At 34.9% G+C, this 72,089-nt stretch overlaps 3 protein-coding genes across 4 annotated transcripts; 1 reads left to right on the plus strand and 2 right to left on the minus strand.

Annotated features, from left to right (window-relative positions):
- Window positions 1–20,444: 20,444 nt before the first annotated feature.
- LOC121982181 lies at window positions 20,445–28,297 on the minus strand. 2 transcript variants are annotated; one of them, XR_006112027.1, is made up of 3 exons: window positions 26,944–28,297; window positions 23,284–23,359; window positions 22,992–23,186 (listed from the first exon to the last, which is right to left on the minus strand). XR_006112027.1 is itself a non-coding variant. In XM_042535128.1 (2 exons), exon 1 carries the CDS (start codon window positions 28,241–28,243, stop codon window positions 26,957–26,959), a length of 1,287 nt encoding a protein of 428 aa, XP_042391062.1. In that variant the 5' UTR covers window positions 28,244–28,296; the 3' UTR covers window positions 20,445–20,936; window positions 26,944–26,956. The 2 variants fall into 2 exon arrangements, 1 of the variants encoding a protein (XP_042391062.1); XM_042535128.1 differs by lacking the exons at window positions 22,992–23,186; window positions 23,284–23,359 and adding an exon at window positions 20,445–20,936 and having other exon boundaries at window positions 26,944–28,296.
- A 16,818-nt stretch (window positions 28,298–45,115) lies between these two features.
- Window positions 45,116–48,057, plus strand: LOC121982182 (protein SIEVE ELEMENT OCCLUSION B-like). The gene is made up of 6 exons (XM_042535129.1): window positions 45,116–45,492; window positions 45,568–45,672; window positions 45,763–46,211; window positions 46,307–46,416; window positions 46,488–47,113; window positions 47,196–48,057. Exons 1-6 carry the CDS (start codon window positions 45,184–45,186, stop codon window positions 47,811–47,813), a joined length of 2,217 nt encoding a protein of 738 aa, XP_042391063.1. The 5' UTR covers window positions 45,116–45,183; the 3' UTR covers window positions 47,814–48,057.
- Window positions 48,058–48,647: 590 nt separating this feature from the next.
- Window positions 48,648–56,470, minus strand: LOC121982184 (glycerol-3-phosphate dehydrogenase [NAD(+)]-like). The gene is made up of 11 exons (XM_042535131.1): window positions 56,101–56,470; window positions 55,167–55,243; window positions 55,014–55,086; window positions 54,364–54,581; window positions 54,174–54,281; window positions 52,988–53,051; window positions 52,848–52,885; window positions 52,650–52,770; window positions 52,503–52,557; window positions 52,352–52,400; window positions 48,648–48,957 (listed from the first exon to the last, which is right to left on the minus strand). Exons 1-11 carry the CDS (start codon window positions 56,288–56,290, stop codon window positions 48,775–48,777), a joined length of 1,176 nt encoding a protein of 391 aa, XP_042391065.1. The 5' UTR covers window positions 56,291–56,470; the 3' UTR covers window positions 48,648–48,774.
- Between the last annotated feature and the right edge of the window lie 15,619 nt (window positions 56,471–72,089).

A 72,089-nucleotide genomic window follows, 5' to 3' on the forward strand; every position in this document is an offset into this window, starting at 1 on the left:
GGCCGCCGAGTCGTACAAACGGCACCGGTAGAAGTTGGACAAATCCTGGTTCAGGTAGACAAGCTTGTAGCTGCCCATGCCGCCGTCACCTGCGTTGGTGAACTCGACGGCCAAGTTGGTGAAAAAATTTGCTGAAAAATCTCGGTTCAGTTTTAAATTCTATTCCAAAAAAGAAAGAAATCTATGGGAAAAAATTCTCTTCGTGTTTTTTTCTTCTTAAATTTAAATTTACCAAGACAATTTTATACTCAATTTATCATGATTAATTCGTTATAAAAATTATTTAGATTAACCATAATGATTGGATATATTTCATTTTGACTACTTCCCTATTTTTTTTAAAAAAAAATTATCCTTAAAATGAAATGGTATTTAACTTTCCCAAATTATTTTGCAACTAGAAAAAATCTAATAACATATGGGAAAATTTGAGTTTTGTTTCAACAAAATAGAAAAGGTATAATTTTTTATGAGAAAATTTATCTCCAGATTAATTCCTCCTATACCTTTGGAATCATTAGCTAATTTTTTTTATTAATTTGCATTCGTGTGCTTTTATATATTTTGTTGGAATGAACTAATCTGAAGTTTGAGTTAATAACCACAATTTTAAGGTATAATTAGGATGTCAATTTCATGCATGGTTTTTTTATTAAGATAGACGATAAGATATAATCAAATTAAATATTAAAATAAATAAAGCAAATTGAGCGTATTAGACAACATAAAATATTGTTTAACTTAACAAAATTTAAATTCATTAAAAATATTTATGACATAATAAAACATAATTGTAACTAAAAAAATTAAAAAGAAAAAGTAAATCTAAATTAAGAAAAAATAATTTACAACCTCTATTAATTAACCAGCCAAATAAATTTTAATTATAGAAAATAAAAAAAAAATTGTGCTAATAAAATAAAAGTAAATTTTAATTAATGATAGATGCTTCTTATAATTATAAAAATTGGAAGCGTGGGTTTCACTTTTCACAATCTTCGTAGTAAATTTAAGAGTATTTGTGTAGATTGTGATCGATGTATTAAAAATTTTAATGGCGGTCTAGACTTTATAACAAAATAATAATAATAATAATAATAAAACTTTCTATTTTTCAAAATTGTTGTATTAAAAGAGTGTCATACATAATTGTCTTCGCAATTGCATTCAATGTGCAAAATAAATAATAGGATGTAAATTAGATTAAATTAATTAAGATGATCTTCTATGCACAATGCTCTAAATTTAGATGGTTGCTAAATAATGAAAAGTTCAACTCGAATAACTCTTTTATGGAAGGCGAAGTAGCCTCTTACACACTTAGAAAACTAAAAAAAGATTAGAAATTGAATATAAAAGTTGTTGTTTTATCCTAGCACCAAGAGTTTTTTATAATCTCCTGGGATGAAGTAGTCATTTATATTCGTTGCTTGGAAACGCCTCCAAAGAGGTCCAAGGCACCTCCAAAAGGATAGAGTTTATCCTCTTCACGATAGAGTTTTATCCTCTTTAAACGGTAGCTTAACAGCTAATGGAGGCACCTCTAAAGAGGTCCAAGGCGCCTCCAACCAGATTGAGGGTGTCTTCCATCACTTTGAGGGTGCCTTCCATGAAAAGGCGCGAGGGCACCTTCCATCACCTTGAGAGCTCCTTCCACCAGATAGTGAGCGTCCTCCATCACATTAAGGGTACCTTCCATCAGTCAGCTCAACCAGTTAACATTCAAAACTGGTTAACTCTTCTTTGCTCTTCTTTGGTTGATGCTACTGTCGTCCGGAGTTGAGCCCACCCGAACCCAATTCTAAGATTCTCCTCGAGCAGGCTTCCTCCCTAACTTCTTGTCTCTCAGATACGTCGCATGCGTTCCTTCTCATACACTAGTGTACTCTTCCATAGTTTCTCATCTCTCCGATGCACCGAGTGCATCAACTTACTTCCCGTGTCATCCTTCTCGTCTGCTATGTCTTCTGCTCGACTTCCTGTATTCCTAAGTTCCTGCACACTTAAACACAAGATATCTAAATAACACATAACCTAACCTAACTCAGTTAATCACATCAAAATCAATTTAGGATATTTTGAATCATAAAATAAAAATAAAAATTAGAAAATTACATTAAAAAAAGGGCCTAGTGAACTATATAATTTTAAATAATTAAGATTTAGCCACAACATTCTTAATTATTTAAAATTATACATTAAGTAGATTAGTATCATATAATGGACATAAATTATAATTAATTACATAAACATAATAAATTTTATCCTACAGGAATCTTTGTTATATTTATATGATTAACTAAAATAAAATATCAAGCTATATTTTCTTGATTTACCCACAAGAGTCAAAGAAAATATAATTAGATAGTTTATTATAAAGTTATAGTAAAATCTAATTGAATTAAAATTTAGCCCATAAGTAAGTTTTATGTCACTAGATTATTTCTCTAAACATGATTTACATTGGTAAACATGACATTTTTCTTACTTGCTATTATTTTAGTATTTCTCTACTTAATGTTCATAATTGTTGGATCGAAAAAATTTAGATATCTCCACAATGGTATGATATTGTCCACTTTGGGCCTAAGCCCTCATGGTTTTACTCTTGGGATCTATCCAAAAGGCCTCATTCCAATGGAGATATCTTTCCTCTTATAAATTCATGATCTTTCCCATGTGTTTTCAATGTGGGACTATGTTTGTAACCTTACAACTCCAACAATCCCCCCTCAAATAAAAGATCACAAGCTTCCAACGTCTAATCCTTGACTCACCAGGTCTTCTTGGCCCTCGGTCCACCCGACCTACTAGGACTTCCTTGCCTAGCCGCAACTAGGACTTCCGGCCTGGTGTCAGGTCCTCTTGATCCGAACATAGGAGCTCTCGCTTTCTTTGTTCGAGATCAATATTGTATCTACATGGCTCAATTAGACCATAACACTTATGCACAGTCGGTGGTTAAACCTTCTAGCAGTCCGAGCTTTGATACCAATTGTTGGATCGAAAAGAATTTAGATATCTCCACAATGGTATGATATTGTCCACTTTGGGCCTAAGCCCTCATGGTTGTACTCTTGGGTTCTATCCAAAAAGTCTCATTCCAATGGAGATATCTTTTCTCTTATAAACCCATGATTTTTCTCATGTGTTTTCAATGTGGAACTATGTTTGCAACCTTGCAACCCCAACAATAAAGACCAAAATCTCTACTGGTATTCGTGGTTCGATTGAGGAGCACAATGGTATGATATTGTCCACTTTGGGCCTAAGCCCTCATGGTTTTACTCTTGGGTTCTATCCAAAAAGTCTCATTCCAATGGAGATATCTTTTCTCTTATAAACCCATGATTTTTCTCATGTGTTTTCAATGTGGAACTATATTTGAAACCTTGCAACCCCAACAATAAAGACCAAAATCTCTACTGGTATTCGTGGTTCGATTGAGGAGCATGGAAATGTCAAGGGCCTATTTAAGACAATTGATGAACAATTTACAACGTTAGACAAGGCCCTCGCTAGCACCCTAATAATGAAATTCTCATCATTAAGGTTCACCAGTGTGAAAGGTGTGCAAGAGCATATCATGAAGATAAGGGATATAGCGGCTCGATTAAAGACACTCGAGGTGGAAATATCTGAAACTTTCCTTATGCACTACATCTTATGTGAGTTCTCATCAATATAGTCCTTTCAAAATCTCCTACAATACACATAAAGAGAAGTGGTCAGTCAATGAGTTATTGACCATGTGGTGTACAAGAGGAAGGAAGATTGTTGATGGAAATAAATGATAATGTTCTTATGACTGTACAAGGAAAGCCACAAAAACAAGCCACGATCAAGGGAAAAGGGAAAGAGAAGATTCTATCCCAACCGTATATCAAGAAGGAATCTAAGTGTTTCTTTTGTAAAAATAAGGGGCATATGAAGAAGATTGACCAAATTTAAGGATTTGTTTTAAAAAAAAATATTTCTATCTCATTTGTATGTTATGAATCTAATATGGCTAGTACGATTTATAATATTTAGTGAATTGATTCTAGTTCTACAATCCATATAACAAATACCTTACAGGGTATGCAAAGTCTAAGGAAGTCAAATAGGAACTGAGCGAAGCATCTATCCTTGAAACAAAATATGCTCACATGTGGAGAAAATTGGAACATGCGTTTTAATTTTAGATAATGATTTTGTTTTAAAATTGGGAAAAAAAAACATTTTATATTCCTAATTTTATAAGAAATTTAATTTCTATTTCAAAACTTGTACCATTTAGATACTCTTTTAAATTTTTAAATAACTTTGTGAGTTTATTTTATAAATCTAATCTTGTTGAAAATGGTACAATAATTGATAACTTTTATTCTATATCTTTACAAGATAATAGCAATATCACTATGCATGTTTGAGCGGGTATTAAAATATGTGCTATAAATGAGGATTCCTCTACTTTGTGGTAGTGGAGATTGGGGCATATCCCCATAGAGGATAAAAAGATTAGTGAATGAAGGAGTACTTGGTACTTTAGATTTTGCTAATTTTGAGACTTTTGTGGACTACATTAAGGGAAAACAGACCAACAAATCGAAAAAGGGTGTCAAGAGTAGTACTGAAATATTGGAGATCATACATTCAGATATATGTTGTCTAGATATAGATATGCATGATCCAAAATACTTCATTTCTTTCATTGATGATTATTCACGATATGAGTATATCTACTTGCTTCATAATATTATTCAAACTTTAATAAATATGGTTAGAAGTATGCACAACAACTCCAAACTTCCTAAATCCTTATGGATTGAAGCTCTTAAAACGACAGCATATATATTAAATTAAGTTCCAACTAAGGTTATTTCAAAGATGCTATTTGAGTTATGGAAAGGTTGGAAATCGAGTTTACTACATATATGTATTTGGGGATGTCTGTCCGAAGTAAGAGTTTATAACCCACAAGAAAAGAAACTTGATCAAGGACTATAAGTGAGTATTTCATTGGATATGCCGAAAACTCCAAGGAATATAAATTTTATTGTCCATCTCATATCACTAGAATTATGGAAACAAGAAATGCAAAATTTAGTGAGAATGACTTAACTAGTGGGAGTGATCATTCTCAAGACATAGCTTTTGAGAAAGATCACATTAATGATCAACCACCTTATTCAAGTTATGGATGAACTGTCATTCACATCCCTCAAGCACAAATGGATGTTAGACAACCAATTAAGGAGATTCCATAAAATATTGATGAAAATTTAGTCAACCAAATTGTTAATAGGAACAACAAGGAATTGCTCAATTGATTGAACAAGTTCCTCAAGAGGATAACTTAAGAATATCTGCTAGAATAAGGAAATCAACAATACCTTGTGATTATGTTGTGTATTTACAATAATCGGATTTTAATGTAGGAGCCACAAATGACCCTGAAACATTTTCACAAGCCATGAGTTGTAGTGAATCAAAGTTTTGGTATGATGTATGAAAGAAAAAATAAATTCTATGGCATTAAATAGAGTCTGAGATCTTGTCAAGTTGCCTGATAATGCAAAAACCATAGGATGTAAATGGATTTTCAAAACAAATGACTCATTGGGCAACATTCAGAGAGATAAAGCAAGACTCGTTGCTGAAGGATTCACTCAAAGGGAAGGAATTGACTACAAAGAGACATTTTCTCCTGTCTTTAAGAAAAATTCCTTTAGCATTATTATGACATTGGTTGCACATTTTGGCATAGAATTGTAACAAATAGATGTGAAAACTATGTTTCTTAATAGAGTCTAGAGGAAGATGTTTATATGAAACAATCAGAAGGTTTTTTTCTAGTAATGGTCACTTGATGTGCAAGCTCAAGAAATTCGTATATAGATTGAAACAAGCTTCCCATCAATGGTATTTGAAATTTCATAATGTCATCTCTTCATTTCATTTTTTGGAGAATGTCATGGATCAATATACATACCAGAAGGTCAATAGGAGCAAGATTTGTTTCCTTATTCTCTATATGGATGATATTTTATTTGCAACCAATGATAAGGGTTTACTATATGAGGTAAAACAATTTCTCTCTAAGAACTCTAATATGAAAGATATGGGTGATGCCTCTTATGTCATTAGCATTAAGATATACATAAACAATTTTAAGGAATCTTAGGCTTGTCTCAAGAAACCTATATCAAATACTTTTAGAGAGATTTTGGATGAAAAATTGTTCACTAAATAGAGCTCTTGTTATAAGAGGTGACAAATGTTAGAGTGTATACTAAAAGTCTAGCTTTTGGTATAAACATTTATAAGAATCACATTGGTCAAATGTCTACATTTATGATAAATGTAGTTGTTCAATTAATTTATATTGTAGATAACATGGTGTGTGGTGTCACACACAGAAGATCATGTTATCAGTACCTTATAAATTATAAACAGTAGCTCACGACCAAGATGGAAAGGAACAAACCATTGGAAGGTCGTAGTGTAATTAGGTATTAGTTTATCTTAACTATATAATTACACTAGTACACTTAGAGTGTATTGAGTAGGACCATTTGAGGTCGTTCCTTTTGTACTGACTTTATGAAGGAACAAAGACCTCAGTTATTATGGAAGTGTGTGCTCTTAATCCTAATATAATAACAAGCACATATATTTGATATTTATTTCTTTAATTTATCAATGGGTGAGATTTAGTTCGATAAATCAATAAGCCCGATAAGTTGGGAAATGATATCAATTATAGTGTGTGTTGTTGATGAGGAAACCGTGTCCTAGTGATCTAGGTTGAGAATGTCCCCAAGAGGAGCTCATAGGATTGTCATGTTAAACCTGGACTTAGTCCGACATGGCGATGAAGTTGAGTGGTACTACTCTTGAGCTAGATATTAATTAAGTGAGTTGTCAGTAACTTACTTAATTAGTGGACATTGTTATCTTAAACACGGGAGACTAACACACTCATAATAAGAAGGAGCCCAAAATGTAATTTGGGATTGGTGCGTAGTTCAATAATAGTTCTTTAGTGGAATGATTATTATTGATGAAATTAAGTTGTGTGTTAAGGCGAACACGGGATGCTAATTTCATCGGGAGACCAAACCAATTCCTCCTCTCGGTCCCTATCGTAGCCTCTAGTATATGAGATTTATACCCACCGCATACCACCTTCTTACCCATCCAACGGGGTCGCCAAGCTAGCTGGAACCCAAGCTAGCCGGCCAAGACCAAGTGGATGAGCAAAGTTGGCAGGCCAAAGCTTGGGTCCCAAGCTTGGGTGGTAGGCCACTATAATATTTAAAAGGATTTTATTAAAATTATTTCTTATGTGGATATCATGATTTTAAAGAGAGTTTAAAATTAAAAATTTCCTTTTATAACTTTCTATAAAAGATTAAGAAAAGAGATTAATCTCTTTCCTTATTGTAGTTTAAAAGGATGGTTTTAATTTTTGGTAAAACTTTCCTTATTTGTAAATCATCTACATGTTTAAAGAGAGTTTAAAATTTGAAATCTTTCCTTATTTGTTGATTAAAGGAGGATTTTAAATTTTAAGAAAACTTTCCTTTAACCATGTTCATGATTTAAAGAAAGTTTAAAAATTAATATTCTCTTTTATTAGTTTCTACAAAAGATTGAGAAAAGATTTGATATCTTTCCTTATTTTAGATTAAAAGATATTTTAATTTTTAGAGATGACTTTCTTTTATCCACATGTTTAAAGAAAGATTTTAATTTATTAAATTTCCTTTTATAAACCAATCGTGAAGGGATTAAATTATTGGAGAAATTTTATAAATTTCGAGACAAATTAGGAAGTTTTAATTAATTAAAATTCTCCTTGTTTGTAGCTTGGTGTGGTTGACCAAATAAAATTGAGAAAGAAAATTATTTTTAATTAAATAATTTTTCTTTTCAATGGAAAAAATTAAGGAAATTTTATTAAATTTTCCTTATTCGCCAGATCAAGGATTATAAAAGAGGGGGTAGAGGAGGCTTGAACGACTCTATTCTATTTTCTCCTCTTTTTCCTTGGTGGTGTGGCCGGCCCTATTTCTCTCCTCTCCTCTTGTTGGCCGAAACTTACCTCTTGGTGGAGCTTTTGTTAGTGGCCGGATCAAGGAAGGAGAAGAAGGAGAGAAAGCAAGCCTCGTTTCTAGCATCCCTTGGAGCATGGTGGTGGTGGCCGAACCTCTTCATCCTAGAAGATGTTTTGATGGCCGAAACTTGCAAGGAAGAAGAAGGTGATTGGTGGTTTCTCATCTCGGAAGATCGTTGCCCACACAACGTCCGAGGTTAGAAGAGGATTACGGTAGAAGATCAAGAGGTTTTTTTTCTAAAAGGTATAACTAGTATTTTTCTTTCCGCATCATACTAGTTATTTTTTGAAATAATACTAAATACAAGAGGCATACGATTCTAGAGTTTCGAATTTGTTTTCGATATAGTGTTCTTTTGTTTTTCTTGTCTTTGTGATTTGATTGCTCTTTTCGATTAACCTAAAGTTATTTTAGGAAATTAAATATTAGCTTTCTATAAAAGGTTTTGTCTAGTCGGTGGTGGTTGCTCCCATATCCAAGAAGGTCATGTGCCTCGCCAAGTCAGTACTGGGAACCAATTATGGAAATTAATATTTAATGGAGTTAATAACTTAAGGTGACTTGGGTCGAACGTGTTAAGTTCCGCAGGAGATCCAAGTCAAAACCTAAAAGAACAAATAGATTAAGTTTTGGATCAAACGTGTTAAGTTCCGCAGGCGATCTAAAATTTAATTTAAAAGAACACATGGTAGCTAGGAAAAGGTTCAGACCTTTGTACAAAATTTTTGTACAGTGGAACCTCTAGGTTTTCCGAGTAGCAACCAACAATTGGTATCAGAGCTAGGGTTTTGCCTCTGTGTATTTGGTATTAGTTTAATTATGCACATGTCATACATAATTTTGGCAGGTTAATAGTGGGATGTGCTAACTTTGTGGATGCATGATCCAACTATTATGGCTTATAGTTTTTATATATGTGATTGGACCCTTGGACATGTCAAGGGCATTTATGTGTGTGCTTGATTGTATTACAAAATACAGTAGGAGCTGTATTTAGTTTTATTAGGATTTTATTTTTGATCTAGATACATGTACATTCCTTCGAGGAATATAGGATCAAAAAATATAAAATTCTATTTATGTCGCGGATCAAATCTTGCAAGGCGTGGAACCTTTTGAGGACCAGAGGCGCACCGGAACAAGGAGCAAGATGGATGCGACAACTAGACCCAGTGGCGATGGCCAAAGATGGCAGCAGCTAGGGTTGGTGACACACGGAGGACAGGAATAGATAAAAGCCATAATAGTTGAAAATTAGTTTTTCTATTTATTTCTTTTTATGTTGTGCTGTGTGTGCTTGTTAGTATGCATGTTACGTAGGCTAGCATAGTCAAAATTCCTCACTTTAAATAACTAAGTGGGAGAGGGATTTTTAAGTAAATCCCATGGTCTCCATTACTGGTTTGTAAGTGATGCAAACAAGCTTGCGCGTTGGCTCTGAGTGCCTTCCTCCATAACGGATGAGCTTGTTTGTGGATCACTAGAACAGACTTCCATTTTTGGATGACTATAGGAAGTTAATTAAGAGCGTGTGATCTTCCCCAACGGAAGGGGCATAATCTTATTAATGGACTTAGTGTCAAGTAATGGTATACACTTAGACACATTTAATAGTATCCTCCCCAACGGAGTCACTACTATCACTTGTGTGACCAAAAGGAAATCAACTATTGATTTGTCATAAAACTAGATTGGCAATATAATAAAATTAATAAACCCCTCTTACAAATGTTTGAATTTGTATACGTCCACACTAACGTGGCATACAAGATTCATGGTGTTTGAGGTAATTTTATTTGTCAAAAAGTTATATTGACAAGATAGTCAATGGGTAAAACCCTCCTCTTACAAATGATGAATTTGTATACGTCCACACTAACGTGGCATGCAAAATTCACGGTGTTTGAGGTGTTGGTGAATTTAAATAATATTGTTTGAGGAATCAATGTTATTTTAAATTCAAAGAGTTTTGACCAAATATTTGATCAAAGACAGATCAACTATTAATTTTATTTGTCATTAAGTAAAGTTGACGAGATAATAAAATTAATGAATAAAATCTCCTCTTCGATTTTGTATACGTTCACACTATCGTGCCATACAAAATTCATGGGGATTTTAAGAAGTTGATCTTGACCAAATATTTTTGTGATTCTTAGGATTTAAAATGTTTGTCAATCCCCTAGTAGTCAATACTATAGAAAAGACTTAGTAGTCCCAATTGTAATGATTGGAAATAGGACTTGGACATTAAGGTAGACTGTCTTCTTAGAACTAAGAACAATTCAGGTGTATTTAATTCATTAGTTGAAACATGTCTAGTGGTGTTATCTACCAGAACCTGGAGTGTAGATACAAGATGTCATTAATCATGTCTGCAATTCATTGCAGGGTTCCAGGAAACCCGACAACTAAATGAAAGGTAAATCACCGTCCACATGGGCACTACTGTAAAAGTGGTAGCTGTTGCAGTGGGAGATGTTTATCCTTTGATAAGAATAAAATATGGATTTTAAGTAATTGTCTTTACGTACCAAGTTTAGAAAGAACCTGATTTCAGTTTCTAAACTATTATAGATATTGTGTCTATTTTGATAACAAAGTTGTTATCAAGAAAAATAGGGAAGTTATCTATTCTTGTATGATGGTTGACAATTTATAATCCAATAACTCTTACGATGCAACAAATGGAAATTAGTAACACATCTTCTAATTTTAAGAGAAAGCAACCTTCGGAAATGAACCAATTATATCTTTGGCACCTAAAGCTAGGTTATACTTAAGTAGGATTCAATGGTAGCTGATGAACTTTTGGGTTCATTGGTAGTGGAAATTTTTCCAACCTGCGAGTCTTACTTGGAAGGAAAATAACCAAGAAGCTTCTAAATCCAAGGGGTATGGAGTCAAAGATATGTTGAAATTGGTTCATTCTGATTTGTGTGATCCTATGACTATCCAGACAAGAGGTAGTATTGAATATTTCATCTATTTTATAGACAACTATTCAAGAATACAAATAAATTTACTTAATGTACCGCAAGACTAAGTACTTTGATTAGTTCAAAGAGTACAAGGCTGATGCGGAGAAATGTTAAAGTAAATGTCACTATGGTAAGATCGTAGTGGCAAGTACCTCTTGGGAGAATTTAGGAGTCACTTATCAAAAGTAGGGATTCAATCCCAACTAACTGCACCTGGTACACCCCAACAGAATGGTGTAGTAGAAAGAAGGTAAAGGACTCTTATGAAATAATTAAAATGATGAGTTATTCAGAAAATTACCAAATTTGTTTTAAGGATAAACTCTGATAACGAAAGTGAACATAGTACCTTCCAAGTTAGAACTCTCTACTCATATAGAATTGCTGAATAGGTGAAAACCTATTTTGAAGCATATTCGGATTCGGGTAATCCAGCACATATGTTAAAGAGAGACAATGATAAGTTGGATAGGAGTTCACTTGTTTGTAAGTTATCCTAGATAAACAAAAGTAGGTTTATAGTCTTAAAATCGAAGGTCATTGTTAGCATCAACGACCGCTTTTTAGAAAAGGACTATATAATGAACCACGTGCTCATAAGTAAATTTGTTCTTAAGGAAATAATAAAAGACATGTCTAATCTAGTACCAATTGTACAAGATGAGATACCACAAGGAAACTGCAACACGTATCACAAATGATACACAATTACAGAAAGTGTCTTGTCATAGTGGGAGGGTTGTTAGGCAACCTAAAAAGATTTATGTTTTGGGAGAGTTTTTAGACTCGATCCCTGGAGGACATGAACCTGATCTTCGGACATATGACGAAGCACTCCAAGATAAAAATGTAATATCTTGGCAAAGAGTAATGAATAACAGAATTAGAATATATGTATTCTAATAAAATCTGGAAGCTTATAGAATCACCAAATGGTATAAAAGCCTTTGGGTGTAAAAAGGTCTATATAGGAAAAGAGGGATAGACAGGAAGGTAGAAACTTTCAAAGCAAGGCTAGATGATAAAGGAAACTTTTTCACTGGTAGTCATGCTTAAGTCTATCCGGATTCTTTTATCTATTTGGCAAGTGGATGTCAAGACAGGATTTCTTAATGGAAGTCTTGAAGAAAACATCCATATAAAGCAACCAGAAGGGTTCATTGCAAAGGGCTAAGAGCATCTTGTGTGTAAGCTCAATCAGTCTATGGACTGAGGCAAAGCTTCAAGGTCTTGGAACATCCGGTTTATCAAAGTAATCCAGATATATGGATTTAGTAACCGGATAAGTCTTGTGTATACAAAAGATGTGATGGAAACGTGGTGGTATTTCTTGTACTATACTTAGATAACATTTTTGGTAGTTGGAAACAATATCAAAATGTTGTCAGAAGTAAGGGTATGGTTGTCCAAACAATTCGATATAAAGGACTTGGGAGAATGTATATATTCTTGAGATCAAAGTAATAAGGGATCGCAAGAAAAAAATATTTTACTTATCCCAAGCTTCATACATCGGAAAAATCTTTGCTCGTTTTAAGCATACAAAACTCCAAAACAGGTTTCTTACCTTTTAAGCATGGAGTGTCTTTATCTAAAGAGATGTCTCCGATGACATCAAAGGAGATTGAGGACAAGCAGGCAGTTCTTTATGCTTCGGCAATTAGACGACCTAATGTATGCTATGCACGAGATCAGAAATCTGTTTTGCCAAGGGCATAGTTAGCAGATATCAAAGTAACCCTAGACAAGGACATTGGACTGCAGCAAAGCATATATTAAAGTACCTTAGAGGCGCTAGAGATTATATGCTAGCTTATAAGGCAGTTAATTTGGTCCCTGTGGGTTACACGGATTTTGACTTCCAATCGGATAGGGACAATAATAAGTCAACCTCGGGGTTTTGTGTTTACTTTAGGAGGTAAAGTCATAACTATGGAAGAGTGATAAGCATAGGTGTTTTTCTGGACTCCACCATAGAAGCTTAGTATATGGCAAGCCTCTGAGGTAGCCATAAAAGCTGAATGACTTAATTACCTCAAGATAGACTAAGATATGATTTCTAGTTTGTCCAAAGATTATTACAATTTATTGTAATAATAATGGTGCAGTAACAAACTCAGAGAAACCATGAGTCTATAAGGCAAGTAAACACAATAGAGCGCAAGTACTACCCAATACGAGAAATTGTATAACGAGGAGAAGTTGTTGCAGCCTAGATTTCATCAGATGATAACCTAAGGTCCTTAAGACAAGAGCTTTTTGAAAGGCATGGGAATCAGATGTATGGCAGCAGATATTGCAGCTTAGTCTTTTAGTATAAGTGGGAGATTGTTAGAGCGTATACTAAAAGTCTAGCTTTTGGTATAAACATTTATAAGAATCACATTGGTCAAATGTCTACATTTATGATAAATGTAGTTGTTCAATTAATTTATATTGTAGATAACATGGTGTGTGGTGTCACACACAGAAGATCATGTTATCAGTACCTTATAAATTATAAACAGTAGCTCACGACCAAGATGGAAAGGAACAAACCATTGGAAGGTCGTAGTGTAATTAGGTATTAGTTTATCTTAACTATATAATTACACTAGTACACTTAGAGTGTATTGAGTAGGACCATTTGAGGTCGTTCCTTTTGTACTGACTTTATGAAGGAACAAAGACCTCAGTTATTATGGAAGTGTGTGCTCTTAATCCTAATATAATAACAAGCACATATATTTGATATTTATTTCTTTAATTTATCAATGGGTGAGATTTAGTTCGATAAATCAATAAGCCCGATAAGTTGGGAAATGATATCACTTATAGTGTGTTGTTGATTATAGAAGGAAGCGTGTCCTAGTGATCTAGGTTGAGAATGTCCCCAAGAGGAGCTAATAAGAATTGTCATGTTAAACCCTGCAGGTGGACTTAGTCCGACATGACAATGAAGTTGAGTGATACTACTCTTGGAGCTAGATATTAATTAAGTGAGTTGTCAGTAACTTACTTAATTAGTGGACATTTGTTATCTTAAACACAGGGAGACTAACACTCATAATAAGAAGGAGCCCAAATGTAATTTGGGATTGATGCGTAGTTCAATAATAGTTCTTTAGTGGAATGAATTATTATGATGAAATTAAGTTGTGTTCGGCGAACACGGATGCTTAATTTCATGGGAAACCAAAACCAATTCCTCCTCGGTCCCTATCGTAGCCTCTAGTATATGAGATTTATACCCACCGATACCCACCTTCTTACCCATCCATGGGGCCTGCCAAGCTAGCTTGGAACCCAAGCTAAGACCGGCCAAGAGGTGGCCGGCCAAAGCTTGGGTCCCAAGCTTAGGTGGCCGGCCACTAGAATATTTAAAAAGATTTTTATTAAAATTATTTCTTATGTGGATATCATGATTTTAAAAGAGAGTTTAAAAATTAAAAATTTCCTTTTATAACTTTCTACAAAAGATTAAGAGAAGAGATTAATCTCTTTCCTTATTTGTAATTTAAAAGGATGATTTTAATTTTTGGTAAAAACTTTCCTTATTTGTAAATCATCTACATGTTTAAAAGAGAGTTTAAAATTTGAAATCTTTCATTATTTGTTGATTAAAGGAGGATTTTAAATTTTAAGAAAACTTTCCCTTTTAACCCTGTTCATGATTTAAAAGAAAGTTTAAAAATTAATAATTCTCTTTTATTAGTTTTACAAAAGATTGAGAAAAGATTTGATATCTTTCCTTATTTGTAGATTAAAAGAGATTTTAATTTTTAGAGATGACTTTCTTTTTATCCACATGTTTAAAAGAAAGATTTTAATTTATTAAATTTCCTTTTTATAAACCAATCATGAAGGGATTAAATTATTGGAGAAATTTTATAAATTTCTGGAGACAAATTAGGAAGTTTTAATTAATTAAAACTCTCCTTGTTTGTAGCTTTGGTGTGGCCGGCCAAATAAAATTGAGAAAGAAAATTATTTTTAATTAAATAATTTTTCTTTTTCAATGGAAAAAGAATTAAAGAAATTTTTATTAAATTTTCCTTATTCGCCAGGATCAAGGATTATAAAAGAGGGGGTAGAGGAGGCTTCAAGGCTAACGACTCTATTCTATTTTTCTCCCTCTTTTTTCCTTGGTGGTGTGGCCGGCCCTATTTCTCTCCTCTCCTCTTGTTGGCCGAAACTTACCTCTTGGTGGAGCTTTTGTTAGTGGCCGGATCAAGGAAGGAGAAGAAGGAGAGAAAGCAAGCCTCGTTTCTAGCATCCCTTGGAGCATGGTGGTGGTGGCCGAACCTCTTCATCCTAGAAGATGTTTTGATGGCCGAAACTTGCAAGGAATAAGAAGGTGATTGGTGGTTTCTCATCTCGGAAGATCGTTGCCCACACAACGTCCGAGGTTAGAAGAGGAATACGGTAGAAGATCAAGAGGTTTTTTTCTAAAAGGTATAACTAGTATTTTTCTTTCCGCATCATACTAGTTATTTTTGGAAATAATACTAAATACAAGAGGCATACGATTCTAGAGTTTCGAATTTGTTTTCGATATAGTGTTCTTTTGTTTTTCTTGTCCTTGTGATTTGATTGTTCTTTTCGGTTAACCTAAAGTTATTTTAGGAAATTAAATATTAGCTTTCTATAAAAGGTTTTGTCTAGTCGGTGGTGGTTGCTCCCATATCCAAGAAGGCCATGTGCCTCGCCACGTCAGTACTGGGAACCAATTATGGAAATTAATATTTAATGGAGTTAATAACTTAATGTGACTTGGGTCAAACGTGTTAAGTTCCGCAGAAGATCCAAGTCAAAACCTAAAAGAACAAATAGATTAAGTTTTGGATCAAACGTGTTAAGTTCCGCAGGCGATCCAAAATTTAATTTAAAAGAACACATGGTAGCTAGGAAAAGGTTCAGACCTTTGTACAAAATTTTTGTACAGTGGAACCTCTAGGTTTTCCGAGTAGCCACCAACAATGACAAATTCAATATGAATCAATATCCGAAAAATGAAAGAGAACAAATGAAAAACATTCCTTATGCTTCTGCTATCAGAAGCTTGATGTATGCTCAGGTATGCACTAGACTTGACATTGCATTTGCTATTGATATGTTAGGAAGATATCAAAGTAATCCGAGTATAGACCACTAAAAAGCTGTAAAGAAGATCATGAGATACCTTCAAGGGACTAAAGACTACATGCTTATATTTAGACGAGCTGAGAATTTAGAAGTGATTGGCTACTCTGATTCAGACTATTTCGACTGCATTAATTCACGAAAATCAACTTCTTGATATATTTTTATACTAGCCGATGGAGTTGTGTCTTGGAGAAGTGCAAAGCAGACGTTGATTGTCACTTCTACTAGAGGCTGAGTTCGTATCTTGCTTTGAGATGATCTCATGTGGTGTTTGGATGAAGAGTTTCATTTCGAGGCTTAGAATTATAAATTCTAGTTCTAAGCCATTGAGGATATATTATGACAATTCAGCCACTGCCTTTATTGCTAAGAACAATAAAAATGGGAGTCGAACTAAGCATATCAACATTAAATATCTAGCCATATAAAAACATGTTAAAAATTAGATTGTGGTTATTGAGCATACTATCACTGAATTGATGATTACTAATCCTTTGACTAAAGGCACGCCACTGTTGAAATTTAGGGATCAAGTAGAAAGAATGAGACTAGGTTCCTTTATGTAATTTTTATTATTAGAACAATTTGGTTATTAATAAAACTCAATTATGATATTTTTCTCATATTTGTGTACACATTAATTAATTTAAGAAATATCACTAAAGTTGGACCTTGAATAAACATAAGGTTTATTCATTAAAAGATATTGATTCAGAAGTATGATACAATGTAATTCATGAAAGATATTAACTCACATTTAGAGAACCTATCGTCATGATTCATGTATGGTGTACACTCATTTAGTGAATGATGAAATACATATGTGTCAAGTGAAAGAATATTAGAAATATTTTATTTTGATTATAAATCTTTCCTTATTAAGTGACACATATTTGTTAAGATTTTATTTATGCACAATCTTATCTTAATAAAGGTCATATATTATAAGATTTAAATGTGCATAATTAATTAAAATTTTACCTTAATATGAATATTATATCTTTTAATATGGTATGATTATTTAATCATATCTTTTAATATGATATGATTATTTCATCATGATTTACCACAATATTAAGAAATGATGGTAATGAGTCCCTATAAATAGTGGCATTTAGGGTCTCTAAATATACACGACTTTCAAGAATAACAACACCATCTATAGATAGAGGTTTAAAGTGTTTAAAAAGTTCTAAAGCATTAAGCAAAAAAAGTGGTGTCCAAGCGTTCAACAAATATCAATAGTCGGAAGCAACAATAGATTTATTCTTCTGTATTCAGTTATCATGTTTATTTAGAAATCAAGCATAATCTAATATTTCTAATAAGGAACGCATTTAATGCATACCTTTGGGAGTTCTGATTAGTTACCGTTTCTCTGAGTTAGTTAGTCCAGTGATCTAATATTAGCTTGATGTATGCTCAGGTATGCATTAGACCTGACATTGCATTTGCTATTGATATGTTGGGAAGATATCAAAGTAATCCGAGTATAGACCACTAAAAAGCTGTAAAGAAGGTCATGAGATACCTTCAAGGGACTAAAGACTACATGCTTATATTTAGACGAGCTGAGAATTTAGAAGTGATTGGCTACTCTGATTCAGACTATTTCGACTGCATTAATTCACGAAAATCAACTTCTTGATATATTTTTATACTAGCCGATGGAGTTGTGTCTTGGAGAAGTGCAAAGCAGACGTTGATTGTCACTTCTACTAGAGGCTAAGTTCGTATCTTGCTTTGAGATGATCTCATGTGGTGTTTGGATGAAGAGTTTCATTTCGAGGCTTAGAATTATAAATTCTAGTTCTAAGCCATTGAGGATATATTATGACAATTCACCCACTGTCTTTATTGCTAAGAACAATAAAAATGGGAGTCGAACTAAGCATATCAACATTAAATATCTAGCCATATAAGAATATGTTAAAAATTAGATTGTGGTTATTGAGCATACTATCACTGAATTGATGATTACTAATCCTTTGACTAAAGGCACGCCACTGTTGAAATTTAGGGATCAAGTAGAAAGAATGAGACTAGCTTCCTTTATGTAATTTTTATTATTAGAACAATTTGGCTATTAATAAAACTCAATTATGATATTTTTCTAATATTTGTGTACACATTAATTAATTTAAGAAATATCACTAAAGTTGGACCTTGAATAAACATAAGGTTTATTCATTAAAAGATATTGATTCAGAAGTATGATACAATGTAATTCATGAAAGATAATACTCACATTTAGAGAACCTATCGTCATGATTCATGTATGGTGTACACTCATTTAGTGAATGATGAAATGCATATGTGTCAAGTGAAAGAATATTAGAAATATTTTATTTTGATTATAAATCTTTCCTTATTAAGTTGCACATATTTGTTAAGATTTTATTTATGCACAATCTTATCTTAATAAAGGTCATATATTATAAGATTTAAATGTGCATAATTAATTAAAATCTTACCTTAATATGAATATTATATCTTTTAATATGGTATGATTATTTAATCATATCTTTTAATATGATATGATTATTTCATCATAATTTACCACAATATTAAGAATTGACTCAATGATGGTAATGAGTCCCTATAAATAGTGGCATTTAGGGTCCCTAAATATACACGACTTTCAAGAATAACAACACCATCTATAGATAGAGGTTTAAAGTGTTTAAAAAGTTTTAAGCATTAAGCAAAAAAAGTGGTGTCCAAGCGTTCAACAAATATCAATAGTCGGAAGCAACAATAGATTTATTCTTCTGTATTCAGTTATCATGTTTATTTAGAAATCAAGCATAATCTAATATTTCTAATAAGGAACGCATTTAATGCATACCTTTGGGGGTTCTGATTAGTTACCGTTTCTCTGAGTTAGTTAGTCCAGTGATCTAATATTAGCTTGATGTATGCTCAGGTATGCATTAGACCTGACATTGCATTTGCTATTGATATGTTGGAAAGATATCAAAGTAATCCGAGTATAGACCACTAAAAAGCTGTAAAGAAAGTCATGAGATACCTTCAAGGGACTAAAGACTACATGCTTATATTTAGACGAGCTGAGAATTTAGAAGTGATTGGCTACTCTGATTCAGACTATGTCAACTGCATTAATTCACGAAAATCAACTTCTTAATATATTTTTATACTAGCCGATGGAGTTGTGTCTTGGAGAAGTGCAAAGCAGACGTTGATTGTCACTTCTACTAGAGGCTGAGTTCGTATCTTGCTTTGAGATGATCTCATGTGGTGTTTGGATGAAGAGTTTCATTTCGAGGCTTAGAATTATAAATTCTAGTTCTAAGCCATTGAGGATATATTATGACAATTCAGTCACTGTCTTTATTGCTAAGAACAATAAAAATAGGAGTCGAACTAACCATATCAACATTAAATATCTAGCCATATAAAAACATGTTAAAAATTAGACTGTGGTTATTGAGCATACTATCACTGAATTGATGATTACTAATCCTTTGACTAAAGGCATGCCACTATTGAAATTTAGGGATCAAGTAGAAAGAATGAGACTAGGTTCCTTTATGTAATTTTTATTATTAGAACAATTTGGTTATTAATAAAACTCAATTATGATATTTTTCTCATATTTGTGTACACATTAATTAATTTAAGAAATATCACTAAAGTTGGACCTTGAATAAACATAAGGTTTATTCATTAAAAGATATTGATTCAGAAGTATGATACAATGTAATTCATGAAAGATAATACTCACATTTAGAGAACCTATCGTCATGATTCATGTATGGTGTACACTCATTTAGTGAATGATGAAATACATATGTGTCAAGTGAAAGAATATTAGAAATATTTTATTTTGATTATAAATCTTTCCTTATTAAGTGACACATATTTGTTAAGATTTTATTTATGCACAATCTTATCTTAATAAAGGTCATATATTATAAGATTTAAATGTGCATAATTAATTAAAATCTTACCTTAATATGAACATTATATCTTTTAATATGGTATGATTATTTAATCATATCTTTTAATATGATATGATTATTTCATCATGATTTACCACAATATTAAGAATTGACTCAATGATGGTAATGAGTCCCTATAAATAGTGACATTTAGGATCCCTAAATATACACGACTTTCAAGAATAACAACACCATCTATAGATAGAGGTTTAAAGTGTTTAAAAAGTTCTAAAGCATTAAGCAAAAAAAGTGGTGTCCAAGCGTTCAACAAATATCAATAGTCGAAAGCAACAATAGATTTATTCTTCTGTATTCAGTTATCATGTTTATTTAGAAATCAAGCATAATCTAATATTTCTAATAGGGAACGCATTTAATGCATACCTTTGGGAGTTCTGATCAGTTACCGTTTCTCTGAGTTCGTTAGTCCAGTGATCAACTCCTTTAGTCTTGCATGTAGATGAGCTACTGTCTCTTTCTTTTTCATCCAGAGGTTGTTGAGTTGATTCTGGAGCAGGTCTTGTCTTGTGAGTTTAGCTTCTGAGGTCCCTTCGTGCAGTTCTAGAAACTTTTTCCAAAGTTCTTTAGCTGAGTCACAACTGCCGATCCAATTGACTTCTTTGGGCAAAAGAAGGCTTAGTAAATGAAACTCTGCTTTGTCGTTTGCCACGAAGTCAATTTGCTCCTTTTTTGTCCACATGTATTCTTCTTTTTTAGCTCTGTGCTAGGTCCAGGTGTGACAGGACTAGAGGAGATGAATAGCCCTGAAAAATAAGTTAGTTAAATCTCTTATTTTTGCTTAGCAAGGATGAACAATTAATTAAGCATAAACAATTAACATAAAAAGAGTAACAACTTAAAAACTATAAGTAAGAAGACTATGATTTTACTTAATTACAACCTAAGTGGTTATTAATTCAAGGTAATGAAAAGCTCATCTAGAACGACTCTTTCGTTGAAGGTGGAGTAGTCTCTTATACACATTGAAAGCTCAAAAAAAAATTAGAAATTGAGTACAAGAGTTGTTGCTTTATTTCTAGCACCAGGGGACTTTTTATAGCCTCCTGGGATAAAGTAACCGTTGGTATTCGTCGCTTGGAGATGCCTCTAAAAAAGTCTAGGGCGCCTCCAAAAGGATAGAGTTTATTCGTGAAACGGCAACTGGAGGCGCCTCCAAAGAGGTCCAGGGCACCTCCAACCAGATTGAGGGCGCTTTCCATCACCTTGAGGGCGTCTTCCACCAGATTAAAGGGCATTTTCCATCACTTTGAGGGTGTCTTCCATGAAAAGGCGTGAGGGCGCCTTCCATCACCTTGAGGGCTCCTTCCACCAGATAGCTCGATCAGTTAACCTTCAAAACTGGTTAACTCTTCTTTGCTCCTCTTTGGGTGATGCTCTGGCCGTCCAGAGTTGAGCTTACCCGAACTCAACTCCGACCTTCTCCTCGAGCAAACTTTCTCCCCGACTTCTCGTCCCTCAGATGCGCCGCGTGCATTTCTTCTCGTTCACCGATATACTCTTTCGTAGCTTCTCATCTCTCAAATACATTGTCTGTCGACTCACTTCTCATGTCATCTTTCTCGTCCGCTACAGCTTCCGCTCTATTTTTAATATTCCTAAATTCTTGCACACTTAGACACAAGATATCAAAATAACACAGGACCTAACCTAACTCGATTGATCACATCAAAATTAATTTAAAGTACTTACAATTATTATTATCTATAGTTATAAACTCCATCTAATTAGTGTGATAATTAGATGTTTAAAATATTTTCCTTCACAATCAACTAGTGGAGACTATGTTCACTTGAGTTCATTTATTCACAACGCCTAAAACATGTTTGTAAAAAAAAAAAAATAATAATAAGTATATGATTTATGACAAGTACCTCAGGTATGATTTCATTATTTATCTAATTGACAACATCTAAAAAATTTTATGATTCAAAAAAAAACTCTTCTTTATTCTATAAATGTAATAAAAAAATATCTCGATACACAAAACTCCTACTATATGAAGTCCTAAGAAAAGATCCATTATATACAATTTTACCTTGCTTTTTACAATAGACTGTTTACAGAATTTAAACTCGTGATCTTTTAATCACAAAATAATAACTTTACTATTGCGCCAAGACTCTTTTTATATTCTATAAATGTAATAATATTTTTAATTTCATATTTAACTGGATGACAGTGTAAAAAAGTGGTAATGATTAAAAAATAATAATAATAAAAACACTATAACTTTACTTCATTTTCTTCATCGAGAATTTCCTATACAAGATTTGACAAACCTCTGGGTTTTTTTTCTATTAGTATTGAGTTTTTTCCACATTAAAAAGTTTGACTTATCTATCAAAAGAAAAAACGTTACCGAACTTTTCGGATAAGCTAAATAAAAGGTACCTCAATTATTGTAAGAACTTCTCTACACCTTTATCTTCCTCTACTATGACTGATCTCAAGATCCATCTAAGCACTATTGAAGCCTTAACATATGGTGACTAACCAGAGCTAGTAAATTAAGTAAAAGAAGGAAAAGGATTAGAACGATGCATTTTTCTCTCATTACACAGTCCTCTCATACAACACCACAACATTAGGAGGTATGTGTTCGAACATAAGTTAGATACATGAACAAACTCCTACTTGACAATTTGAGTTTGTGATGATCAACACCACGGTAACTACCATAATTCAAACAGAATCCAAATACTTTGTGAAGCGAACAATGTAAGGATTTCTCTTACTTCAAAAGTCCAAATTCATCAAGACTCGTCAGTATGAAATCATCTTTGGTAGAGCTATCTATGTTGGCATAATGAACATCTTCACATAAATCTTCAACCATCAATCGCAAGTGGTTTTCACAAGATAAACCCACTCAATAGATCCAATTACAAAAAAAAAAAAAAAAATCATTCGGTTTCTTATTGCATGCATTAATCTCTTTATCAATCCTCTCAATACTTACTCGTTGACGACACTTTTATCTTCCAAACAACCATCTGAAAAATAAAATTGATAATTGAAATTTATGTGAAAAAGACATCGTAGGTAGAGAGGGAAGATGATTATGGATCAGTTGTGCAGAACTGGATTTACCTAGACGAAAATACTCCACCGAGACAATGGTCTTTGCCAACAAGAGAGCAATTACCACCATTTCAATAGGATTTACCTAATTAAATACAATGAACCCGAATAAATAGGAATGAATCATGTGTATGCACAAAGTTGATGGAAAACTTCTTGAAAAGAAACACGGGGAAGAAAATAAAATAAATAAATCTCTGATTTTGCCCGTGCCATAATCAAGATGATCAAGGAGTATCTAGGTGATTGTTAAATAAGTGTTGAATATATGTGAATGGAGAAAAGGTGGAAGAGGATAGAAACTCTATTGTGAATGGGATTTTAGTCTCACATTGGGAGCTTCAAGGCATGTTGGTTAGTTTATATTGATTCACATGCATTGAGGATGTGAATAAATGCATGGAAAGAGGCTCTCTCTCACGCATGAGTGCGCAGGAGGGTGCAACACCAGTGCTTGGTGGGACTGAGTCTAATCTGTCGCTCTTTCAGCTAAGTCCCCAAAAATCTCCAGCAATTTAGCAATTTTTCCCAACAATAAGTAACGACAAAAATAATCATTAGCTAATATAATGACCAATTAAAATTCCACAACCACATGCCTCGTGCAATAAAATTTAGACGGTGAAACAAGAGCCTCTTCCATCTATGCCTCACCTATCCACTTGAGTGCTGTAGACCCTTCTGTTGTGGTCGGTGAGTCCTGCACTGGAACAACAGCCCATCCACCAGCAACACCTAGTGCCTACTACCTGAATTATGGTCCATTTGTTCTAGAAATGGCCCAATGAGCAGTGAACCCTATTTTAGGGTTTCTGTAGTTTGGTTAAGGTTCTTCGAGGACGGATGGAATGTTCAAGAACCTAAGAGACACCTCAATGCATGTTTGAAATTGTGGAATACCATACTCAGCAAAAGGTGAATGCTAGCCCCAACACCCCGTCGGGTCCCCAAGACCATCATGAGGGAAATAAACCACAGTAAATGAGGTAAGATGGATAAAAGGGTGAGTTATGCCGAGGTGCGGGGATTTATGCCCCGCCAGCCCCGGGATTCGACCCTTCATTTATTGGCCAAATCTGTCATCCACTTACCATCTCATATTGTGGCAAAAAGGCGAATACGCTCACCTCCAGCCCCCGCCAACCCATCTTACTCATATTGCTTGGAGAGAAGAAGGTTTTATAGGATCATTAATTGAGAGGTCTGTTGTACAACAATGTCTGAATAATACTTTTCCTGGTCTTTATTTCACCTTTGCACTGACATATTATAGAATTTAACTTCTCGTGGAGTAGACTTTGTGTTGAACCATATGAAATTGTTTGTATTCATTCTTGTGTGTTTGTGCTATTTTACAACTGAAGATTCAACCATATAGCCTTGTGGTAGATGTGATTTTTCATTTTCAAGACATCGAAATTTGAAACTACATACATGTAGTTTGTGATGAAAAATTATAACAAACATTGCTAAGAATTTTACAATGTAATCAAGTGATATCAGAGACACTTGTGATTAGAACAAGTTATGTCAAAGCTTAACACTTCAGTTTTCAAGTTTCTAGCAGTGCATTCTGAGTTGGTAGTAAATAAAGCAATCAACATGAGAGATAAGGAAGATAAAAATGCCAATAAATGTCAAAGGGTTTGGTTCTTATTCAAAGGTTCAATGGGAGGTACAATTTCTCATTGTGGTGATTGAGAATATAAGATCTATTAATCTAGTGGGTCTATGGTTCTCTACTCGCAGAGAGAATGGTCAACTATCATGATATCAAAGAGTGATTAAAAGTTGATAGAGGCAAAAATCATCACTACCATCAGACTATAGATAACATCATGTTAGGAAAAAATTGGAGGATTACATGATAAATAGTATCGTTAACTAAATCCATTTCAAAAAGAGATTACATAAGCTACATATGAGATGAAAACTTGATAGAGTACCTAAAGACATACTAAGTCTTTATAAATAAGTTAACCAAGATCAGACAGTAGATCTCAAATGGTGACTTCGGCATAAACATCTACTATTTTATTGTTTAATTCATTTAATCCTTTTTATGGAGACTGTTCTTGTTGGTAGGATAGATAAGGTGACTCTAGAGAAGGTGACAAATAAAGCTATAAGATATGTTACTCAAAGAAAGTATAAAGCTATTGTTTCATGTTCAAGTGGGAGTGACTAGTTACATAAAGGGGTCAGAAAGGAAAAGTCTCATGAGCAAGGATCTCAACAACATAGATCATAATCCTGACTTAGGTCTTCAAAAAATGTTCAACGATATAGATGCAAAGCATATAGTAATGTCAGAAGCAATTGCTTGGATAGTTAAGGCTAAAAATGTTGTTCATGTCATTATAGAGGGAAAAAATGCTTCTACAGCTTGATATTTGGATTCAGCTTACACAAGGATAGTTGTTTGACGCATTTCATATAAGTGTAACCACAACCTTGAATTTGGGAGATGACTAGAAGTGGAGGTTCTCAATGCAATCAGACTCTAGTTACATGGTCTAGCATAACACAGCTTACGACAAATGACTCTTGTCTTAGAGATGAGGCTGAATTTGATCAAATTGAGCTGCTTAAATTTAGAAGTGCAGCCAGTAGAGTTTAGAGGGTTGCTCGTGGTAAGTGGCTTTACATAGCATATATGTTGGGTGTGTATCATATGGAGATATCCCCAGGGCATGTGAAATTGGTAGCACATATAGAGGGCTCAAGTGACACAAGGCCCGTCAAAACATCATATGGACAAAGCATATCCATAAATTATTTGCTAGTAGATAGATTCAAAGAATCTCCATTGAGTAACATCCTCGACCAAACTAATCACACATAAGCTTGGCAAAGATGAAGATAAATATCATATGACTTACATATGTAGTGGTGGAGTAGGTTGAAGTAGATCATTTCAGAGGATTACCTATCAAGGGCAATGGAGCCGCCTCTCATTGAGATGAAAATTTATTATGATTAGCAAGTGTTGCACAAGCCCAATAGTCCATGCGCCAACAACACCCTAACTTATACTACATAGAGTGTGGTTAATTAGTTTCATCAATTTTAAGGTGAGATTTTGTCTACAAAGAAGGAGGTTGTGAGTTTTCTCACCTATGAAATGACCTACAGCTTAGGAGTCAATTTAGAGTGTGTTTGAACATTGTGTGATGCCATTTTATTTATAGACAGTGGTGTTTTTTTTCTCTCTAGGAATTGGAAATGCTAGAATTGAGATTTTCTATAGTTTTTTTTCATTAGTGTTGAGAGAGGAGTGGAGGGTTGATAAAGATATGGGTGGGAAGTACTTTGTTCAATTTTGATTGTGCTTTTGCTCTCACATTATAAACTCAGAATTCCTTTTGTAGGATAGGGCTACTCTAAACTACATTAAATTGTTCTTCTTCTTCTTAGTTTTGTATTTGTGTTATTCTACCATTGAATATGAAAATCCCACCACGTGACCTCATGGTGGAGGTGATTCCAAGTTCTAGAAATCAAATTTGGAAATGCAAAGTGTGTAGTTGAGGTGATGGGTCTTAGAAATTGTTGCAAGGTTAGTCTCCAATCTATCTAGAGGCATTTGGTCATTTGGTTGCTAAAGCAAACTAATAACTTTAGTCTCTAATAGCTGAAAATAAAAGTAAAGTATGTAGAAGGACAAACCATTGATCTTGGCTTAAAGTTGTGCTCCCACCCATTTCTTGAATTCACCGTGCTCCAAGCCATCAGATACAGCCATTCCAATCCTGGTTCCTCTGCCCTTACCGATGCCCATATAGTACAACCTCCATTCTTCTTTCCTTCCATCTGCAATTTGGAGCAGACACGGCGCCCCTACTCCTTTGTTATCCCATGCATCTTCGTCAGTGGAAGGCTCAAGAATTGGCTTGCCATTGCACCGTCTCCAGTCCTTCAATCCGTCCAGAGACACCGCCAAGCCAATATGTGATACCCCGTCGACAGATAAACCTTCGTAGGCCATCAAGTACGAACCATTTATCTGGTTCCTCACGACATGGGCATTCCTCACACCAGCCTCGTCGAAAGCTCCAAGGGGGCCGCAGCCAAGGACCTGCCCCAGCTTCACCCACCTAATCCCATCCCTGGACCTGGCAATGCCGATGGCATAACAGCGGTTCGCCTGATCGAACGAGTGGTAGTACATCCTCAGATCCTCTCGGCCATGGTACACAAGCTTTGGCGACTCCACGAAGGAGGAATCCCACTCCCCTGCGGAACCAATCTCAAAGAGGGCGCCGCTGTGGTGCTCGCCTTCGATCCTCGCCCAGTAGCGGCCATCTTGGCTGATGGCGAGGCCAGGAAGAGACACGGACCGAGGGAGAGAACGAGATGCCGCTCCCTCACTAGCGATCTCCAGTTTCTCCTGGCTAAATCCGGTGTAATAAAGCCAGTAGACGGCGCCCGGAGTCGTGATCTTCTCGCTGGACATGATGAGGACGTCCGAGGGCCTGACGCCGGCCGTGTCAAACGCCCACCAGTCGGAGTTGGGGAGCATGACTTGGCCAACGTCGTCGCCGGAAGCGACCGCACCGGTTGCCCTCTTCCATTCAATGCCGTCCTCGGACACTGCGATGCCGATGGAGTCGCCGTCAACATTGTCGCCTCTTCCGTGGTACCACATGAGCCAGCGCGCCTCGTCGTCGCCGAGGTAACGTTTGACGACGGGGGAGCCGATCTCGTAGCTGTCCCAGGAAGGCGAGGAGCCAACATCGAACACCATGCCTTGGAAGGAAGTCGTGGAGGCCGATGAGGGAAGTGGTGGAGTTGTGCAGGAAGCAGAGACAAGCAGTGGTTGATTCTGCCGATGGCTTCTGGTGGAGAAAAAGGAGGAGGAGGAGGAGGAGGAGAACGATCTAGTTGCGGAGTAGTTGTTGGAAAACGGGAGGGAACGGAGAAGCGATGGTATCATCGGCGTCGTCATCCATTTCGATGCCGCTTCCATCTGTGTGTGGACTCGGAGCAGAGGAAGGAAGAAAGGGATTGGAAAAGTAAAATCATAAAATAAAATGAAATAAATCAATAGGGCCTATAACAATTAAGGGCTCCGTTAGGCCGCACACCCGGGAATTTATCCATCCAAATTCCAAACGTCGCATACAAATTTAGAAAATTTCCAAATCATAAGACGTAGGGCAGTTTGTAATAAAGCCAGTAGACGTAGTGCGGTTCTCCTTTATTTATTTAAATTTTTTTTTTACCTGATCTTTAATTAGGATTAATTATTCAGTAAATTTTCATCCTACTTAATCTCAGTTAAAAATTTTCCTTAACCATAATTAAAATTTCTCTTTACCAATATACAATACTTCTTGATTCATTTGGATTTTTCTTTGCCTAACTCAAGTTAAGACTAGTTATTATGTAGACTTCTATCTTACCTAATCTCAGTAGGATTTTCTCTTGCCTAACCATAGTTAGAATTTTTCTTTGTCAACATGTAATCCTCCTTGACCCACTTAGAGGGTGTTTGGTACGAGTGTTTTCCATTTTCATTTTCTGGAAAATGCACGTTTTCTGAAAAACGGTGTTTGGTTTGCGTTTTCCGCACGCGTTTTCTAAAAAATTGGCTATCGTTTTCTAGAAAAACAGAGAATGACAAAAAGTCGTTTTCTGTTTTCTAGAAAACGCGCGTTTTCCAGAAAATGAAAATGAAAACGGTGCAAACCAAACGCACCCTTAAACTTTCCTTTTCCTAACCCCACTAGAATTTCCATTGCCTAGTTTTTAACTAGGTCTTCACTGTCTAGCTCCACTAGGACTTTCAATGCCTAGTTCCCAACTAGGGCTTTACCGTCGCCTAACCTCCAGTTAGAACTTTCCATTGCCTAACTTTTAGTTAGTACTTTCTCAAATAAGTATATGGTCACCCCTTGACCTACTTGGCTTTTCTCTCACTTATTGTCAAATATAGAAACTCAAACTCAAGCCAACTTGATCTTAGTCATGTTAGGAGATTATTGGTATAATCATCCTTTGATCAAGGTTGACCAATTTAACTAAACTCGAGTAGATTCAAACTTGAGTTTTGATTTTTAGACAATACATGAGTGAAAAGTCAAGTAGGTTATAGAGGACCAGATACTTGACTGGGAAATCCCTAACTAGGGTTAGGCAAGGGGAAGTCCAACAAAAAGGTTAGTAAGAGTAAAATCCAAGTGTGTCAAGGAGGATCAGATACTTAGTGTGAAAGTTCTAGTGGGGCTAGGCAATAGAAGCCCTAATCGTGGTTAGGTAAACAAAAGTCCAAGTGGGTCATGGAAGATCACATGTTGGCAAAGGAAAGTCCTAACTACGGTTAGGCAAGAGGAAAATTCAAGTGAGTCAAGGAGGACCGTACTTAGTGATCGAAAGTTCAAGTAGGTTAAGGAGGATCAAACACTTGATAAAGAAGTCTTGGTAGGTCAAGGTTGATTGGATGCTAGGCAACGGAAAGTCCCAACAGGTCACGATTGATCGGATATTGGGCAAGGAAACCCTAGACTCGATCAAGCAGTTAGGGTTAGGCAATCAATTAGGATAATCGATTGGACTTAAGCTTAATCAATTAGGGGAGTTACATAATCGATTAAGAGGCATTTTCATGTGAGAATAAGGTTAGGAATCGATTGACCTAATCGATTAAGCATGCCCTAATCGATTGGGCTAATTGATTAGGGGCTTTTGTCAGAGAGCATAGAAGGTGCTGAAATTAATTAAGCAATCGATTCTGGCAGTGTTAAGATTAATTAGAGGAATCAATTAAGAGCATCTTGTTGGGACCAAATAGCTCGGTGCAATCCTCGTGCTCCTCGTTGCTTGTTTCTTCACATATATGCAGCGGAAATACAAGAAATAATACATACAACGCTAACACAACGGATTTACTTGGTATCCACCTCAAGAAGAGGTGACTAGTCCAAGGATCCACACACTCACGCACTCTCCACTAATAAAACACTTCTTTACGGTAACTACCGAAGGCGGAGAAGCCCTACTACAATACTCTCAATACAACAAGAAAGCAAGGGAAGAGAAATACAAGAAATATCTTACAAGATATGTAGTGAAAACCCTAACCCTAGCTTCTTCCTCTTGTTGTAGGCACGCCTCTTGACTTGGATGTCTCTCCAAGATCCTTCAAGAACTGGCGGTGAGAGTGGAAAACACTGTGGAGAAGCTGCTGTGTATATCGGGAGTGAACACTGCGAATGATCGCGAAGGAATCGCACGCCAACGGCCTTATCCAGCGCCAACGGTCGGATCCCGATCGATTGGATTGCTCCCAATCGATCGGGGAGGCTTTGGATCGATCGGTCGATCGATCCAGAGCGCCTCTGTGCTCTCAGGAATTGCCTGGATCGATCATCTGATCGATCCAGGGCTTATCGTGTGAAATCGCACCTCCCAATCGATCGGCTGATCGATTGGGAGGCTTTCTGTTCGCGCGACACTTCTCCCCAATCAATCCACTGATCGATTGGGAGGAGGCTTGTCGCGGGGACTCGCCCAATCGATCAGCTGATCGATTGGGCATGAGCCAATCGATCGGCTGATCGATCCAGCTCATGATTTCGCCTAAAATCAAGTCCAAAGCCCCCTAGACCAATATTCGGTCATTCATGACTTGTTGGTCCATCATGCCTAGCATTCGGACACCCTTGACCTACTAAGACTCCCTTACCAAGTGTCCGGTCAATCCCTTTGACTCACTTGGAATTTTCTCCCCGTGTCAAGTGCCCGGTCATCCTTGACCCACTTGGACTCATCTCCACCAGGTGTCCGATCAACCTTGATCCACCTGGATTTCTCGTGCCAAGTATCCGGTCAATCCCTTTGACCTACTTGGACTTCCCAATACCAGATGTCTGATCAAACTTGATCCATCTGGATTTCCTGTGCCTGACTTCACTCACCAGGACTTTCACCTAACTTCACTCACTAGGATTTTCCTTCTGCCTAGCTTCACCCATTAGGATTTCTTATTTGCCTGGCTTCACTCACCAGGACTTTCCATACTGCCTAGCTTCACTCACTAGGTCTTTTACCTGGCTTCACTCACCAGGATTTTCCTTCTGCCTAGCTTCACTGACTAGGTCTTTCCTTCTGCCTGGCTTCACTCACCGGAACTTTCACCTAGCTTCACTCACTAGGATTTTCCTTCTGCCTAACCTCCCAGTTAGGACTTTCACCTGGCTTCACTCACCAGGATTTTCCAGTCAAGTATCCAGTCAACCTTGACCTACTTGACTCTCCTTCACAATCTCACCACATGAACAATTGCACCTGCAATCTCCATGTCTTGTCTTCATGTATTGTCAAACATTGAAACACAAATATCAAGACTCGAGCTTGACCCAATTCAAGCTCAGTCAACGAGGTCAACCTTGACCTAGGGAATATTGCACCAACACATCTTAATCGATTAGGTAAGTTTCTAATTAATTAAGAGATGTTTGTCATGACGAAATAGAGAGTTGGGGATGTTAGTACCCCGAGATAGTTTTGATGTGATCAACCAAGTCAAGTAAGGCTCTGCATTATTTGATGTCTTGCGTCTGAGTGTGCAGGGGGACTTAGGAACGCAAGAAATCGAGCGGAAGATGCAGAAATGAGAATGATGGCACAGGAAACGAGTCAATGGGTTCGGTGCATCAAGGGGACAAGAAGTTACGGAAGAGTACACCTATAGAACGAAGACGCACGCAATACTTCTGAGGGACTAGAAGCTGGAGCTGAAGCCTGTTCGAGGAGAAGGAAGATTAGCTAAGGAGTTGGTCTGCCTCAGGGAAGACGCCTTCAATGGCTTGGAAAACGCATGTTGGTATAATTTACACTAATGATCTAACTCAGATTTTGATGAATGATATGTGGATTAAAGTTAGAGTATTTATGTGCTAATTATTTTACCAAGTGTGCAAGAGCTGACAGAGCTATAAGACCTGACATCAAGCCGAAATTTAGCTAGGTTCGTGGCCTCAATAGTTGGTGCGAAGTCCAGATAGATCCGTAGGACCCGATATCTGGCAAGAAGTTCGGTTAGGTCCGCGGGACTTGACAACCGGCCAAAGTTCAGAGAACGCTGAAAAAGAGTGGTTCGGGCTCCCCATGTTGACCAGCTACGTCGAGGGCCCAAAGTTGATTTGGGCGCCCAGACCAGCAACACCAGGAGGGTGGCCAGGCACCCGGGCGATCCAAGCGACCGGAGCTAGTCCAGGCACCCGAACCAGAAAATTTATCCAGAAACTGAGTTAGAGCGCGACGACTGGCCGAACCTACATCAATGGTCCAAGCACCTAGAGGGGGTCCGGGCGCCCGAAGGCGAATAAATTTGACTGATCAAGTTTTGACGAGGGATAGTCATGTCAGTAACAGTCCAGGCGCCCGGTGAGGTTCCAAGTGCCCGGAATAGACCTATATAAAGACCTTCGACTAGCAGCTTCACATAATCATCTGCTACAACTTTCATATTCGCACACTGCTCCAAAAAGGCTCCGACAACACCAAAAGGTTGCTCCGAAGTTCGAAAAATAAAGACTTCTTCAAATTTCCTTTATGTTTGTCGGTAACATTTACATTTCAATTCTTGTACTCAAATCTTTGTAACTCATTTTCGAACTGCTAGTGATTGCCCAACGAAAGTACTTAATGAGTATGAGCATTGGAGTAGGAGTCGTCAAAAGACTCTGAACCAAGTAAAAAATTACTTGTGTTAGCATTTATACTCTCGTGTTTTTCTTCTATTGTGTATTCTTGATTTTATAAAAAAAAACAAAGAATGTTATTCACCTCCTCCACACCAATGTCTTTTCGATCCAACAACGCCTTCCATGAATAGTATCAAAAGTGTCTTCCAGCACTTGAAGGTACCTTCCCTAGCCATTAGCCGAAGATAAAATCTTATCTTCGGCGGATAAAGTTTTCCACTTGAAGGTGCCTTGAACCTCTTGAAGGCATTTTCCACCCATGGATAGGATTTTCTAGGAACTATAAAAAGGCCCCTAGAAATAGAAATTAATTAACAACTTAGTATTAACTTTTCTAGTCATTTCTGAGATGTCAACATGTGTAAAAGGCTTCTCTACCATCAAAGAATGATTTCTTTAAGTGAGTTTTTCAACGCCTTGGATGAACAACCATATAGTTTATAACTAAGTAAAATTCTGACCTTTTACCTACTCTTTTAAGTTGTTATTTTATGTTAATTATTTTTGATTAATTAACTTGTGCATCCTTACAAAACAAAAGCAAGAGATATTTTTTGTCTAACTCTGATCATCGGCTATTCACCTCCCTCTAGTCGACTGCAACGGGATCTACAATTGGTATCAGAGTCCAACCACTTCAGAAGGACTAACTGTCGACCGAAGCACAGAAGACGATGGTCGAAACAAGTATCCATCCTCTTAAGCTCAAGGGAGACTTCACCCACTAGAAGAAGAAAATGGAGATATACTTAAAAACGGATTTTGATATTTTTCTAATCTTAAAAAATAGTTTTGTAGTATCTACCAACAACAATGGCGATCTAAAGAAAGAAGAAAATGGGGCAAAGAAGGAACAAGCTAAATTTGTGGCCAACGAAAAGTAGAATTTCATCTGCTAAGTACGCTGCCACCACAAGAGATCAATAGGATCGGAGTCTACAAATCTGCAAAAGATCTCGAGAAAAAAATTCCTAGAGCTTCACGAAGAATCCTCCGAAGCCAAGCTTGTAAGAAGAGATCTATTTCAAAACCACTAACAAATTTCCGATTGAAGGAAGGTGAAACGTGTTGGTGCAGCGGGGGCCGACAAGAGGGGGGTGAATTGCCTGCAAAATAAAAGTATACCCTCCTCGGACTTTCAACTCTTAAAATTATAGAAACAATTAAAGTAAAAGGCAGAATTAAAATAAGAGACAAGAAATTAACTTGGTTACAACCAAGACGGTTATTAATCCAAGACGATTGAACAGCTTCGCTAGAATGTCTCCTTACTATAGGCGGAGAAACCTTTTTACACACTAAAAGAGTTCACAAGTTGCTAGGAATTGAATGCTTGATTGAAAAATTATTTCCTAGCTCCAGGGGCCTTTAAATAGCTCTTGAAAATCCTATCTCGAAGGTCCAAGGCGCCTCTAGCAAAGGTCCAAGCTCCAACCAAGTCAAGCGGATAAAACTCTATCCGTGCTCAAACGGTCGAGTTGAACAGCTTGGAGGCGCCTCAAGCAGTGTTGAAGGCGCCTCCATTGTTGAAGGCGCCTTCAACACTTGTTGGAGGCACCTCCAAGGTTGAGGGCAGCACAGGCGCCTCCAGCTAGTGTTCCAACTCCTTTACACTTTCTTTTGACTTCCAATGCTCCGATAACTTGGGTGATTGTGGGCAATCGGAATAGGGCTCATCCGAACCCAATTCCCGGCCTTTTCCTCGAGCAGTCTTCCGTCCCGGCTTTACGTCCCTCGGACGTCGCGTATGTTCTTCTCGCCCACCGGTGTACTCTTCCACAGCTCTCTCGTCCTTTGGACGCACCGAGCCCGTCAGCTCCCTTCCCGTGTCGTCCTTCTCGCTAACTGCGTCTTCTGCTCGACTTCCTGCGTTCCTAAGCTCCTGCACACTTAGACACAGGGATCAAAAACAAACAGGACCTAACTAACTTGGTCGATCACATCAAAACAACCACGGGTCCAACAAAACGGTCCCTCAACTGCACACCAAGCTAAAGGAGCTAATCATCAAACTCACGAATCCCAAAAAAAAGATAACTAATCCAGATTCACTAAGGTATGCACTTAGCGCTTTTACAAGAACACCAGAATAGTCAACCTTAATAGATACATACTACATCTCTAGGGATTTAGAGGTAAGTAATCTAGAAGAATTATTTTCTACCTTTAAAATTCATGAATCTAGATATGCAAAACTAAAGAAGGAGACGAATTAGAACATTGTCTTAAAAGCAAAAATGGACGAATCAGATTTTGAAACATCCCTCGACAATGATGAAACAACATTTATGGTAAGAAAATTTAAGAAATTTTTTAGATCTAATAAATTTAATGAAGTGTAGACCAAGAAAAGAAGAAAAAGGAAAGTGAGATGCTCTCACTACAATGAAAAAGAGCACATCAAAGATAATTGCCCAAAACTAAAGAACAAGGACAAGGACAAAAGACCAACCTAGAAGAAACACAAAAACCTAAATGTGATGTGGGACAAAACGTTATCATCAAAGTCGGAGATTGAAGTCTATGTTGGACTTGCGCTGATGGCAAGTCATCAAGAAGATGATGAATCAAGCTCATCCAAATGAGCATCGAGAGCATTGATGAAGGGGGAGTAACGTCACTATAGGAGGAGCATCAGATAACGAGATCGGTAAGATAAGTAAGGTAAGATCTCTACTTCCTGACAAGTTATAAAAGTTTATTAAAATGCTGTCTAAGAATTCTTGTTAATTAGAAAATGAAAATAAAAAATTATTAAAGGAAAACATAGAACTAAATGGAACTTTAGTAAAATCTTGTCGATTAGAAGATTTCAACAAGATGAAAATTTAAAATAAAAAATTTAAAGAATAAATAGAAAATTTAAAGAATTCTGCATATTCAAATTTTGCTACTTCAAATTTAAGAAGTTATCAAGGGCTAAATTGATATTTTATATATCATAAGGATCAAAATAGAAAATTATCACAGAAATTTATTCTAGAAAGTATCTAATTAATCTAGTAGGAAGGAAACTATATTGAGTTTCAAAATCATGCTTAGATTAAAATCTTTATACATATTCTAATTTTTATTTGAGTTAATATTTTCATTGCATGTTTAAAATTATTTTTTGTTTCGTAACCTTCCTATTCGAAATTAATTAGATCTTGATTTTCCTGAGAAAAAAGATTTCATTACTTATCTATAGGAAAATTTTTGATCAGTATATTAATTTTTATAAATTTTTTAACGAAAATCATATCTTTAAATTTAAAATTATTTCCCAGAGTAATTTTTGATTTTTTTGAGATAAAATATCATGTTCTCTATCAAATAAAATATTTTTAAAATATTTTAACTATTATATAATTTCCTATGAACTTTTTACAAAAATATTAATTTTTAATATTAAAAATTCTCAAAAAGTCCATCTTTAAAAATTTAATTTTTCTAAAGATGTAACTTCTATTTTACATATTGAGAAAAAGATGTAAAAAAAAATTTAGCTCAAAATTTATTTGTTAAGTATTTTTTTAAAATACATTTTCCCATAGAAAATAATTTATTATTATTTATGTTAATTTCTTTTATTCGTGAACATTTTATCACTATTTTGGATATGTCTGATTAATCGTCATAAAAATATTTAATAATTAAAAATAATTTTAAAATTATTTGTTCCAAAACTGGTTTATAAATCATGAAAATTTAGATTTTTGAAATATAACTTTCAAAATTTTTCTAAATGTTAGTCATGATTTATGTTACCCTTAGAATTTTTATACCTATTTTTAATATCATCAAATGGGAAAAATATTAGATTAAATCTAGGCATTTTTTGCATATTAATTGTTTTAATATTGCATATTTATTTCATGCAATTATTTTAACAATTATATTACTATTTTTTAACTCTAACTTAACTTGGATTGATCACCTCAAAAAGGGAAAGATTATTAGCGGAGGAGATCCTCTAGTCTATTTTTGCGGACCAAAAGATGGTCCCTTTGCATGCATTGGTGGGGATTGATGGCCCCCACCTGTAAAATAGATGGGGGCCATCAATCCCACTAATGCATGTAAGTGGACCATTCTCTAATCTACAACATGCGGACTAGAGGATCCGACCTCGATTGTTAATATCCCGGGATGGTTTTGATATGATCAACCAAGTCAAGTTAGGTTCTACGTTATTTGATATCTTGCGTCTGAGTGTGCAGAGATTTAGGAATGTAAAAAGTTGAGCGGAAGACATGGCAAACGAGAAGGATGGCATGGAAAACGAGTTAACAGACTCAGTGCATCCGAGGGATGAGAAACTGCGAAAGAGTACGTCGGTGGAACGAGGACACGTGCGACGCTTCTGATGGATGAAAAGTCAGAACAGAAGTCTGCTCGAAGAGAAGGAATATCAACTAAGGAGCTGGTCTACCTTAGGGAAGGCGCCTGCAATGCCTTGGAAGGCGCCTTCCATGAACAGTGTCGATTGCACCTTCCAGCACTTGAAGGGGCCTTCCCTAGCCGTTAGCTAAGATAAAATCTTATCTTCGATGGATAAAATTTTCTACTTGAAGGCGTCTTGAACCCTCTTGAAGGCGCTTTCCACCCACAGATAAGATTTTCCAAGAGCTATAAAAAAAGCCCTTAGAGCTAGGAATTAATCAACAACTTCAGTATTAACTTTTCTAGTTATTTTTGAGCTGTCAATGAGTGTAAAAGGCTTCTCTACCTTCAACAAAAGAATTCTTTTAGCAAGCTTTTCAACGTCTTGGATTAACAACCACCTAGGTTGTAACCATGTAAAATTTTACCTTTTATCTACTATTTTAAGTTGTTATTTTATGTTAATTATTTTTTATTAATTAACTTATGCATCCTTACTAAACAAAGGCAAGAGATATTTTTTATCTAACTCTAATCATAGGCTATTCACCTCCCTATAGCCGGCTGCATTAAGACCTACAGGGGAATCAATTGGTCAATCAATTCAGCCCAAGACAATGGATTGGCCAATGGTATGAAGAAACAGAAGCTTAGGAATCAATTGGGGCAATCAATTAAGGCCTTCTGAATTAATTGGGATGGTTCATCAATTGGGGCAATCAATTAAGGCCTTCTGAATCAATTGGGATGGTTCATCAATCGATTAAGAGTTTAAAAAGAGTCGTTCTACAGGTTGAATTGTTTGATCCTTGACAATCGATTAGGAGTGAGTCAAATCAATTGGGATGCATCGAAGAACCCTAGAAAAGGGTTTTCATCAACATTTCGAAGCAATTCTCTCGCATGTTTTTGCCTGTCGATTCTTGAGTGTTTGGAGAAGTTTCCACCACCAAAAGGCAATCCAAAGCAAGAAAAGAGCAAACAAAGTAAGGTTCATATTGTAAAGTCATTTTTTATTTCTTTGTAACCTAATTTGTGTTTCTTATTTGTATTTCTTATATTTGAGCTTGTACGAGCCTTCTCTGCCTCCGAGAATGAGATTTTCATAGTGTCTCTATGAGTGAGAAGAGTGAATCATTGGATTAACAATCTCAAAGAGATGAATACCAAGTAAAACGAAGGTGTTAGTGATTGCTTTAAATTTCTGATGCAACAAATCATGAATGAAGTATAAGAAGTTATTCACCCCTTCCTTTGCTCTTGCTCGCTTAGTACCCTAACAAGTCAAATTGGTCAACCTTAACCTGAGAACGATTACACAAACAATAATGTTGTTCATTATTTCAAGTAATATTATAACAATAAGTTTATGATGCAACAAATCATCAACGAAGTATAAGAAGCTATTCACCCCCCCCCCCCTCGCTAAGTGTCCTAACAAGTTAAACTGGTTAACCTTAATCTGAGGACGATTACACCAATAATAATGTTGTTCATTATTTCAAGTAATATTATAACAATTACGACTAGGGTTACGACATATAGAAGTTATTATGTAATTGCTACAACATGTAACACTTAATATAATATTGTTATATAGTATCGTAGTAGCTCCATAGTAGTTTCTAAAATTATTTTTAAAATGATTTTGATGAATTTTAAATCATTATAGTTAAGGTGAGTAAAGAGAAGAATATTTTGATATAACAGTGTTCATAGTTTAAAATTAAGGATTTAAAATTTTAGAATCTATGATTTAACTATAACATATACTCAGTAGATGTTATAACATGAAAAATCATCAATCTCATATTTAATCAAACACTAAATATGGTAACTTATATGTGGCTGTTATAACGTGGCTGAAATAAAAGATATTTTTGAGATAAAATTAGTATCTTTTGATTTTTGTTTTTTAAAAAATGACACTTATTCGATGATATATAAAATTTGGGACGTTTTATTATTTATATATATAATAACAATCTATTTTAATATTTTTTTTAAAAAAAAAAAAGAAAGAGCTGCAATTTTTGTCCTATAGTATATAAGTAATATATATTTTCCCATAGATTACTACATTTGAAAAGATTTTTTTTATCTATTTGTCTTTTTTTCCAATAAGCTTCTCAATTTTGTCTTCTAATTTTACACTTTTTTTTTTTTTTGTGTGCGCGCGCGTTTTTGACCTTTATCATTGAAAGGTTGAATTATATATATATATATATAAAAGAGAGTTCTAATATGTTGCGGACGTTACAATGCACGATTGTATACGTCGCGCAATATATCATATTGATGTCACTATATATTTATCTTTTTTGACCGTCGCACTAAGATAAATGTTAATATATATATATATATATATATATATATATATATATATATATATATATATATATATATATATAAAAGATCATGGGTTAAAAAAAGATATTTCTATTCATATATGAGATCACTTGGTAGAACTTAAAAATAAAATTATGAATACTTATGTCTAAAGTGATCATTATAAAGATATATATCATTTTTTTTACACAATAAATGGTATGTCATGTGGGATAACTTTAAACGAAATTGAGGAGAGGTACAAAATAAGTTAGGATGATCAGATACTTACGGAAAGATTCGGAGTAAAAAAATATTTTTTTAGTATAAGATTTTTTTAATTGAGTTTAAAAATAAAATTATCAGGACTTAAATTTAAAATAGATATTATTATTATTATTATTATTATTATTATTATAACAGAGATATATAAATTCGCTTGACATAAAAAGACTGCCAATTATTACATATGTTACTTAATTTATTTTTTTCTTTCTTAAATAGAAAGTGTATTAATTGTTACAGATAGGTTCAAGTGAGGGTCACCTATTAAGACTTCAATCATGTAGACTTAACTATAAATCTAGACGACCAACAGCATACAGGATGTGTGATTAGGTAAATTTGAAAGTGCAAATCACCTTCAATAATTAAACAATTAACGTTTCAAAATTTTCATTTTATTAGAAGAAAATATCTTACAATATATATAGAGTTGAGATTTGAATCGTAAATATGAGAATCGGTCTTGGGATGATTAAGATGGGGTCGACGCACAGGCCCCACCTCTGGTGGGGCCCAATTTTTAAAATTTTTTAATATTATTTAAAGTAAATATTAACAAACCCGTTATTAAAAAAATTATGGTGGAGTTCATTTTTTTTTTTATTTTTATGTATATATTTTTTTAAATGTGCTATAATTGAGATTTGAGCCATAAATATTAGAACCGATTTTGGGATGGTTAAGATATTTTTTAAACAATTTATATTTTATATTTGAATTTATATTAAGATTAAGACCTTTATCTTCATTCAGAAATTACGTGGACCATATCCAAGTTTAACTAAGATGTAACTCATTTTTTTGGGGTTTAAAGTGGGACGATGTGCAGGCCCCACCTCAGCAAGGTTTTTTTTTTAAAATTTTTTTTAATATTTTTAAGTAGATACTAATAAAACGTGTTCATAAAAAAAAAAAAGAAAATTAAATTAAAAAGATGGGGTTCACTTTTTTTTTCTAATATATATATATATATATATACTAATTCCGTGTTAAAAAAATTTAAACGATTTAATTATAAATCAAAAAGCATGGATTTTTAATTGTAAAAGTGTAAAAAAAAAGAAGATATTTTCTTCCTCTTCATCTATATTTTTCTATTTCTATCTCTCTAAAATTTAAAATTATTAAATATAAATTTAATGCATATGTTCTGACATCCTGTTGATAAATTTATTTTTATCATATTAATTTTGTTATTATTTTTATATAAATATAAAAACTTTATCCTTTAAAATCTAGGATCAACCCTAGTGAATACTCAAGAGTCTACTGACATTTTACGGACGCACCATATCCGAGGGATATAATACTTTTCTCATTGTGAGTAGAGTTCATGTGATAAAAGGTGATTCGCTCGTCCCCAGTGTCTCCGTCAATCTGTTTCTAGGTCAACACAGAGAAGATAAATCACGGATGACTACTAGCCATTAGTGTAAATGGTCAAGACATAAGGGATTATACTCGATCACGTCAAATTTCAACCTCAAAACCTCATATAATAATATCCCATATTTTAATCATCACATCGTCATCTTGAGGAGACATTGTGAGTAGAGTTCATGCATCTTGATAATAAAATTCAATTTTTTGATGCATCGTGGCAACACGAACAGTTTGAGACATTGAATGCACAAGGGCAAGATTATAAAATTAAAAATTTAAGGGGGTCAGTCAAGGGTTTCCTTGTTATTTTTTTATTTAAAACTTTGAAATTAAAAAGCATCGTTATTTCTAAATCCGTAGTGAAAATTCAGGTGAAGATAAGCTACTTGACGATTAATTGTTTACAATTGGAATTAGGATTTCAAGTTTTAATATCATCTGCTTCCTTTAAATAATTACTCTCTCGATGATTAACTTAATGAAGAATAATCTGATTTTGATACCACTTGATAGAATACTTCAGGAGCTAGAGGAGGTGATTAACTCTAATCATTTCATAGATGATAATTTTCAATGAATATCTTTAAGTAATCACTAACATTAGGATTAATTTGGTATCCATATACTTAAAGTGATTAATCCAAGGGTTCACACAGTACGCACACTCCACTATGAAAAATATTCCTCGAAAATAATTCAGAGGTGAAGAAATCTCATACAAGCTCACAATAGGTAAATGAATACACAATACAATAAATACCTTGCTTAATTTTTTGTAGCTTGTAGATACCTCCTGATCGTTGAAAAGTATAACAACATTTGTTTTCCAAGGACTTGAGAACTAGTGGAGAGTGTACGAGAGAGGTCTGATTCGAAATGTCCACAAAAATCCTTTTCTAGGATTCTTTGACACCTCCCAATTAATCGATTAGGCTCACTCCTAATCGATTGACACGTAGGATATGTCTGTTCAACCTACAGAACGACTTTTTTTCAAACCTTAATTGATTGACAAGTCATTCCAATCTATTCATAGAACCTTAATTAATTACCCAATCAATTCTGTATCTCTCGATTACCCATCAATTCTGTATCTCTCTATTCACTCACGAAAAGACCTTAATCGATTAAGACTTAATCGATTGCCTCAATCGATTCTTCCTTTTTGCGACAAAATATTGCATAATCGATTGACCCAATTGATTAGTAATGGTTGAATCGATTGGGTTAATCGATTTAGCCCTTGTTTTCGTGATTTCTTTTTGCAAAGCTCCCAATCGATTAGGAATCCATCCTAATTGATTGACCATAATCGATTAACCTAATCGATTAGACTCAACCCAATAAATTGACCAATCGATTCTGACATTTTCTATATTCTCGCAAGATGGCCTCCTAATCGATTAGCTTAGGGCTTAATCGATTGCCCAACTATAACTTACTTAATTTAAGTTTAGGGTTCTCTTGCCCAACATTCGGTCAGTTGTGACCTATTGAAACTTTTCCACCAAGTATCCGGTCAACCTTTGACCTATTTGGACTTTACCAACTTTCCATTAAACTTCCAATCTCTAAGTGTGATCCTATTTGACCCACTTAAATTTTCCTCTTGCCTAACCACAGTTAGGACTTCCCTCTTGTCAACGTGTGGTCCTCCCAGACCCACTTGGACTTTTTTTTACCTAACCGTAACTAGGACTTACCCTTTACCAAAGTATATGGCCCTCCCATACCCACTTGAAATTTTCCTTTGCCAACGTGCGGTCCTCCTTGACCCACTTGAATTTTTCTTTGCCTAATCACAGTTAGGACTTACCCTTTGCCAATGTACGGTCCTCCCATACCAACTTGGACTTTCCTTTACCAACGTGCGGTCCTCCTTGATCCACTTGGACTTTTCTTTGCCTAACCACAATTAGATTTTTATCCTTACCTAACTACATGTAGGACTTTCCTTTGTCTAACCCTCGAGTGAGAACTTTGCCTTGTCTAACCTCCAGTTAGGTCTTTTTGCCCTTGCCTAACTCTCGAGTTAGGATTTTACTTTGCCTAACCTCCAGTTAGGCTTTTCCAGTCAAGTATCCAGTTTTCTATGACCTACTTGACTCACGTCTCATATATTGTAAAATATCACGATCAATCTTGACTTATTTGACTTCTTCTCACATATTGTCCAAACATCAAAATTCAAACTCACTCGAGCTTAATCACAATAGTAAATCTTGACTCGAGGATGATTGCACAAACAATCTCCTAACAATATTATATATTATATACAATTAATGATGGAATGATCTAGGATGTCTACTTCAAAAGATTTTGGAGTTAATTTTTAGTGAATTTAAAATGTCTCGTTGGATGTCTGACTTTCCTCATATAAAAAGAACGCGTTATGCTAGGATAAAATGCTCTCTATGATTTATCTATCTATATCTTATCACGGGATCAATAATACTTAGTTGCTTGGAGTGAGTGATATCACCCTAATGATGGAACGATTCTAAAGAAAAGTGTGACATATCTATGCTTAAACATTTGTAGAATGTAGAATGGCCTATTTCATTGTAGTTTTTATTCGGTCAGAGAAGGGATGAAAGGTACTAAGCTTAAGGCTTTAAACAAGCCAAGACGAGCTAAGGTTTGTAGTGTTCAAGATCGTTTGACAAGTTAACCGAATTAAGTCGAGCCGAGCTTAAAATGAACTAAGTTATTAAAATAATTATTTAAGTTTGACTTGATTTCTTTTTTATTAGCTTAAGTTTGGTTTGAGTTTAGCTTGAGTTTGACTCATTTAGACGTTATAGAGCTCTCAATTCAAGATTATTTAAAATTTTTATATTTTAAATTTATTTGATTAATTATTTAGCTTAATAATATAAATTTATTTATTTATTTTGAATTTTTTTTATTTATTTAACAAGTTGATAAAAATTTTATTAACAAATATGATTCATGAACATTATTCATGAATATTATTCATAAACATTATTTACAAATATTATTCATGAATATTATTTACAAACGTTATTTAAAAATATTATTCACAAATATTTTCGTGAATATATTCACCCACATTATCCATGAGTTGAACAAATATACATTCAAACTTAAATTATTCAAATTTATTTATTTAATTAATTTTATATATAATTAAAGGAACATAAATAAGGTCTTAGTGGGTTTAACATCGTTAATTCATTTGAGTACTACAATTCGATCTCCGATTGTCACATGCGCGAACACTGAATTCGGAGGATAAGACCGTATTAAAATATCCACGATTTGAGTACTCAATTCGGAACCTGGGCAACCTTACACCTGTGAATATCTACCCATGTTACGTACGTAATAGTCAAAATTGGAGTAAGACTCTGCCCAGATCTAGACATCAAATCTAGACATCAAATCTTGTCCATAGTGATTGGATGCTATAAATGCCCCCACCACTAATATCTACACATGTTACGTACGTAATAGTCAAAATTCGAGGAAGACTCTTCTCAGATCTAGACATCAAATCTTTTCCATAGTGATTGGATGCTATAAATGCCCCCACCACTGCCCAAATGTAGACATCAAATCTTGTCCATAGTGAGAGGAAGACTCTGCTACGAAGCAAAGGTTCGGTTCGCTAGAACAAAGCAATTGCCATCGAACAAAGCAAATTATAGAACAAAGCAAATCGCCCCTGTCCCCTCTTTATTCTTCTTATTTCTTCCTTGCCGCATATCTCCATCTTCCTCTCCCTCTTTTCCATGCCCTATATAAACCCAACCAACCCTCCGGCAACTGCACCTCCACAACCTTCCTTATTTGCTCCACTTCTCTTGTTGTGGAAATGGCGGGCTTGACGTCCACAGGGACAGCGGCCATTTCGGGTCTGACGCCCACGGCGCCAGCTCCGCCAACAGCAACGGCCCTGATGCCAGCGCCAACGGCAACAGCCCTGATGCCCACGGCGGTGCAGCCCAAGTTGCAACTGATAAAGAGCGACCGCTCCGCCCACCTCTTCTCCTCCTCCGACGACAAGGCGGTGGTGAAGCAGATCATCGCCACGCACTCCCCGGACGGGAGGGAGATCGATACGAGGTCGCTCTTGCGGCTCGTGGAGGACATTCTGCAGAGGGCCACTCCCACCGTCATTTTGGTAATTAATTAATTAATTAATTATGTTTATGGATCGATCGGTTTAATTAATTCTTGTCTAAAACTACTTCATCAGACGCCTCAAACGCACCAGGAGCTAGTGGACGACAAGGTGCATCACATTGATGTTGTCGGAATGCTCGAAGCCTTGGCGTACACCATTCACAGGATTTCTTGCGAGGTTATAGCTAGTTCTTCGATCATGCATTTCTTTAAATAAGTACCGTCAATGCAGCTCTGTAATTTCCACTGCGTGCTGTGACGTCGTCAGATAACCTGCAAGTGCTCCGGCGGCGGCGACGCCCATTCGACCACCATGGTGCTGTTCAACTCGCTGACTTCCTACACTTGGGATGCCAAGGTGGTGATCGCGATGGCGGCGTTTGCGGTGAGCTACGGCGAGTTCTGGCTCACCGCCCAGCTCCACACCGTGAACCCTCTGGCGAAGTCGGTGGCGCTGCTCAAGCAGCTGCCGGACATCCTGGAGCACACCGACGCGCTGAAGCCACGCTTCGACGCCCTTAATAACCTCATCAGGGTCATGCTCGACGTCACCAAATGCATCATACAGTTCAAGGACATCCCCTCCGACTACATCTCGCTGGAAAATCCCGACATGGCCATGGCCCTCGCTCATATTCCCACCGCTGTCTACTGGACCATAAGAAGCGTCGTCGCCTGTTCTTCTCAGATCATCTCCCTCATCGGATTGGGCCACGAGTAAGATGTCATACTATACCCACCGATCGATCGATTGATTCTGTTTTTGATGAAATTAAAATATATAAAACGACGGCCCCTGTTCTTTTAAGCAGGTACATTACTGCGACAACAGAGGCGTGGGAGCTCTCCAGTTTAGCCCACAAACTTAGCAACATTCATGGGCACCTCATGAAGCAACTTGAATTGCTATATCGATACATTGGTGAGATCGATTGACGAAATTAAAATTATTAGCATAAAATTTCACAATATTGATATTGATATATAATTCAGGGGAGAAGAAGCACGTGGAGGCGTTCCAAACGCTGCTGCGGCTGTTCGAGGCAGTGCACATCGACAACATGAAGATCCTCAAGGCAATGATCTCGTCCAAGGACGAGCTGCCGCTGGTGGACGGGGCGACGAAGAAACGGGTGAGCGTCGACGTGCTGAGGAGGAAGATCGTGATGCTGTTCATCTCCGACCTCGACATCTCGCACGAGGAGCTCTTCGTGCTCATCCAGATCTACAACGACACTCACCAGCATAGAGCGGATCGCAACTACGAGGTCGTCTGGTTGCCGGTGACCGACCGGCACTTCCCCTGGGACAACTCCAAGGAGGAGACCTTCAACAGGTTGGTGTCCAACATGCCGTGGTACTCGCTTTACCATCCGTCGTTGCTGGAGCCGGCGGTGGTGAGGTACATCAGGGAGATATGGCACTTCGACAAGAGGCCGCAGCTGGTGGTGCTGGATCCTCAGGGGAAGGTGGTGTGCCCCAATGCGCTGCACATGATGTGGATCTGGGGCAGCCTGGCTTTTCCCTTCACCAGCAACAGAGAGGAGGCGCTGTGGAAAGACGAGACTTGGCGACTCGAGTTCTTGGTCGACGAAATCGACCCCGTCTTGCTCGGATGGGTAAGAATTGATCGTCTATGATTTACTCTGTTTTTTTGTATATTTATTTTTTTTGCTCGGATGCTGTTGAATGTGTGTGTAGATAAGAGAAGGGCGGCATGTGTGCCTGTACGGGGGGGAGGACATCGCATGGATCCGGCAGTTCACGACGGCGATGAGGCGGGTGTCGCAGGAGGCGCGGGTGCCGCTGGAGATGGTGTACGTGGGAAAGAGCAGCCCGAGGGACAGGGTGAGGAAGGCGATCACTGTGATCGCGAACGAGAAGCTGAGCGGGTACTGGCAGGACCCGGTGATGGTCTGGTTCTTCTGGGTGCGGCTGGAGAGCATGTGGCACTCCAAGATGCAGCACGGGCGGACGATCGATAACGACCCCATCATGCAGGAGGTGGTGACGATGCTGACGTTCGACGGCGGAGACGAAGGGTGGGCGATCGTCAGCCGGGGGTCGCTGGACATGGTGAAGGCGAACGGGCGGAAGATGGTGGATTGCCTGGGCCAGTTCGACAAGTGGAAGGCCAACGTGGAATCGGAGGGGTTCGTGCCGGCGCTGACCAACGCGCTGGTGCCGTTCCAGACGACGGAGCACTGCAGCCGCCTCATCCTTCCGGGCGACATCGGCAGGATCAAGGAGCGGGTGGTGTGCGCCGAGTGCAAGCGCCCAATGGAGAAGTTCGTCCTATATCGCTGCTGCAACGACTGAGCTCGATGAATTGGATTGGAATAAAGAGAAAGAAATGTGGGTCTGTGTACTCTGTGTGTGTTTGTTTGTTTGTGAGCAGCCATTGAGTTTGTAGCTGCAATTTGATGCATGTTTTGCGGTGCCTTAATTATTTGATCTGTGCGAGTGAGTGCCACATATATGTATGTGGACATCTATCTAGCTAGTCTACTAATTAAGTGTGTTCCTCTGTCTGCATTCAATAAAGTTGTCTCTGTTTTAATTACTTGAAAAATTACCTATGAATTTCACACTTGTCAATACCTATTGAATTTGTTCAATGTCGGTTTAATCTGGACTCATTTGGATTTCATCCGTTTCTAAATATCCAATTAGCCTTGGCATAGTTGATGCACCACATACACTTAACATATTGTTCTAATTTAACCATTTAAGTCAAACATACCTTTAATTAAGCATACAACCAAACATCAAATTACCTTAGTCTAATAGAACCACGCTCTAGAGCATGATTACACCAATATTTTTCTCCTTTTATTATTTGGCAATACATTTAAGTTAAAGCACTGCTAATCATTCCACTTTCATCATTCTCTTTTCCCATGTGTTGGTTCCTAAATCACTTTACCTCTTCCATGTTGGCACAGAACACCATGATTAAGACTCTTTCACAAGCAAAGGGAGGAACCACAAGTTTCTAACATTATATTCTTATATGAGGATGAAGGGGTGAAGGAAAAAACAATTATAGTGTTTTGAGGGACCAGGTGAAACTGATAAATCTAGTGTCTGCTTTGCGGAATCTTTTTATAGAAGTTGCAGATGCTAACTTGTATTGGAATGAAAAGGACGACAATAGAAACCAGTGTTACTAATTTCCAACTTGTTTTTTCTACAATGAATAATTGCTGTGGTTTCATCATCATCATCAGAGAGGAATACAGGTTAACACGCTTTGTCTGCATTTAACAACACCTAGAGTTCAACAGCATTGAGCAACACCTTCCACAGAGGATATATTTGCTATCTGTTCACTGTATTCAACTATTGCCAATGGAGGAAGCTGACCAATACAAATCTCATGTACAGTTGTGAAAAGTGGAAACATACTTTGCCATCCTCGGTGACTCAGAATTTCATAAACTTCCTTTGCCGTGGAGACACCCTTCAACAATTGCATTGTATAAGTTAGAGTCATCTTAGAATTGCTAACCACGAGTTATTTAAAATTTAGTAGTTCTACAACTCAAAATGAGATTTTAGCATGCACATTGAAACCCCTAGTTGAAAAAGAAGGAAGATATGTATTTCCAGTTATCATGATGAAACAACTATGTTGGTTTAGGAAGGGATTTCAACTAAATGGCTTTTCTTGTTTCCATTTTTTTCACTTCAAAAAGTAGAGGAGACACAAAGGGCTCTCCTTATGTGTTCCTGTGACACAAATAGATGTAGTAGACATGCATGGGCTGGCTTGGCTTGGCAAATCATGCATGAGTTAAGGAGTCAATCATAAATTTTTCCAATACAATATATACATATGGTAAAACATCAAATATGTATATCCATTTCCGCATCTATTTGAAACCATTGAAACACTAGTGATCTATAACCTATAAATTTCACCCACTTCATTCAAGAATTTTCTAGATCCGTCAATGCCATTGTGCTCACACTAGGTCAAGCATATGCAAGTTTGCATGGGCACATTAAGTCAAACCAATTCCTCAAATGTATGACAAAAGACTTTGCAAATTAATTTTTAACTATTTTTATTTGGAAAAACTTTATCGTTTCTTTGAAAGAGAATTTTTCCTAAATGTTTTGTATTAGATTTTTATTATTGGTTGAGTAGTCTTTCTCTTAAAAAATGTATTAAACAAATATTTAGTTTAGGAAAATATATTTCTCATCAGCTAAAGACACAAAAGTTTTTTTTCTCTTTCTTCTAGAGGGTTTTGCGCCTTAGTGTATGTACAGGCAAGTTGGTTTTTGAATTTCGGGGAAGATTTTGCCACAAGCTTGTCCACCTCACTAGAGATTCAACTAGATAACTTTTTTCTTATAACTCTTTCTTTATTTCCCAATGTCTAGGATTTTAGATTTTTAGTGCATTGGTTCATTCTTAAATGAATTAGTTTTTTCCATTAAAATTGACTCATGTTATATTTATACTAAGTTTGTAGATAGCAATAAACCCAAAATAAAAATTCAAAGAAAGAGAAATTATGTTAGCTGTTAGATATGGAGTTTTAATTGATTGAAAATTGTCACATCTTAATTTTTTTTAAAAAAAAATAAATTATATGACTACGTAAGTTAAACTGAATGGATAAATTTTATTTTGGGTAACAAGTTAAAGTCAAATTGGGTTCAAATCAGACCAATCAGATGGGTGTAATAATTAGGCCATATTTGTTTGAACCGTGATTTGGATATACTTTGGTCAGTTTATAGTTAAACTAAATTTTAAGTAGTATATCCTAGTTTAATTTATGGTTAAACTAAATTTTGCCTCCACCGGCTGCCCTTCCTCCTTCAATCAACCCTCTCCTCTCCTCTCTTTCTTGTCACATTATGGTTGTCACCCTTGAGAGAGGTGGGGAACAGTTGCTTTCCTCTCTCTTTTCTTCCTTCTTCCCTCCCAATTTTCTCTCTCCCCCTCTCTTTCTCCTTCTCTTCTCCCTCTTTATTGCACCCATCATCCAAAACCAAGAGGGAACTGAATTGATAAAGAACAAGCCGCCACCGACCTCCTTTCCCTTTTCCTTCTCTCTCTCTCTTCTACTTTCTCAATGCCTGCACCCACCAGCCGACTACAATTGGTTGAGCCACAAGGGACCGCTAGCACTCCTTGTTTTCCAAACTTCTTGGTATAATTAAATGAGGTTGTTATCGCTCATCAACCAAATTAAAGGTAATAATTCGATAACTAATTCTATGGTTGATATCGGAGGAAAAATTGATTAGACTAATCATGATGTGTTATTTAGATGTTATTGGCTCGAGTATTTTGTATCAGCAAAACACCTGCCTTATACCATCAATTGAGGGAAAATTGCAAAGTAAATATTTTAGTTTATTATTTTTCATTTTTAGGTTGACGTATCTAGTTTAGGATTAAAAAATAAATTGTTGTTTAATAGTAGGTGTTGTTTATTTACGCAAGGCACCTAGCACCTACATTATTGTATATCACCTAAGAGGACTTTAGTCTATACATCAAATGATGCTATTATATTATGAAAACATTTAGTTCAGTAATTCACTTCTTAATAGATTTGTTGGTGAAGAATTTACTTAAGTTATATATTTACTAATGACAATTTATTGATAGTAATTAAAAGATGATACCTTAATTTGTAATAAAAGGTAAATAGTTGTGAGTCTAAATGTTGATAAAAAAAAAGTGAATTGATAATAAGAGTTGATTATATATATATAATCAAATTGTGACGTACCTTATTCTTTGGTCTCGTTAAAAAGATTGAATATGTGCACATCCTTCTTATTTACCTACTAAACAAATTTGTGTTTAGTTTCCTTTTTTCCTTTTCCTCCAATTTTACAAGAAAACGTCATTTTGATGAAAGAATTAGTTTTAGGCATCTTTAAAGTTGCTCAGAGATCATTTTGTTTATTTGTCTTTTGGTACTATTAGATTTTTTGTTATAAATAAATACACATAGTTTTTTGAAAATTTCTTAGTTATCTTGAATTAGTAATTCTTTGCATGAATTTTGGTTTCCTATTATCACACCATCACCAAGTGGGGTGCCTTCTAATAAGTGAAAATTTTACTCTAGAACACTCACAAGAAGACGCTTCATGAAATTCTGCCCTGGCCTTAAAGAAAGGGCAAAGTGCATGCACAAGTAAATATGGTGTAACTTCTACTACCAAACCTAAAGTTTATTTATTTCATAAACTAATAAATGACTTTTAGATGTAATTTGTGTCAATGGTTCTTGTCCAAACATGTATATCATATTCCATCAGTGTGTTGGTCATTCTAGTGTGCAAAAGGTACATCATGTTCCATTAGTGTGTAGAAATTTGATTAGTGACTCCCACATAATGCAATTGGGTAAGAGTTGTCCTTTAAATATAATAAAGTAATAAGTTTATATTTATGGGTTAGTAGAAAGGGTTATCTCCATGATGACTTTATTGCATGTAGAAATTGTTTTACCTAATAATGGAAATGAATTCATTTGGTTATTTTTTTAGTGTGAATTTTATAGTGACCACCTAAGATGTGAATTCTAATATAATTATACACATGATGAACCTTCACTTAATTACTAAACATACTGTTGGTTGAAAAGAAATGTCAATTGTGTGTCGAGTATAAGCAAACAGAAAAATCCATTTAATCCAATAGATAAAAACTTTGATATACTTTTGATCTCAGTCATATCAATTGTTGTTCAATTGTAACTTAACTGCATATATCTTAAATTATATCTTTCGGTTTCATTCTCTCGGGGAATCATTTATTATTTATGCATAAGATCTTCCTAACTTTGCAATCAATGATGATCTTAATACTCATTTACCTGCAACTTCTGGCCTTGTAGTATTTCTGCTTCTAGCTGATCAAACGACCTGAAGTCAAAGGTTCAAATTTAACATCTTATTCACTGAAAAAATTGCTCTTTGGAATAGACAAAATGTAGGTGCTTATAGTATGCAATCTAGTATAACAACCTTTTGCCACCACTTCTAGCAAAGGCCTCTGCAACTTTCCTGTTTCTCCCACCAACTGTCATAATAAGTCATAATATACAAGTCAAAACATGGTGATAAATAGCTTTCAGCATATAGATTCAACAGGAATGTATAGCAAACTCATACGGCATGTGGTTATCAAGTCGGCGACGCCACAGCTTTCAAAGAAGGTACTATCTTTAACCGATGAGAATAGAAGCTTAGAAAGTGCACGCATCTCCCTTAAACCAATTCTCATTATTGCTGCCTATATATATACAAAACAAGAGGGTTAACACAATATTGAAAAATCAAATTCTATAAGATGAATATGTCCATGCAAACCTTGGTATTGTTACCCATGTCCATGCCATCTACAAGACCTGAAAATAAAGTCATTACTTATTTAGTTATTTTCTTTAAAATGTTTGATTTTTCAAGGTTCAAAGGTTATATCAAAGTTGACAAAAGTAATGGTCTTAAACCTGCTGCTATAGCAACCACATTCTTCAGAGTCCCACAGAGTTCTACTCCTTCCACATCCTGCACCTGCAAAAATAAAATTGATTTAGGCTTAAATACTGCAGCAAAATTAGCTTCTTTTAGATAATTGTTTTTGCTCTATAATATGATCATCAATGTCAGCAATTTCCATCATGTACTTATTATAACTAACTCCTTGAAGGGAATTGCAGAGAAAATTATAACAGAATGTGAGGGATTGAGGGTAGTTATAACTAACGCCTTCATATCTGTTTCATCTCCTGAAATTTTCTCAAACATCAATTATAATTGGCATTACACTCCTAGAGTCCTAATCATAGAGAATGTTATGAATCTTTGGAAATATGTGATGAAGAGTTCTTAGAATTGGTTCCCTTGATCCCCCTAACTCCTGTTTTCTTCTCGAGCTATTTCAATTTAGATTGGATTGGAAAATTTTCCAATGTGAGATATTCCAATTCAAAATAAACTTCGACTTTTTTCCTTTTTTGTCCAATGGTAGATATTCAGAAACAATTATAGTTGTTACTATTAAAAATACATAGATTGGTCCACTTTCCTAGTAGCTCAAACTTTTTGGGATAAATGGTAAGACACTCAGCTTTAGTACGATATCATAGGGCCGACAGCTTTAACATAGATTTGGAATAGATCTTATGTTTGTATCCAGCTGAGGGCGTGCGTCAAAATTGAAGAAAAATATATCCCAAAGTATGTTAGTTCATGTCTTGGGTTTGAATCAGTCTAGTTAGCTGCTCACATATGAGGGAAGTATTAATAAATGAAGATGCGTAGGCTGGTCCACTTTGCTATTAGCTCTAACTATTGGGATAAGTGGTCAACCAATCAAATTTACATATAACTATGAAATTTAGCACCCTTTTTTTTCTTTTGTCAAATTTTATTCAAGGAGATTCTAGAATGAGATACAAGTACTCCAATATATGATGTACAAAATATCAGAGAACTTCAATGCACATGCCAACAAGTTTGTTCATTTGCTAGAGTTCAATGGACAGACTTATATTTCCTGTTGATGTCAGAAACCACATACTCTATAATGATCATACATAATGGCAATCTAAAATTGACACAAGTAAAATCTACATAAGAAAGTAAAATCCCATTTGAGACATGGAAACATCATGCTGCCAGATAAATACTTACTACAGATACTAGGAAGTAAGGAGTGCAGAATAATTTAGCCCATTGGTCTGCAACTTCCTTATTTTGTCTATAGCCAATTGTTGCCTCACTGAATTTCTCAACCGCAATCTGTTACGAAAAATAGAAATGATGCTCTTGATCTTAGAATGTAGAGTAGAAATTTTTGCAGAACTCAAATTAGATAGCTTACCTCATTAGCAATGTTAGCACCCATGAGAACACAACAATTGATGCCGAGCATATCAGTAATAAGCTTTGAGATCATGCATGGCCCTTCTGTCTTAACCTCCATTCCCTTGATCAGAGAGATGGCTTCTGTATCAGGTTTTATTTTCCCTATTAGCCTTTTGCATATGCCAGAGACAAACTGATGGGGGGTCACAAAGACCAGCATATTTGCTTCTTTCACTGAAAACCAAAGAGATGATTTGAACCTCAGAGTACTGATACATGCTTATTATGTGACATATTTGCTTCCAACGAAACTTCCACTGATATATGCTTATTATGTGATAGTTACATACATGCATTCATATTTAGGCAAATCTTTGACATTCGAAAGCTATATAGGTATATCCTTAATCCTTCCAAACCCCTTTTGTTTCTTTCTCTATATACCTTCCTGTCTCATACAACTTAGGTGCTGTTTTGACAGGTTTAGATGCCTTTTTAAGTTGTCTAAAGCAGTGTTGATTCATATGATAAGATCATGGATACATGAGGAACTTTCATTCTCCTTCCAGTCTCTAGGCTGGATTAGTGAGAAAAAAAATACTCCACTTGTCTATGTGAGCTTTTAATTCATTCTTTTGCTTCATCTAGAACCTATCAGTCAGGTACCTGCATTGTCTAGGTCAGGGTCTGCAATAACATTCTTGCCGAGCTTTATGCCTGGAAGGTATTTTACATTCTCCTGTTCATGACATGGTAGATTAGTATTCAAGGTGGACTGCATGTAGCATAAGCAAGATAGAATTAAGCTTGGTTTCTTACATTTGCTTCATTGATTGTCTTTGATAACTTTTCACCATTGGGTAGTATTTCTTCATAGACCCATATTCTCACATCATCTGCATAGGCATATTAATCCTGATTATTTAGTACATCAACTCATGCAATAAAAAAACTAGATTTTAACAAGACTGATTCTAAACAATCTCATCTACATCTTGAACTATTCTGTAGAGAAACAGAAAACTCTTCCACATAGAAGAAGCATTAGAAACTCAGAACTTCATGCATGCATGAGATTAAGTTGCAGTGTGTATAGAATTTTGAGATATAAAATGCAACATAAGAAGTGATTAAAATTATGAAGCAACCCTTGGCGTCATTTCATATTCGAGTGAACACAATTATGCTAATAGTTAAATTTTGGAACAACCACATCTCTTGAATTGAAATTAATTGTCAATGACAATTTACAGGATTTAGACGAACAGTAGTTGAGCAACTATAACTCTAGAAATCCAGATTCTTAAGCTGGATGGTTCCACATTCTTTCTAATATGATGTGTTCCAAAAGATAACAACGTTAAGCATCAATACATGCAGCTCCATTATGAGATTCAAAATTTGAGAATTAATCTTCTGATTCATTCTTCATTTCTTATAGTAATGCAACTTTACCAATAAGGACCATTTCTATTCGTCTATGTCCAACAAGTCACAAATCTGTTTGGCGCCATGTTAATGTGGTAACCTAACATTCCAAATCAAGACTGCACAAACTAAACTCTGTTTTTTAATTTCATTTCATGGTCCCTATACCAAAAATGTTTATCGTGAAGCATTTTGTTTGGATTAAACTTTCTACCAATCCAATGCTCATTGTATTTCTTGGAGCAAATATCTAGTGAACTAGTATCAGAGAAGGAAACACTGCATGTCAAAGGAAAGAAGAAAAAAGAATGAGAGGTACACTTACGATGGAAATTAGGCATCTTGAGGGTGTTGGAGGCTATGACCCTGGCGGCGACGCTGCCCCAATTGCCGCTTCCAATCACCGTCACCCTGTACCGGGGAGAGGATTCACCCCGGTGGCCACCACCGACATTGAAGAAGGTATCCATTGTCAGCTTCTCCTCCGCCTGGTTCGCGTCGATGGATGGCGCCATCCACAAAGGCAATTGAGAGATATAAGGAGAAGGGGGCGGAGGTATCAGAGTAATCTCTTGACGTTGGTGCGGACAGCGCAAGGCGAGGCCAAAAAAAAATGGGCGGAGACACCAATGCCAACCTTCTCGCCGCCACTTCCGCCGCCGCCGCCGCCACCACCGCCACGACCTCTCCCCGCCCTCCCTCGCCTGGCCCGATCTGCCATTTTCTATACATTCGACCGAAGCGTCTGTCACGTGGCTTTGCTGCATTTGGACCGGAAAATAAGAGGTATGTGGTTGATTTGTGGTTCAAATTAGCTATATAATTAGGCATCACGTGATATTGAATGGTCCGAATTAGGCATCTCTGTTAGTAATTACCTTCTAATTAATTGGACACTCCATGAAGACGAAAAAAAACTTAATTGATAAGCTTAATTAATGAATATTCACGAATAAAATTAGTAAGTTATATATATAGAATTTTAAATGAATAAAGAAGATCATGACTAAATAAATTTATAATTTCCAACTCATTAAGAAGCCAACAAACTTTAAAATATAAAACTTCAAACAAACAAAAAAAATCTCAAATTAAGTGCCCAATAACATCAAACCGATCAAATTAAATTTGAACCAACCTCCTGAAAAAAATCAAGTTAAACTTAAATAATTATTTTAGCAATTTGATTTATTTTAATTCAATTTTACTTCATTTTCATTGGTTTTACCTAACCTTGTAATCTTGAACAACACCAAGTTTAATTTGACTTGTTCATTTAATTATATGAACAATCTAATTGATCTGTCGAATTGTAAATTTAAATTGATTTAAGTCATCTGTTACTCAGCTGGATTTAGTCTATTTTAGTGATACATATTAGGATAGTGATTATCCTACGGACTAAGGAGGAATTGAGGAAAAGGCAAGAAAAAAGTTTAAAAAAAATAAAGAGAAAATACGTCGTTTGTTAAAAAAAAAAAACTTTGTTAATAATTGAGGGATGAATACTCATACGACTAAACTGGTATTTATTTACACTCTATATCCTAAGACAAAGAAAAGAAAGAAATCTTAATTTATAGATTTTAATTTCTACCTTGTAAAGAAAAAGAAAATTTCTTACCATAAAAGAAAATTTTTGACAGAAAAAATGAAATTAATAAAACATGATACTAATATAGACAAATCCTAACCCATGAATACTAGAAATACCAAAAATACATGAAATACCATAAAAATAAAAATTACTAAAAATAATTAAAAAAAATCTTTGGAGGCTCCGACAAAGGTCTAAATGTTTTTTTTTTTAGCCCGAAACTTACCAGTCAGGGGCGGATCCAGTTTAGGGGGCCCCTTGCCGGTGGTGGAACCCCTAGTATTATAGGGTTTCATTGGTGGAGATGGAGGATACCGTCCCTTGTTCCGCATAAAAATCGCACATCCATTCTTGAATTCCTAGATCCACCATTGTTAACAGTTATAAGTTCCCTAGTAACAAATGTAGATCTCTGAATTATATACGTGTGATGGCCGACAAAACCTAATTCCAAGTCCCGAGTCAAAAGTTATGACCCTTTAAAATTTAAAGGGTTGTATTGGGTTGATCCTGCATCAATCTCCCAAGGTTGAAAAGAACTCGCTCTCGAGTTCATAGTAGTGTTGTAAGCATCCACCGAGTAAAGAATCAAATGTTTCACATTAAAGGCATCAGACGTCTTCAAATGACTAGGAAGGCACAACTTATAGATACTGTTGTTGATCTTCTGCAATATCTCACACAGTCCAATCTTTCGATCTTTAAGCTTATTATACTCGCCAATAGGGAAACGATCATGAGTTAAAACAGTACAGACAAAATCTCAAACCTCAAATAGTACTTGACGACAATGACTGTCAACCAGAGTTTTGTACTTGGTATTGCTATCCAGAATTGTCAGTTTCACCTACTCATGAATGTCCCGAAAATGCTTTGTCATCTCATCTGCTTTAGGACTAAATTGTCCTACATGTGAAATAGGAGTTAAGTTTAGAATCTGGATGAGTTCCGCCCATAGACAATCTCAAAAGGACTCTAACTTGTAGTCCTATTTCGTGATCTATTGTAAACAAACTCTGGTTAAGGTAACACCAAGTTTTACTACTTCAACTTAGTTCCTGTAAGACATCTCAAGAGATTGCCTAGACTCTGATTCACCACGTCTAAGAGTGGTAGACACTACTAAAGTTCAACTGCATGCCTAATTTTTCCCATAAGCTCTTCCAAAAATAACTGATAAACTTGGTATCTCGATTTGAAGTCATGGATTGAGGAACGTCATGTAAACACACAATCTCATTGAAGTAAAGATGAGTAATCCGAGCAGCATCCATAGGCTTTCTGCAAGTTATGAAATGTGTCATTTTTAAGAATCTGTCAACCACAACAAGAACTAAATCTGAGGTTCATTGGATGCACAGTAATTCTAATACAAAATCTATGTTAATATCGAACTAAGAAACTTCAAGAATAGGTAAGGGAGTGTAGAAGTCTGTATTGGTGAGAACCCTCTTAGACTGCCCGCATACAGAATATCGGTCTACAAAGTGAGCAACATGGTTGGTCAACTTGGGTCAATAAAAATCGATAGATATAAGGGTCAACGTCTTATCACGTCCAAAATGTCCTTCATTATGAAACTCACTCATGATCTATTTCCTTAGAGAGCAATATTGAACACACAACTATAACCTATGAAATAGATAGTCATTATGTAAAATAAAATTATGTCAGTCACCATTATGTACCTCTTGGAATATCCTTTCGAATGATAAGTCAACTATGTATATATTTGGAAAAACCTCAAAGCCTGCAATAGTACTTATGGTGGTGAGTAATGAACAAGGACAACTCAAAGCATTTGTGACACGATCAGAATTCCAACTTGGTGTCTCAACATAAAGGTGAGCTCCTATAAGTAAGTCACCAATTTGGCATGCTACCTGCTCAGTTTGTGTTGACCATTGATGTACTTTAATGTTTCGCGATTAGTAAAAAAACATAAACTCCTTCTGCACTAGGTAGTGACGTCAATATTTTAAGGACTGAACAATGGCATAAAACTTCAAATCATAGGTAGAATAATTCACTAAAGAAAATAACTAAACACCCAGACTGACTTAAAACACTTCCTATACCGATATCAAATGGATCACGACTGACCTCAAACACTTAGTTAAAATCAGGAAGTTGTGGTCCATAACTGATGCTTCTGTCATTTTCTGCTTAACTAGTAGAAAATTAGCTTCTATTTCTTCAGACCACTTAAAATCTTGTCCCTTGAGATACTCAGTGATGGGAGCAATCAGAGTGCTAAAATTTCTGATGAACTAACAGTAGAAAGAAGTCAAGCCATGGAAACTCCAAACATTGTATAAGAACCTTGACTAAGACTACATCTATCTTTACTTGATCTATGTGCACACCATCAATAAATACAATAAAGCCAAGAAAAGTTACGAAATAGTACAAGAATACTTTTTTATGTTGATAAATAAACACTCTGTTTTCAGTTTTTCAAAAATAGTACGGAGGTGATCGAAGTATGATGCCCATGTGGAATTATAGACTAGAATATATCAAAGTAACTACCATAAACTTTCCTACGAAAGATAGCAGGATCTGATGCTTAAATCTCATGAAGGTTTTGGGTACATTAGACAATCCAAAAGGTATGATCATCCACTCATATAGCCCATGTTGCATCTTGAATGTTATTTTCCATTCATCTCCTAATCTTATCCTAATTTAGTGATATCCACTTTTAAGGTCAATTTTTGAGAAAACCTAGAACCGAATAACTAATCCAACATGTCATCTAGGTAAGGAATTGGAAACATGTACTTCATTATAATCTTGTTGATGGCTAGGCTATCAAAGCATATACACCATGAACCATCCTTCTTTAGCACTAGTAAGGCAGAAACTGCACAAGAGTTTATGTTCTCAAGGATATAGCCCTTCTCTAGTAATTCCATCACATGTCGCTGTAATTCTTCAGCCTCCTTGGGACTAAGATGATATACTTGTCGGTTAGGCAAATTTGACCCCAGAACAATGTCAATCTGATGGTGAATATCTCGTATGAGTAGTAGCCCATAAGGAAGATCATCTGGAATCAGCTCATCATAATCCACTAGTAGCTACTACGCTTCAGTTGGTAACTCAGCATCTGTGGTCATGACATCACTTTAGCATAGCAACAAAGCATAGACAACATCTCCATGCTTCATCTCATCTAAGAACCTAGATATAGAAAACAGATTAGTAATTTTGGCTTCTGGAGTAGGAGTGGTTTCTTCTTGCCACTGCGCCAACAAAATCTTCTTTCCCTAGACATTAAAAGTAAGTATTCTTTCGCCCATCATGGATAATGCTGCAATCATACTATCACGACCACCCCAACAATACATGGTATACATTCATGCATACTGCATCACATCAAGTACTATCAAAATATTGATTGTCAATTGAAAAAGGTATGAGACATCGTCTGACTACTGTTACCTTATTCTTCTTCAATCACGATAGCTCATAAAAGCTTAGATGACAGTCTGTCTTCAACCTATGTTCTCACAACTGTTATTATCGATGATCATCTTATAAACTTTATTTGTGATGATGTAGGTAGTGTGAAAAATATTAGTTCTCAACCACTCATCCCCTAAATCACCTTTGGGAGTGAGCAAACTCTTGCGACTGACCAAAGTCTCACGACCATCATCATAAAGCATGTCGTCAGCTTCATACACTAGCTCGCCAATTTCTATTGCCTTTTCTTCCGCATCTCCTTCGATCAATACAATGTTGTTTTTCTGTTCTTATGTCCCTGTTCCTATGGATACAGAATGTATTGTTAAATATTTAATATGATTCCACAAGATCAAGATCTATTTTCGTTCAAGTAAGGGATTCTAGCCAATTGAAATGATCTTCTGATCAATCCAAAGATCATTTCGATTCCATTAGAAATGAGGATTTAGAATATCCCACATTAATCGATCAAATAGAGATTCAACAATTAAAAGAGAGATCAATTCTTTGAGATCCTTCCTTTCTTCAAACGGAATGAACAGAAATGGAATCAAATCAATTATCGAAATGCCTTTTTGGATCTTCCTCAATGCCCTAGCTATTCACGAGATGTGAGAAGCAAATGAATAATTATGTGCCTTTGGAAGAAATCAAAGAATTTCTTGGGAATCCTACAAGATCAATTCATTCCTTTTTTTCAAACAAATTGTCAGAAACTTCATCTGGTTTGAATTCTATTGAGAGGTCCACTAGAGATCAAAAATTTTTAAAGAAAAAATAAGATGTTTCTTTTATCCCTTTTAGGTGAGCGAATAATAAGGAAATAGTTAATATATTAAAGATAATTACATATTTATAAAATACCGTCTCAATTCAGCCTGATTCATTCTTGAATAAAAATCCATTTTGTGATTTCTTTCACCACAACGATAACATTTGAAAGGGACCCTAGAATTAACTTGTGACGACTGTTGCTACTGTGAAGGATGAGAACTCTGAAGGCGACCTGGTTGCTATTCTAGTCGTCTCTACCCACTAGTTGCCAATTTATGTTACTTTTTGGTCGTCAGTACATGCTGGTAGGCATCTAAAACCATCAAGAGTGAATGAATGTTACGGGCATCTTGCAAGGTCAAACGTAGCCCCCTAAGTATCATGCCACCTTCTGTTCTTCTATCTCAGACAAATTGTTTTGGGCAATCAACTGAAAGAAATCTTCCGTATATTCGTCAACCAATCTCGCGTCTTGTCTCAATGACTAAAGTCATTGGAACAAAATTTGGGTGTAGCTGAAAAGAAGTGTTCCCTCATCTTCTCCCAGTCAGTAATTTAGAATTTGTCATGTCTGTCTCATGAGCACTGCATCTATTCCCACCATATCGATGCTCACCCCTTGAGTATGATGACAATCAATTTCATCTTCATCCGATCTAGAACTTTTTTATAGTCAAAGATCCACTCAATTTCGTTGATCAAATTGAAGTAGTCCTCTGCTTGCAACATAATAGAATATTCATACAGTTCAACCCAAAAGTCGAGGTCTCCATAGGACTCCTCCCATCCACAGTGTTCCTAGTATATAGTCCACCAATGATATGGGTGTTAGGACTAAAAAAATTTAGATATCTCCATAATGATATGATATTGTCCACTTTAAGCCTAAGCCCTTATGATTTTATTTTTAAAATTTATCCAAAATATCTCATATCAATGGAAATATCTTTCCCTTATAAGCCCATGATATTTTTTATGTGTTTTCAATGTGAGACTTTATTTGCAACCTTGCAATCCCAACAATTTTCCCCTCAAAAAAGTTTATATGTTTGACATCCAATCTTCGGCCCACCAGGTCTTCCTGCCCTTTAGTCCAATAGACCTACTAGGACTTCTTTTCCTAACCACAACTAGAACTTTTTTGCCTAGTGTCTAGTCCTCTTAGTTTAGACATGGGAGCCCTCACTTTCTTTGTTTGAGGTTAATATTCTACCCACATTGCTTGATTAGATCATATCTCTTATGCACAGTCAGTAGTTATATCTTCTGGTAATTCGGGCTATGATGTCAATTGTTAGAACCGAAGGAATTTAGATATCTTGACAATGGTATAATATTATTCACTTTGGGTCTACGTCCTCATAGTTTTATTTTTAGACTTTACCCAAAAGGTCTCATACAATGGAGATATTATAAGTTCATGATCTTTCATATATGTTTTCAATGTGGAATTTTATTTGTAACCTTGCAACCCCAACAATGAGTTCTCGAAGGAAGACTTAGATCCATGATTTGAGATCTCACGATCCTCATGGTTTCACGTTGCCTCAGCTAGACACTTGATCAAATCTACGACTAGTCTCTGTAAATCCTCAATCGTCATTATATCATCAACGTTATGATAACGATGCTCAATTTCCTCCACCGGAACTTGCCTATTGTTGTGACCATGACCACAATGAACTTCCATTGGATCTGCTTTCTCTGATCTAACTAACGTCGGGAAAAATAGCAATTATCTTGCAGGCTAACAAGGAGGAATTGAGAATAATGCAAGAAGAGAATTTGAAGACAACAAGAAGAAAAACTATCGTTTGCTAAAAAAAATAAACTTTGATAATAATTAAGGGATGAATCTTTATATGACTAAACAGGTATTTATATAAACTCTAAACCCTAAGACAAAGAAAGGAAAGAAATCCTAATTTATGGACCTCAATTCCTATTTTGTAAAGAAAAGAAAATTTTGTACAAGGAAAAAAAATCTTGATAGAAATTGAAATTAATAAAATAGAACACTGATATAAACAAACCCTAACCCATAAATACAAAAAAAAACCCTAAATACCATTAAAATAGAAATTACTAAAAATAATAATAAAATCTTCATATACTCGGACAAGGGCCTAAACATTGCTTTTTCGGTCTGAAACTTAGTGATTACAAGTTCCCATGTAACAAATATAGATCTCTAAATTTTGCATATGTCGTCGCCAATAATGTCTGGTTCTGAGTCTCAAGTTAAAAGTTATGACCCTTTAAAATTTAAGGGGCCATGTTGAATTGATCCTGCATCACTTGATCCTTGAACACAAGCCATTGAGAAATAAGTCATGTCATGCAAAATCAAGATAGGAATTGCTCAACCATGGTTCGTGCACTAGTTGCACTCTTCTTTTTTTTTTAATCCAAGTATTTAACTCCTGAAAAAATTAATCCGGGAGGTAATTGATCTGACCCCAAGGTAAATTCCGATCGACCATCAAAATAAATTTTAAAGTATGAATAACTCATCATTCTACGGCTAGCATTTCAAGGTTGTTTTTCTACCATAGAAAATTAATTCCATAGTTAAGAATTAACCCCTGGGTAACTATGAAAATGTCAATAGTGCTTATGATAGGTAAAGAGGTTGTCTCAATTCTAACACCAATAAATTGTGGAAAGACCAAAATACCACTTAGCCTCTTTATTTTAATTAAAAACGATTAGTTTGAAAGTATTTTGATCAACTTTACCCTAAAATTATCAAATTGGCCCTAAAAATTTAGAAAAAATCTATAAATACTCTCAATCCCACTTCTCATTCATCATCCAAACAACTCACGTTTTCTTACTCTCAACCTCTCAACTTGTATTCCCTCGTCTCTGATTCTCTCAAGTACTCTCAACTTGCATTTGCATAATTTTCTTACTCATCCCTCTATTTTAATTATTTAATTATTTATTTTATAATATCCTTAATCTTTAATCCTAATAATTCATGATTCGGATATCACTGGCTTTGTAAGCATATCACCACCTAATAACCATTTCTTAGCATTGAGGTAAATTTTAATTTTATTTTTTTATTTAAAATTTTCTATTATATAAATAATTGTTAATATTTTTAAATTTTACATTAGGATATAATGGAAGGTTATAGTCTTGCTAGTGTTGGACAATATAGACACTCCAACTCTAGAATTGAAAATGTGAGATCCTCTTAGATACATGAGTATGAGTTTCAACCTATTCCCCCTTTGCCCAAATTGTTGGCTTGTTGCTCAAGTTGGTATTGGGGCAATAGTCCAAGGCTAATATTACCTATTAGCTAGGGCACATGGATTGTGAGGACAATCAATAGACAGGGTGAGTACCATTTGTGCCTGTGAATATAAAACTAATACAAACTAATACTTCTGTTGTGATTTTAACAAGGTCACAATAAAAATATGCAAACATGGGATTCGATCAGTTTTCATCAATCCGTTAGAATTTCCTTTGACTTTGATCATCGACCTACTGAAACTTCTTTTGCATTTCTTCTAGTTCTCAATTCGCGATGACTTCTTCTACCAAATATTTACTTGGCTTACCTTTCAAAGAGTTTCTTAGACTTTCTTTGTTGCTCTTGCAACTCATATCAAGTTCTTCTTAGCTAGCACACTTGACATTAATGTCAGATAAATAACAATCCTCAACTTAAATATTGTCCCAGCATTAAAACCACATGCATGCACACATGCTCGGATATGATTGTACTGATAAATATGATGGGAAGGACAAATTAAGACAACTAAATAACTCATATGTGTCTCATATGTCAATCATACATGCAAATTAAATAAATTAGGTCGATAAAAAATTTAAATTAGTTGAATGATCCTGGTGAATCAATTTGAGTTAACAAATCAAATAGGCTAGTTGGTAGCGTTAATTTGATTAATTTAGTTGAAAATTAAATTAATCAAATTTTTCAACAATGATGGTATCATGAAAGATTTATCGATTAAATTAGAAATTTATACGTTCACTTATTTAAAAATTTTTTGATTAGATTTTTTTTTTTTAGATTATTCGATTTATTCGTGTTAACCGAATAAGAGATTTTAAAATTAAAATTGAAACAAATTAATCGATATAATAAAAAAAATTAAAAATAAAATTCTAAAATAATCAAATCAAAATTTTAAATTCAGGAAAGAAAAAAAAAAGGAGAGTATAAATTATATAACTCAATAGAGTTGTAACTTAGAAAATAAATGTTGCCTTACTTATCAGATCTGACGCTATTTAAACGTTCCAAAACAAAAGAGAATTGGCATAATATGTCCTCCATTATTACATTATTTACTCATTATTTGCATGTGCCATCCTTTTTTAATTTTTGTTTTGATTCTATTGCACTTTCTTACCTCTTTCCTTCCTCTTGACAACAAGACAAGGGAACGACATTATTATTTATTATTTGATATGGACGTGCAACTTTATGATGCACCACACCGTTATTTCTTATTCATTAATTACTTAATTTGTTTTATTTTATTTTCTAATAAATGATAAATTAGTGGGCATCATAATTAACAAACCGAAACAATGTAGCTAAATGTCAAGTAAAACACAAAAAAAAAAATGGCCAAAGGGGAGATTATGGTACATTCCATCTCGAGTTAAAATTGACCAAAATTATTTTGGAATTCAATATTTGTTGCTTGAGCTAAAAATTAAATAGGCCAAATTGGTCAAATCCTTGACAAATAGTGAAGTACAATTTGGTCATAGTTGATCAAACAAAGGTTGAATATTCAATAGAGAATTAGGTCATAATTGATCGAACATTCCATAATTAGAAGTCCAATAAAAAAAATGATAAGAATAAATCCAAATAAATGAATCATTGGATATTTGATAATAAAAAAGTTATAATAAATCATGAAGAATGCTAGAAATATGAATTGTTAAGATCATACTTATTAGAGGGGATGAATAACCCTTTCTTTTTTCATGGCATTCTTATCTACATAGTTACTATGCAATAGAATAGAAAAATATAACAAACTTAAATAAATAAGAACGCACATAGCATTCTTATTTCCTTTTCGAAGATCTTTTGACGATGGAGATACCATTTATAGATTATCACAAGCATAATAACAAAACATAAATCGATAACTAATAATAAAGAATCAAATAAGTTATTGATCCTTATCCCCTCTACAAATCAAAGAATTTCTTGGGAATCCTACGAGATCAATTCATTCCTTTTTTTTCTAACAAATGGTCAGAAATTTCATCCAGTTTGAATCCTATTGAGAGGTTCCCTAGAGATTAAAAATTTTTAAAGAAAAAATAAGATGTTTCTTTTATCCCTTATAGGTGAGCGAATAATAAGGAAATAGTTAATATATTAAAGATAATTACATATTTATAAAATACCGTCTCAATTCATCCTATTTCATTCTTGAATAAAAATTCATTTTGTGATTTCTTTCACCACAACGATAACATTTGAAAGGGACCTTAGAATTAACTTGTGGCAACTGCTGCTACTGTGAAGGATGACAACTCTGAAGGTGAGCTGGTTGCTATTCTAGTCGTCTCTACCCACTAGTTGCCAATTTATGTTACTTTTCGATCGTTAGTACACGCTGGTAGGCATCTAAAACCATCAAGAGCGAATGAATGTTACGGACATCTTGCAAGGTTAGACGTAGCTCCCTAAGTATCGTGCCACTTTCTGTTCTTCTGGCTCGGACAAATTGTTTTGGGCAATAAACTGAAAGAAATCTTCTATATATTCGTTAACCAATCTCACGTCTTATCTCAATGAGTAAAGTCATTAGAACAAAATTTGGGTGTAGCTGAAAAGAAGTGTTCCCTCATCTTCTCCCAGTCAGTAATTTAGAATTTGTCATGTCTGTAGGACCGTTAGATTCGATAGGGGGAGGGGGGGGTGAATATCGATTCAAAAATTACAGAGTATAGGCGCAGCGGAAAAGTAAAATAGACACAGTTGTTTTACTTCGTTCGGAGCCTGTGACGACTCCTACTCGAAGGCCCGTGGTCCTTGACCACTTTCGTTGGGCAATCACTAGCAATTCGAAATAATGATTACAAAAGAACCGTACAGTGAATGCTAATGAAAACTAAAAACAAAATACCGACAAGAAGGGAAAAGAATGGAGCGTAGTGTCGGAGCTTTGTTGGCGTCGCACTGATCGTTGAGCAGCAAGACCAGCAGCAGAAGAATTCTCAGCTTGATTGATTGATCCTGAAGCTCCTGTCTGGGGCTTCTTTTATATGTTGTTCCAGGCGCCTGGATCCCTTCCGGGCGCCTGGAATGTGACGTAACTGCACAAACCATGATGCTCCATGTGGCGACGACTCGGCTGGATAGAATTCGCCTTCCGGGAGCCCGGATCCCTTCCGGGCGCCCGGACCTCCGGGCGCCCGGATCCACTCCGGGCGCCCGGACCACCTTGTTCCAGAAAACTCCCTTTTCCTGCAAAACAAAATTAGTCCGAGGCAAATGTATATCCTGTAAAATAGATTGTCAGCACAGTTAAAGTTCAATAGATAATTAAAAAGAGTATGACTTAGATTCCGTCTTTCCGAGACCGGAATCTAGTCACGATCTCGACTTAGATATCCGAAATGGATCTAAGCCGGATCGACGCCTAATGTTCCCTTCCCGGGAACGCGTCCTCACAGTCACTCCCTTCCAGTGACTTACCTTGCTTACCTGCCAGACGTCCGGTCGACCAGTCTGGACTTCTCGCCAAGCGTCCGGTCAGCCCGTCGACCCGCCTGGACTTCTCGCCAGCTATCCGGTCAGCCCGTCGACCTAGCTGGACTTCTCGCCAAGCGTCCGGTCAGCCCGTCGACCCGCTTGGACTTCTCGCCAGCTATCCGGTCAGCCCGTCGACCTAGCTGGACTTCGTGCCAGACATCCGGTCAGTCCGTCGACCTGTCTGGACTTTTCCTGCACACTTGATCAAAGTGTCAGACAACAACAAAACTAACTTAACCTATTTGTTATTCATCAAAACCTGGGTTAGACCGTTAGTGCTACCCGCACCAACAATCTCCCCCTTTTTGATGGAATGACAACTTGGTTTAAGTTAGTGAAAACATATGCAAGAAGCAACATGCATTTGTGTGGTTTTAAAGTTAGTTTGTGTTTTCAAATTGGTTTAGCTAACTTAACCACCTAACCCTTCTCCCCCTTTGGCATTCATCAAAAATAACATGGATTAAGTAATTATAGACTTCAGACAAAAAAATGACAAGTTAATCTGGGAGAGTTTAAGCTTTTGAAAATTTGTTTAAAGCATTAGCTTTTAGCTTTTAGAAAGCTAGCTAAGTTTAGATAGTTTCATTTTCAAACATAAGTTTTCAAAAACCAAAATTCCAAAACTAAGTTTGAAAATTTTATTTTTCCAAAAAATGATTTATTTTTCAACACTAAGTTTGTAAACGATTTAATTTAAAACTTAAGTTTTGACAATGATTTAAGTTTGAAAAATCTAACTTTCATACTTTTCAACACTGAGTTTTTGCAAATCAAATTTCAGTTTGCAAATATTTGATTTTGAACTTTACTTTTAGTTTTCAAAGGAGTTTGGTAGAACTAATTTTGATAAAGTAAAATAATTAAATCTAATTTTCAAAAATCAAAATTTTAAAGTTCAAAAGTACTAGTTTCAAAACCATGGTTTCAAATACTTGAAAAGTTGAGTTTTCAAAAACTAAGTAAAAAGGATAAAAAATTTGTGATTTAAAAGAAACAATTTTGAGTTGATTTAAAAAATTTTTCACAATTTAAAGCAAGTTGATTTTGAAAATTGATTTTTAAACTTTGATTTTCAAAATTAAGGAAAATGATTTTGAGAAGCTTAGTTTGTAAACTTAAGTTTTGAAAAATCTAATTTCCACAATTTTCAAAACTAAGTTAAATCTAATTTTCAAAATCAATTTTCAATAAAAAGTAAAACTCAATTCTTAAAAACAACTTAGTTTTATAAGAGTTAGTTTTCAAAAGTAGGTTTAAGAAATTTTTAAGAAAACATTTTTCAAACAAAATTTAAAATATTTTATATAAAAGGAAATTTTTAATTAATTCCTCCCCCTGAACCTGACATAAAATTTGAAAATATTTGCTAAAAATATTCAAAGTAGATATATATTTATTTTTTAAATTGAGGTAGAATTTTCTAGAGAGATTTTAAAGAGAAGATTAAAAAATAACACTTCAGGAGATAATTAAAAAATAAACCTCCCCCTTAACTTGATACCCCTTTAATTTATTAATCCTCCTTATTTATTACTTCCCCTTAATATAAAATTTTATAACCGTAACATATTTTTGTACCTAAGTGTTTTAGACGATTGTTCATTTAAATTTGACTAACCGTAATTAATGTTAGATTAAGTTGAAATAAATTAACCTTTAGTGTAATGTTAAGTAAGATAAGTTGTTATTAATTCAATAATTGATCAATATTAATAATTTATTGATTAAATTTTGCTATAATCTAAATTTTGTATTAATTGATGAAGGTGTTAGTTATAATTTAACTTTTCATTTACTTCCTTTTAAGTTGGATTGACTTAGTTTAAAGTTGGTGGTAATTTGAAGTTAAACTCGTTATTAAACAAGGTTAAGTAAGGTTCAATTTAAGTCAAACTTTAATTATGTTTTAATAAAAATAATTAATATTTTAAAGGCTGATTAAGAAAAATGACTTAGAGTAATTTTAATATTTTTACTAAGGTTAAACCTAGGTTCTGATCAAATCAAGCTTAGTTCTCAAATAAAGTTAAACTTAAATAGTTAAGTTCTACTTATTAATTACATAATTAAGTTTAAAGTTGAAGTTAACGGAATTTAAGTTTTTAAGTTAGGTGTCTAAGTTTTAAATGAATTTAAAAGAATTATAATAATTATTATTTTTAAGGGATTTCTAACAGGAATTTAATGACAATTAATATACGTTCAATTCAGTTTTGATTTTAGATTAAAATTAATATCAGTGATTAATTTAGCTTTAAGTTTTAAGTTTAAGTTAAATTTTTAAGTTTTAATTTTCAGTTAGGTTAAATTAAGTAATAATTTTAAGGTTAAAATGATGTTTAAGATTAAAAATGAGTTTACAGTCAAAATAATAATTTTTAAAGTGAAAATAGTCTATAGAAATAATTTATTATTATTACTATTTTTTTTAAGTTAAAAGAATTTTATTATAGTGAAAAAATAAGAAGAAAATGATACATAATTTTTAAAATAGTTTTTAAATGATTTTTAATAATTTTTAAAATAATTTTTAAGTTAAAATAATTTAAAAAAGTATAATTTTTATATTAAGATAATTTTAAGTTAAAATAATTTTTATGTTAAAATAATTTTTAAAATAACAATAATTTTTAAAAGGTTTTAAAAGACTTTTTAAAAGAATTTTTAAAGTTTTTGAAAATGATTTTTAAAAGAGTTTTTTTTTTTTAATAATTTTTAAAATGTTTTAAAAGAATTTTTAAAATAATTTTTTAAAGTTTTTAAAATGATTTTTAAAATAGTTTTTTTTTAAAATAATTTTTAAAAGAATTTTTTAAAGTTTTTAAAATGATTTTTAAAATAATTTTTAAAAGAATTTTTTTTTTAAAATTTTTTAAAATGATTTTTAAAATAGTTTTTTTTTAAATAATTTAAAAGAATTTTTTTTTATGTTTTTAAAATGATTTTTAAAAGATTTTTTAAAATAATTTATAAAATGTTTTAAAAGAATTTTTTTAAAAGAATTTTTTTTTTAAGTTTTTAAAATGATTTTTAAAAGAGTTTTTAAAATAATTTATAAAATGTTTTAAAAGAATTTTTTTTTTTAAGTTTTTAAAATGATTTTTAAAAGAGTTTTTAAAATAATTTATAAAATGTTTTAAAAGAATTTTTTAAAAGAATTTTTTTTTTTAAAGTTTTTAAAATATATTTTTTTTTTAAAATAATTTTTAAAAGAATTTTTTAAAGTTTTTTAAAATGATTTTTAAAAGAATTTTTAAAAGAATTTTTTTTTAAAAGTTTTTAAAATGATTTTTAAAATAGTTTTTTTTTAAAAAATAATTTAAAAGAATTTTTTTTAAAATTAATTTAGTTTTAATTCGAAATTTAATTTTTAATTAATTTTAATTTACTTTGAAAATTAATTTGATCCTTATTCATCTCACCCGATCTAGATTATCAATCAGGGAATTCTATAATTTTGTGAGATGAATTAGATTTAATTACAAAGTTTGGTTTAACTTTTGTTAGATTCAGGTTTAACTTTGGTCTCAACAAATAGGCATTCTTCGGATAAACTTCTAAGCTTGGTGAGTCACTTGGACGTCATTAGAAGTAGCCAACCTTTCGAGGTTTTCCGAATAGTCCTATCCACGGAGCTTAGTATTAAACCTTGGTTTAACTAGTTAGGATCCATTTAAGGGTAGCTTCGGTCAGT

Source organism: Zingiber officinale, chromosome 5A (assembly GCF_018446385.1).
Source record: "Zingiber officinale cultivar Zhangliang chromosome 5A, Zo_v1.1, whole genome shotgun sequence".
In the NCBI taxonomy this organism is placed as follows: domain Eukaryota; kingdom Viridiplantae; phylum Streptophyta; class Magnoliopsida; order Zingiberales; family Zingiberaceae; genus Zingiber; species Zingiber officinale.

What these genes read in the sequence shown, in the direction of transcription:
- LOC121982181 (XM_042535128.1), bottom strand. Translation starts at nt 28,243, where the DNA reads ATGGAAGCGGCATCGAAATGGATGACGACGCCGATGATACCATCGCTT.
- LOC121982184 (XM_042535131.1), bottom strand. Translation starts at nt 56,290, where the DNA reads ATGGCGCCATCCATCGACGCGAACCAGGCGGAGGAGAAGCTGACAATG. An exon ending in CAAGATGCCTAATTTCCATC is followed by an intron (nt 55,244 to 56,100) that starts GTAAGTGTACCT and finishes ATGCCTATGCAG; the next exon opens with ATGATGTGAGAATATGGGTC. An exon ending in GTGCTAACATTGCTAATGAG is followed by an intron (nt 54,282 to 54,363) that starts GTAAGCTATCTA and finishes TTTTCGTAACAG; the next exon opens with ATTGCGGTTGAGAAATTCAG.
- LOC121982182 (XM_042535129.1), top strand. Translation starts at nt 45,184, where the DNA reads ATGGCGGGCTTGACGTCCACAGGGACAGCGGCCATTTCGGGTCTGACG. An exon ending in CCACTCCCACCGTCATTTTG is followed by an intron (nt 45,493 to 45,567) that starts GTAATTAATTAA and finishes CTACTTCATCAG; the next exon opens with ACGCCTCAAACGCACCAGGA. An exon ending in ATTGCTATATCGATACATTG is followed by an intron (nt 46,417 to 46,487) that starts GTGAGATCGATT and finishes TATATAATTCAG; the next exon opens with GGGAGAAGAAGCACGTGGAG.